At 38.0% G+C, this 72,089-nt stretch overlaps 1 protein-coding gene across 1 annotated transcript; it reads right to left on the reverse strand.

The window, feature by feature from the left end:
* Nucleotides 1-29,834: 29,834 nt before the first annotated feature.
* On the reverse strand, nucleotides 29,835-30,344 carry LOC149212972 (uncharacterized). Its single transcript, XM_089388881.1, has one exon. The coding sequence runs from the start codon at nucleotides 30,342-30,344 to the stop codon at nucleotides 29,835-29,837; it is 510 nt and encodes a 169-aa protein (XP_089245007.1).
* Between the last annotated feature and the right edge of the window lie 41,745 nt (nucleotides 30,345-72,089).

Genomic DNA, 72,089 nt, shown 5'->3' on the forward strand with positions numbered 1-72,089 from the left:
ATCTGCGCCTTCAGATCCTATGAAAAAGATAAAAGGGAAATCAAATTCCAAAGTAGGTCCATGGGGTTTTGGTTCAATGGTTAACTAGGGGTGGTGAAGGCAAATCAAATTTCGAAGCAGCTCCATGGGGTCTTGGTTCAATGGTTAACCAGGAGTGATGATAATTCCCCGCCAAGGCTCAAATCACATAAATAAATTGTTCAATGGGTTCTCAATGAAATGGATATTTCTAAAATAGTATAAGACAACTACACTTCATTGTAATGGAGATCTTACTTGAATGTTGTAAGAAGTCTACACTTCACTGTAATACTACCAGATTAAGAAAGGGCATGCTTGCCAATAAAGGTAAATTAAACAATGAACCACCCCAAAAAAAGAGACAGAAGCAACCTGATGAGGGAGCAGGGCAGGAAGAAGCTTACCAGCGAGGGAGTAGGGAAGGAAGAATCTTACCAGTTGCAGATGTAGATGCGGAGTGACGAAACCTACCTGCCAAAAAAACCAATGGCATGACCACAAAGATAACAAGGAAGCCCACCACAGCTATTCGATGATGAAAACCCTGACCTCCCCATCCTCCATTTCTACCACGCTGGTAGCCTTGCCACCCTCCATTCCACACACCTCCTCTTTTCATAGGCATCTTTAGCTCTCAACCCTATCACCACTTTTCTCCGTCTCCTCCTCCTAAATAGATATCGAGCAATGCAACCCTTACACAATCATAATCCTCTACATCAAACCCATATCATGGTTAGCAGAAATATATGAATTTAGAAACAACCAAAAAAACCCTTATATCTCATATATACTTTAGAGAATTTGATAGAAAATTTTACCAAAGGCATTGCGAAATGGATAGATCAACTGATTTCATGCAGTTTTGAGAAAGTAAGGGACACTGACATGGTAAAACCCTAGATGAAAATGGGCATAGGGTCCGGAAGTAGAAAAATTTGAGGGTCTCTATCTCTGTTAGCCTTTTTGGTTAAAAAACCAAAACATTCTATTAAGGGAAACACGTCATTATGATTCAGATGCCAACATAGATGTTATTATTAATGGGGATCCTCACCAGTCTGGCTAACTGTTCATACACTACGACATAGGAAGAGGAAGAACAGGTAGGAAGCGTTGGGTATATATGACGCCCCTCAACTTACTAATTTAATTGAGTAGGTACCGACTTCGCATGCCTTGCATTGAGGCATGTAAAGGTAAAGGGAATGTTACAGGGGTAATTTGATGCAAAGCAAGGGTGAATTATGCCTCCCTGAATGCACATCATGAGACTGTGTTTAAGATTCATGCTTCTGAAGCTACGAGAATGCTAGAGTGTAAGCACAAGAGAGAAGCTAAACATATTGTGATCTAACATTTGAAATGGTGACTTGTTGATTGATTTCTCACTCAGAATGAAAAGAAAAAATTTGATTATTAGGGGAGAGAAATGATGAGTGTTCTATTGAGTAAAGGAAATACATCATTTGAGTCCATGGATAGATCTTAATGGTCTAGGATTCCAGTGTTAGTAAAACCTTACCTAAATTCCTTATGACTACCACATGGATGAGTGTTACACTTACATTATTGATGCACTAACCATAGGGAGTTGGTATAATATTCATGGTTATGGGTGCTTACAAAACTGGGTTTTCATCTACCTATGAAGTGAAAGGGAAGCAAGTACCCTTTCTTCAAGATATGAGTAAGGCTATAAGCTTTAAACCAGGCGATAGAGAAATTTTTTGTTAAAGAATACGTTTTATACATCTTGCGTCCATTAGTATGAATCGGTTTATAAACATAGTGTTGGATTAACGTCATAACACTTCTAGAAGTTGTTTTGATTCTCAGAAAACATGTTATATGTTGTCTTCTGCTTCAAATTTTGCACAAGAAACAGTTGGTCCTTTAACAAGACTCGAGTGTGCCAACATGGACTTTAGAAGAGCTTATTAGCATTACAAATCCTCTTCTCAGATCAGTATGTCAATTTCAAATTTAACATAAATTGGCAATAAAACATATGATGTTCTAGAAGCTAAAAGACAGACAACACATGAATCTACAACTTCTTACCTCTATTGTTGTCATGTTTAGCTTACCCTGCGAGAATGGTATCAAAGTTAAGGTGAGGGCAAGGTATCAGAGCTAAGGTGAGGGAAATCCCAAGCAAGGAAGAAAGAAATCACAAGAAGTTTTCTGACAACACTGACTTCCTTCCTCTTCAAAGATCAGCCATCGTGAAGCACTGAAACTCCTACTGCAAAATTCTAGGTTGCAAATCCTAGAAAGGAAATGAGATCAAGGCCTCATCAATCAAGCATCTCTAGGATAGAGCTCTCTGTCAAATTGTTGGTCAAATGGTCTATATCTAAGGCCTTTTGTCATGACTACAGCCAAGAAGCTTTGGTTACTTTAGGGTCAAATCTTCTATTATGAAATCACCCTTCAATTGAATTTGGTTTGGAGATAGTGTCTCACTTGGAATTCCTTCTCTGTTGCAGGTTTATATAAAATCATATCTAAAGCTATAAAGTTCCTAGCATCTAAGCTCATATATATAATATTATTCTTGAGCTCATTGACATGCCTTTGGCTTTGTATTAGGGCTTTGTCTGTCTCACAGAGAAGTATAAAAGGCTACAAAAGGTGAAGTATCCTCGGCCCTTGGACATCAATCAAGAGGGTTTGAAAAATAGTGTTCATGGTTTTCCATTGGGTAGATGCTTATTGAAGGTAAAGGATCAACCTTTGTGCGTCTCTAAGATTCTAGTATCAAAGGAAAGGGGGTTCATGACAAATAAAGATCATTTCAAGGATCTTGAAATATGAAACAGAATGTTCTAAAATCTCATTTAAATAGGTATGACTTTTATTGGTGTCTAAGCTAAATGCATCTCAACATTTCTTCTCATATCAACTCATTGAGGCAATCAGGACACACACGTGGGTTTAGCCTAGAGCGATCACTTTTTATATGATTTTTACATCTTGGGTTTAAAAAACCTTTATATACTCTCATTAGTAATTTCTAGTACCCATGCTCGATGCATGCTGTAGATTATTTTTCATAGCTTCCAAATTTGCATTCCATCAGTTAAAGCTAGGATAGAATCAGTCTTAGTCAAAGAAGTCTATTTTATTTGATGGATTCAAACTGAATTTAATTTACTATGGTTTTTCCTTTCCTTTAATTTACTCTTGTTTCAATAACCATCAAACCTTCCAAAGATAGAAATTTGATAATAGAACTGGAGTCGGATAGAGACTTATCGCTACGAGAAATGGATACAGTCGAAAGTTCTTTCCCAAGGCTTGGCGGGTCGACGGGCTCCATTTATTTTTTTTCCCTCTTCCCCAGATTTATCAATGGCCTTTGCTGTAGCAACCTCAGAGGGGTTTTTGTTGCCTGTGCTAGGGCAAATGTATGATTCTGAAGGTTATGTCCAAAAACCGAAGCTTTTTCATCAGTTACTCAAGTCCTGAATTTCTTGAATAGGTCTATCAACCTCTTTCATTGCCTTGGAGGAGAAGCTGACAACCTATGGAGAGAGAGGGGATTTTTTGGGTGATGGTGGAAAGGAAAAGCCCTGTTTGAACCTTATGTGGGTCTGGGGTTCCATAGCAAAATCAAGGAGCCGAACAAGTTCCAGTTAGGTGTCGTGTTCCCTGCACAAAACCCCAACAATACCTTGCTTCTATCAAACTAGAAGGGAAAAATAGGATACTCGTAGCAAAACGTTGGTCTCCATTGCTGAAACCTCCTCCAAAATTCAAAAATTCATGGTTTGAACAAAATTGCTGAATTAAAATATCCAGGGTATGAACAAAATTGCATCGCCCATTGTTCTTCTTCCATTCTTGAAAGCTCCTCGAGGGTGCTCCTTGAGGGTTTGAACAAAAATGGCATTGCCCACCTTGAAATTTTATCTGTTGACTGGTACGCGGGAGACAAAATGTCTTAAATAAAGTTATTAAATTGCCATGATATGTTTTAACAAGCTCTTATGAAAAAAAAATATATATCTTCTAATGCCTCTCAATGTCTTCCATGGGGAATTTTGACTATGATAAATTTAATAAATAAAATGAAATTTTAAGATGAATTCATGTAGTAGTGATTCAATGGAATGGAATCATTTTTAAATGCTTTGGAAACTTTTTTTCACGATGTTTTCAGATATTTTTTTTCTAGACAGTTTCACCTTTTTCAAAGGGGGAAGAGGCGATAGTCTCTTGTAGTAGTGATTCAATAAAATGGAATCATTCTTAAATTTTTGGAAACCTTTTTCCATGATGTTTTTAGATATTTAACCTTTTTCTAAAAAGTTTCACCACTTTCAAAGGGGCAAGAGGCGACAGTCTCTTGTTGCTATTTCACAAAAGGTGTCATGTCACTCCTTGTCAAAGGGACTAGAGTGACATGCTTCAAAATGTCACATTCTAGCACGGTTTGAGTCCATATTTTAAGCAAGTGAGGTGGAAGGGTCTCTAAGCTTGTTTAGGTGTACAGTTAAAAATGAACATTTCACTCTCATTCTCATCTTCAGATAAAAGCTCATGGAAGAGCTTAGTCTTCTCTTTTTATCAATCTGATAAATAGTTTACATATGGAAGAGGGTATATCTTGGCTACAAACATGGGCTATAAAGTTTTGGGCGACATGGGACAACAATAAAAAGGTCTATTGACAAATGTAGATCCTCCCAATCTCCCCCCAAGAATAGGCCTCGGTGCAAAATGGCTACATGAATCTTCAAAGGAAATTTAGGACGAATATTGTGCTCGCAAGCTAAAGTTTCATGAACAGGAGATGGGCAGGATATTGTTGGGACGTTTAAGAAGAATTTAAAGCAAGATACATAAGCTTAGAAACCCCAAGGAGAAACCCAAGATAAACATATGAGCTCTAACCCTCGTCCTGAGTCATCCAATGCTACTTCTTCACCAAAAGTCTATTATTGGTGTTGGTGGATAAAGAAAAAAAGGAGAGGGATGCTAATTATAGGGAAGGGAGAGTGAAGATGAGATAGATGAGATCGACGTTTCCCCTAGACAATGTCCTTTCCCCTATCCCCCAAAGTCTGTTTCCTCTTCTTAATGAAAGGAATATTACATTAAATATATAAATAATTATAAGTCATGCATTTGACGCCCTTGTACATTCTTTTTTATTAATGAAAAATCTTCGACTTACAAAAAAAATAACACACTATACTCACACACAATGCAATAAGAAAGGCCCCATCGATGTTATGCACTACTTTAAATGGGTTTAATAGCCTTGGATGGCTCTAACAATCGTAGTTGAATGTATATGATGTTAACTCATTTAACCAACAAAACATGCCTTTGACAATGGTAATTAGACTCACACTCCATTTACTGCATTAAACAATCAAGTGAGGCTTTAATAATTGTAACCAAACATACAAGTCGTTGAACAAGCTAACCAACCTAACACAAATTTAATAGTGATAACCAAAATGTACATGTTACTAATCAATTTATCATTGTGTCATGCCTCTAACATGTGAAATTAAACATAAATGTTGTTGATGGGGTTGACCTATCTAACATATCTCCCACAATTGTAGTCAAACATGCATGTTGATTCAATTAACCTCCTAGATAATGTTAATAAAAAACACATATTAATATCCAACCTAACATGTCACTAATAGTGACAATGGAATGTGCATGTCAATGGCTAAGCTAATTGACATTATATGTTGTTCATTGAGATGATTAACACATAGCTCACTAAGCTGACCAAGTTGACAAACCATTGGTTTTGTCATTGAACTAACATGCCTTTAACAGACACAACTAAATGTACATGATGTTACACCAGTAAACCACCATGACATTCCTTTAACAGTAGTAACAAAGTGTGCAAGCTTTGGATTGGGAAAACCAAACTAATATACCTATGATAATCATAATTGACCATACATGTTTGTTGTGATCAACCCTTCAAGTTTTCCCTTGCTTCTATACAAAATTAAGCATTCCATGCAACTCTCAAAGTAACTTTGATACATATACAAATTAAGTTTGTATTTACATGTTCGATTTGTGTTAAAGTGTTTCCTCTTTAAAGGTCACAGGATTCGATCCAATGGAAATTAAGGTATGTACACATCCATAGATTAAATAGTTAAAGCATTGAATGGAGGGCATCCCTTGTCTCACAAACAAGGGGGTCTCATATGTCAACTTGGAAGCTACCTACATTATAACTTAATATTAAATAATACTCTTGTTTTTTCAATTAATATGAATGCTTCTAATATTTAATATATTGTTAAGGAAATTACCCCTTGACTAATTAGTGAAGTATTTGATATTGGATGAGAGAATTGTAAGGCTGAAATTTTGGCTACCATGGGTTAAGTTTGGTGTTTGTATTATGTTAATGCAAATTTAGATTTCACACCTCTCGAGGAATCAATCAAAATCATTTACACATACCAATCAAAGGCATTCAATAGATGGTTAAAGAAGTGGTTGGGAGGAGTTCACTGTCATATCCATCTAAGGGTTTCCAAAGTAGAGAAACAAGGGCATGTGTTTAATTTATGGGCTAACGTTTGAAAGATTTCTATGAGGAGAGGAGTTGTTGGGAGTCCTTATTATGAAAAGGCCCTGAACCTCTTCGTTTATTTCTTAAGGTAGGCTTGAAATAAGTGATTATAGATATATGATACATATAATATGAAAACCACTCACAACACAACAATATTGAACATTTGCATGAGACATAACTTAATTTATTTTCAATATCTTTTTTCTTTTAAAAAGGCAAGATATGCTACCATGATGTAATACAATGATTCACCAATATTGGGCACCAAACAAATGACTTTGACCACAGATGTTATGTACGATGACAATCATCCACTATAAGCTATGATTATTAGCCACACTGACACCCCTCATTTATGGTCACTCATTGAACATTCTCATGAAATTTGAGATCATTGGACATGGTTAACATGCTTTGGTTAACACAATCTAGTATCGTGTGAGGGCCTTGCCTACAATGCAAGCTTTCTAACAACCTTTACAACAACATTGCTTCACAAAAGGCATTTGACATTGATTCATAACTTTGCCTTTGTATATGAGAAAGAAACTAAATATTACTTCTCCCTTATCCAAGATAATGCTCTTGATTACAAATTGAACAATGTATCATGACATTGCCTTTCTCTCTTTGTGTGAACTTGCTCAATTACCATCTAGATACCTTGTGAGACAAAACTCAATGTTTGTATTGTATTTGGTATTGTGTTAATTATTCAATTTTTATGTCCTAATATTGTGTTAATGGCCTTCCAATGCATGGTCAGTCTTGAATTAAAATTTTTACATGGAAAACCCCAATTTAACAATTTTGGCAATCAGAGGCACAATGCTGGGACAATGTGTATCCATCTTTGTGGACAATGGGGCAAACATAATTTTTATTGATGCACAGTTGGTGGAGTGTAGAGGCATTCATAGATTGATATATATCCTGAACAACGTGGGCGAGAGAGGATTCCCTTGCTTCACCTCAGTTGTCTTCTTGATTGTTGGTTCGATATGTTGAGGATATGGTTGATGGTTTGATATTGAAGTCAAAATCCTTCCTTGACCCTTTATCCAAAGAGGTGTCTCCTAAAGTATCTCCAATAATATCCTATGAAGAGTCATAACATTTAACCTCAAATTATGGCCCACCATGATCATCTAATAATTAATTGAAATACCGCTAAACCCAAATTTAGGGATTGGGTGAATCATATGGTGGGACTATGCTAGTGGGAACCCTAAATAAATGACTTGAAAACCCCTTGATTTTCTACCTTGATGTCATTCATCTCCCAAATTTCTTGTTGGATACACAAGTCCTAGAAAACATGACAAGGAAGATGAGACGGAGTTGACAAGGACATTAGGTTGTCCTAGAACATCATAAAGTGCATCCACATGGATGAACATGGAATGGGAATTAAGGTTATAAAGTATACTAGAGTGTTAGACAAATAGGGTGCATCAAAATATTTTTGGAGTGTCCCAAAGGGCGATATACAATTCTTATCTCCTCTAAAATACAATATACATTTATTGTGGTGATAGTAACCACAAGATTCTTAGAAGTAGTGGTATAGTGTTTGGTCATCAATGAATATGTGGAAAAGAAATCTAAAGCTTTCGACTCACTGCCATAAAATAGTTCATGGGGCCAAATCAAAATTTCAAGGGACATGTCAAGGATCTCTGGTAAAATGGGGTTAGTATCCAAAGGATACCTTTCAAATAATTTAAGAAGAGTAGGGAATATTTAGAGGAGGCCAACTCAAGAAACCATAAGCAAGAAAAGGGGGGAAGTATCTAACAAATTTGGTTAGAGTAGGCATCAAAATCCCCATCCTTGAATGAAATGGTTGTTTACACAGGGCTCATGAGAGAATATGTGATGGACGGTAGATTGGCATGGTCAGAAAATGAGAGAAGGGTTTTATCTACTAAAGGAATATGGGATGGAGGTTATGTCTAAGTTTAGGGAGGCCTTTAGCTTTTTTGACAAGGACGGAGATGGATGTATCACAACATAGGAGCTTGGGACAATAATGCATCCTTTGTTTCGAACCCCAAATGTATATTGGAAGTGGTCCAAATGTTTTATATTCAATAATCTAGTGCCAAATACAATAAACCACAAGAGAGTAGTTCTAATCTTCCTATAAATGGAACATATTAAATACACCATTCCAAATTGATTTTACTTTGGAGAATCAAAGAAATAGATGATTCTGGTCATCCATTGCCTCCATACAGAGTAAACAACAACCAGGCCCACTCTATCCTTTACGACACAAATTGTCCAATGCCAAGATTAAGCTGGAAAGATACATTTACTGATATTCTTAGGCAGAGCGAAAATATGAAGTCAATATACAGAGATGCTCTGAAGGATTGCTCGAACTAGAGTCAACTTGCCTCCTAGGGAGAGCCTCTTGTGTGCCCATGATAAAAGTATACAGTGGATTTTCTCTATAATTCAGCTCCAATCCTAAATTCCATAACAATTAGGTTGGATCATAAATCTAAGATATTTAAAATCTGCATCCAATGAAGTGGAGATAACACCAAAAATATGATAAATCTCCAGTACCAATGTATCATCTGGGTAAGAATAAATCATAAGAAATTTAATATTATTCATAAGGAGTCCAAATACCGATCAAAAGAGGTCAATCTACCAAATAGTAACACATCATCAAAAATCAAAGGAGTAACTGTAACTTGTCTACCTACACATATGCAGCCAAAATTACATTTAATCCATCTACCTCCACACCTGCAACCAAAATTACCACCCTTATGAATTTTGTGACTAATTCTTCGAAAATCCAATCTTTTATCCTCAACATCTTCTTCTTGCAAAAATTGTCATATATATTTTGAAGTAGGCATATTGTCTACTAAGGAATATTCTGTAATTTTCCTCCACCATCCTTGTAGAAATTATGGTGTAGAGTTGCAACTACTCATGAAGTTTTAATCAAAATCATAAGACACAAGCCTACTCTACTGCTCTCCAGAAGTTAATTCACAATTCAGAACCAAAATTTCATACATGCAATAAGAAATAACACACATGCACACAAAATGTTTCCTAAGGAAAACAATATGCTAAAAACCCCAATGTATGTTTGCACTAATATGATCAATAGAAATGTATTGCAATTTATTTTCTCAATTGAGCACAACCTACAAGTGAATAACCTATCTCTCTGCTCACTTAGAAGCTCTAAGCCAGACTTAGTGAATTTATACCTCCGCTTGAGCCCATATTTCCTTGTGCAATTCCTTGAGAAATTAGGTCTCTATTATTTAGGAATTTTTACAAAATGGATTGCAAAACTCCCAAGGTTGATCATTTGACTGTATGCAACACCTATACACTCAAGGCTAGTCTATAGTTGATGTTAGACTACCTTGGAATCTCCACCACAGTTGGGGAATGCGAATTCTCCATGCATTAGATTGATTAGTTAACTGGATGATCACTGAGTTTGACTGAAGTCCCACTGCACAATTGGCCTTCCACTAGTTCCTTAAGCAGTTGGAACTAGTTTAACTGAAAATAACTTGAGATAACCGACTTTAATTGCTACAAATTAACAATCATACATGCTTAACTGAACTATAACTCCTCCAACTTGAATTTACTGTGTAAACCAGGTGACATAAGCCATGTCACACAAGTTAACTGCATCCAAGCTGTCTGTTGATGTGGAAATTCATTTTTTCTCGATTTAATAAAGGAAAAATCAATTTGAGAATTTCTTGCTACATTTTTTAAGACTTCCTTGCAAGAAAGGGATTATCAACCACCCCTATCCTGCACCTAAGGAATTCGAACTTCCCTCTTGACAAAGATTTTGTCAAAATGTCAACATCTTACTCCTCTATCAGAATGGAGTGTAGCAACATCATATGCCTCTAGACATAGTCTTGTAAATGTTGGTATTGGATATCTATATGCTTGGATTGATCATGAAATATAAGATTCTCAGAGAGATTGATGCAACTTTGATTATCACAATTGGATCCATCATCTGACCAAATAGTCCAACAAGTATCTTTCTCATCCATATCGCCTCACATGTTCCTTGACTTGCAGCCATGTATTATTCTTTTGTCTAGCTGAACACCACACATCTTTGCTTCCTGTCATACCAAGAAACAACTACAAAACCAACACTAAAAATTACACTTGATGTACTCTTTCGTTCTAATGGACTTCGTGCCCAACTTTCATCTTTGAAGCCGCACAACTTCACTCCCTCTGCTCGTCTATACCATAGCCCAAACTGGGTAGTGCTTGTGAGGTACTGTAAAACATGCTTAGCTGCCTTCCAAAATAGTTTGGTTGACCTAACCATAGCATGTCTTAGCTCATTGACTGCACATCTCATATCTGGTGATGTGTTCACAAGATACATGAGTGGACCCACTAGCTGTCAATAAATGGTGGCATCCACTTCACCTGAAGTGGCATCCTCTATCTTCTAGTTGTTCGTTAGAGGTGTTTCCATGGGTTTTGTTATCACCAAAATAGGACCCTGATAGGCTTCTGATTAGACTATCTCAGTGTAACTATTTCAAACCAATATTTTAGGTAAGACTTAACCTCCTCAGCCTGAGAAGGCTCTCTCAAAGTGTTAATGATATTGATTAAAGATATAGATAGATGGCTAACTCTATGGTTTTTGATTTTATATTTTTATAGGTTGAAAGATGGAGAATTGTCACCATTGGGCTGTGGAGTTAGTGATAGAGATAAAGATAACAAATAGCTCTTCTTATAAAACTGAGGCTTGTATATACTTCAATGAAAGAGTAACACATTCAGGAAAGTTTCAATAGCTTGAAGTTCATAGGAGTCAAAGCATGTGGGCATGAATTCTGAGTAATGACACATCAAGGTATTCAAAAGGAAAGTATTTAAAGTGATTCATCAAAGTTTAATACTCAAAGGAAGTCAAAGCATGAGTAACCATGAATTCTGAGTGATAAGTATTAAAACATTGAAGAAAAACATCCAAAGATAGGACCCAAGAACTCAATTCACCATAGTTTAACACTTAAAGGAATCCAGAGCATGTTCCTCCATGCATTCTGAGTAATAAGCATTAAGACTATGGAAGTAAAACATATCAAAGATAAAATATAAAGCTCACTAAAGTACACTAAGAATCTCAGCTTCAAAAAAGTCAAACTTCTTCTGTATATATCAGTCCCTGCACAGCATTTACAAAAGTAGTCTTTTTCTATCTCATTTTCCAACCCTTTCTCATTTCCTCTCTTGCTTCATATATAGCTTTTACAATAAGGATTCCATCATCCCTAATCAAGAGAATTCTAATTTGCTATGAGTGACACCTATTCTAACCATAAAACAAACCTTTAAATGCATTTAACAGCTAACTAATAGTCCTAGAGTCCTAATACAATTAGGAGTACAACTCCTTGTTGTGACTAAACCACCTTAACTAAACATTGAATGCATTATTTGATAGCTACAACCTCATGAGGTCGAATTTGATGAAGCCTCCCACGTTGTCACCTTACTGCTGATGATAAACCCTAGAAATTAGGGAACATGTTTCCCTGTTTTTAGGTTTAGGATCTTTGAACATTATCACTTGGGACAAGGCCCTTATCTTCTAATCCATGACATATTTTATGAAATTGAAGGAGGTTTTTGTAGTCCATGTTGTTTAGAACAAAAACCTCTCTTGGTTTTTAAAATACTTCTACAGAATTTCTCCTAGATCATAATTAATTTGAAGAAACTGAAATAAGTTTTTGTAGTTCAGTATGTTAGGAATAAAAACCTCTTTCAGTTTTCTAAAATATGCTTTAAGCTGCTCAAACAACCTCCTGGAAGTTGACTACCTAAAACAGTTTTTTTCTGTTGAAAAAAGACTGCTTCAGTGATTTCGTAGCACAAAACTGGTTTTTTACACTGTCTGCACTATGAAAACGTGGATTCGTAGCTAGTTTCAATTATTTTTTTTAAATGGCTAAACATATGACTTTCAAAACATGATATGGGACCCATAAAGTCTAAAACAAGGTTGTTGAAATTTATTTGATGATGGAAATGAGACTCTAACCCTATGACTTAGACTCTAAAAACCACAAAAGTGACTTAACCACCATCTAACATTATGACATAGGAACAAATGTAAACTGTCCAAGTTTTAGAAAATTTTAGGGTGATAACAGTGACTCCACTAGGGATAGTGTGCCCTTGTGGTACACTAAGGACCTGTAGCTCCAGTGCCGCTATCCATCCTCTAGAATAAAACTATGAACTTCTGCCCAATCTGCTCCTCAAGCCTTTAATTATTTCTATAAGAGGAATTCAAATTGCACCTGCTGAAACAGATACTCAGTCAACCTACCCTGAGCTTATTTGCACATTCCTACCTACCCTATCAACTGAAATCTCCACTTGTAGCTCAAGGAACATGAAACTTCCAATGAAGCCAGTCATCGATCTGATCTGACACTTGAATCTCTTGATTGTGCTTGAAGAAAAAATAAACCAGATACTGAAATAACCAAGGCAACATGAGGTGTAACTGTTCTTCAAGATGAAAATATAATTGGAAGCCTGAACAGTAAATCTTTTCCATGTAGTCAGGTATAGGGTCAAAAAACACATGGTGAGTTTGATGTTTCTTGTGATATTCTGCAGCTTTGGACAACTCACCAATACTTTGATCATCTGCATAAGGCCTTAGCTGTGTCCTCTCAAATTGCTCCTCAAATTGATTTTCAAAAATAATGTATTCTTCCTCAATCTTAAAAGAGAAACGAAGTAACACCCTCTCTTTGTATTCTGCCATAGAAAGCTTTTGAAAAGTATGATCATGATCATGAAGACTATATGATTGAATTTGACCTTGTAAACCCTCAATGTATTTCTCAATGTTCCTAGCAACTTCATCCAAAAATTTCATCTTATCTTCTGTCTTGCACTCAAATGATTTTAGATAAGAAGACAAGGACAAATAAAAATTTTCATCTATTTCTTCATTAAAATGATCATCATTCCATTGTTTGAAACCTTTAATTGAAGGAGAGTTTGCCACCAACTTTGTTCTATCTATCCATTCCTCCAAAAACATAAGCCAAAAGTCTGCAAATGACTTAATAGATTTGGCAGGAAAGCTTTCAATCCATTTTTTACATTTCCCTTGAAATGAATCATAGAACAACATAATGCAAACATCCTCATGTTTGACTCTAAGAAGCTGGGTAAAATCAAACAAATCTGATATATGCTTCAAAGTTAAACTCAAATCTTCTCCATTGAATTTGGACCATTCCTTAGAAAATATGTATCCTTGGGAAAATTATTTGGGAAAACATGAATTCCTGAAAAATTTATGCATGCATACCTTGAAATAAGAATGGTAGCATCTGAGTTCTTCATAACTCCAGTGGAATCACCATGAATCTATGAATTTCGAATTCTTCAACAATGGAGTCGCCAAGGTAGTTTTGCAGCCTCGAAAAGATTCCTGAGCTCCTGCTACCTTCAAAAGTTCAGCTTCTTGATTTCAGGAATGAGTAATCTTTGGACTCCTAGCAGATGCACCAAAATGTTATCACCAAAATAGGACCCTGATAGGCTGCTGATCAGAATATCTCAGTGTAACTATTTCAAACCAATATTTTAGCTAAGGCTTAGCCTCCTCAGCTTGAGAGGGCTCTCTCAAAGGGTTAATGATATTGATTAAAGATATAGATAGATGGCTAACTCTATGGTTTGTGATTTTATATGTTTATCAGTTGAAATATGGAGGCTTGATACCATTGGGCTATGGAGTCAGTGATAGAGATAAACATAACAAATAACTCTTCTTATAAAACTGAGGTTTGTATATACTTCAATGAAAGAGTAACACATTCTGGAAAGTTTCAATAACTTGAAGTTCATAGGAGTCAAAGCATGTGGGCATGAATTATGAGTAATGACACATCAAGGTGTTCAAAATGAAAGTATTTAAAGTGATTCATCAAAGTTTTAATACTCAAATGAAGTCAGAGCATGAGTAACCATGAATTCTGAGTGATAAGTATTAAAACATTGAAGAAAAACATCCAAAGATAGGACCCAAGAACTCAATTCACCATAGTTTAACACTTAAAGGAAGTCAGAGCATGTTCCTCCATGAATTCTAAGTAATAAGAATTAATACTATGGAAGTAAAACATATCAAAGATAAAATATAAAGCTCACTAAAGTACACTAAGAATCTCAGCTTCAGAAAAGTCAAACTGCTTCTGTATATATCAGTCCCTCCACATCATTTACAAAAGTAGTCTTTTTCTATCTCATTTTCCAACCCTTTCTCATTTCCTCTCTTGCTTCATATATATCTTTTACAATAAGTATTCCATCATCCCTCATCAAGAGAATTCGAATTTTCTATGAGTGACATCTATTCTAACCATAAAACAAACCTTTAAATGCATTTGGCAGCTAACTAACAGTCCTAAAGTCCTAATACAATTAGGAGTACAACTCCTTGTTATGACTAAACCACCTTAACTAAACATTGAATGCATTCTTTGACAGTTGCAACCTCATGAGGTCAAATTTGATGAAGCCTGCCACGTTGTCACCTTACTGCTGATGATAAACCCTAGAAATTAGGGAACATGTTTCCCTGTTTTTAGGTTTAGGATCTTTGAACATTAGCACGTGGGAAAAATCATTTATCTTCTCATCCATGACATATTTTATGAAACTGAAGGAGGTTTTTGTATTCCATGCCGTCTAAAACAAAAACCTCTCTTGGTTTTTTAAAATACTTGTACAGCTATCCAGAATCCGTCCTTGAAAAACACGTGTAAAATAGGAAAAATATATTCTCTAAAATTAGGGTTTCAAAGAAATCTTAGTATCTCCCAACTAATAACACTTATGAATAATGTTAGATAGGTTATTGTAGCTGGAGAGTTTATGAAGACAAACCTCCTTTAGAATTCCAAAATACCTTTTCCTGTGACCAGAAACTATCTTTGAATATCAGGTGTAAACTGGAAATTCTGATTTGTGAAAAACTGCACCTACAACAGTTTCATAGCGTAAGTTGGGTCATCCATTTCTCCCATATCATAAGGAATTTGAAGAAACGGAAATATTTTTTAGTAGTTCATTATGTTAGGAATAAAAACTTCTTTCAGTTTTCCAAAATATGCTTTCAGCTGCTCAAACAACCTCTTGGAAGTTGACTACCTAAAACAGTTTTTTTCTGCTGAAAAAAAGGCTGCCTCAGTGATTTCATAGCGCAACACTTGTTTTTTACATTGTCTGCATTACGAAAACGTGGATTCGTAGCTAGTTTCATTTTTTTTTTTAAATGGCTAAACATATGACTTTCAAAACATGATATGGGACCCATAAAGTGTAAAACAAGGTTGTTGAAGTTTATTTGATGATGGAAATGAGACTCTAACCCTATGACTTGGACTCTAAAAACCATAAAAGTGACTTAACCACCATTTAACATTATGACTTAGGATCAAATGTAAACTGTCCAAGTTTTAGAAAATTTTAGGGTGATAATAGGTTTACAACTCTCAATGCAGAATCTCTGCAGTATCTCATTTTCATACTTGCCTTGAGAGACCCATGTCCTTCATTTAAAATTCCCTTGCAAGGTCCTCCTTGCAATATATGATCAACATCTCATCACTAGTTAAAATAAAATTATCAACATGTAAGACAATAACGAGAAATTTACCTTCTATCCATACGTGATGAGGTTTACATGTGGTTCACTTATGGTGAAGCCCAAACTGGTGAGATAACTATTGATCTTGGTGTACCAAGAACGAGGTGCCTGCTTGAGATCATACAGTGCTCACTTGAGTTTGCACACATGAGACTCTTGATCAAATGTCTCTTTTTGTTACTCTATGTACACCTCCTCCTTAATAACCCCATTCAGAAATGTTGTTTTTACACCCATCTATTGGATATTTCACCACATTTGTGTAGAGAGATGAATAATTTATCTAATGGATGAGTACCTTACTACAAGAGAAAATGTCTCCTCATAGTCATTTCCCTCAACTTGAGAGTACCCCTTGGCCTCAAATCTGGCCTTATACTTCCCTATTCTTCTGTTTGTTGCCTGCTTCACCTTGAAGATCCATCTCAAACCCACTATTGATTTATATGTTGTTTTTGGAATATTTTCCCAAACACGGTTCTTTGCAATGGATTCATATGCCTCCACCATTGCATCAACCCATACAGGTTTCTCTATTTCTTCCTCAAAATAGGATGGCTCAATCTCTATAATCTCAGTCATAAGATCCATGTCACCAGTGTACCTTTCAGGTGACCTCCTTTGCTTACACAAATTTGAAGGATATCCCACATTCTCTCTCACATCCTGCACAAGTCTATCAACTTCCTTAGTTCTTTTTCTGCCTTCTCTAGAGGTTTTGCTTTAGTGTATGTCTCCACTCTTTGCTCCACAATTTGTGGTTGCTCTACAACTTCTTGAGGTTCCTCTTTTTGAGCTAAAATCTCATCTTTTGGTGGCATCTAAAGCTCCCTCTCAAGAGAGCACCACATAGATTTATCCTCATCAAAATTTACATCCCTTCACATAACTATCATTATGAGTGATGGCAAGTACACATGTTAGTTGTGGGGAATTTTTGTGCAACCCACAAATACCCCTAATTTTTTTGTTGACTAAAGCTTCTATCTTGATTATTTAGAGACATGGCAGTAAAAAAACACTCCAAAAATCTTGAAGTGAGACACATCCGGCTTTCTTCCCAAGAAAGCCTCCTCTAGTGTAATATCATGCCAAGAATCCGATGAGAACTTCAATTCTGCAAACAAATTGTTGTATTGCATGCCTCAACCCACAAATGCAGAGGTAGGCCTTGGTCATGCAACATCACCCTTGTTGCTCCCAAAATGCTATGGATATTTCTGTCAACCACCCCAGTCTGATGTGGGTTGTGCGGTATTGTCAACTCTCGTCGAATGCCTTCTTTCACACATAAATTTTTTAATTCATTCAACACACACTCACCTCCATTATTGCTCCAGAGAGCCTTCAACTTCTTGTTGGATTCTTTCTCAAACAGTGCCTTGAATTCTATGAACTTGGAGAATGTCCCATCTTTCTTCTGCATGAAGAGATCCAACACTTATGTGAGAATTCATCAATAAAAGGACGAAATATTTGTGTCGGGCAGTGGAGGCTATAAAGAAAGGTCCACAGACATCAAAGTCGATCCTTTCTTGGACTGCATGCGCTTTGTTGTCCCGATCATGAATTCGGATTTTATGTACTTCCCCAAGGTACATCCTTTGCATACATCCTGCTGCTCAAGTGCTCCTTTAGGGAGGCTAGTGGATATTTGTTGTATACTATTCAAGGTGCCATGATGCAAATGGCCAAGGCTTATGTGCTAAAGTTCACCTACATCATGCCCCTGCACTTTCTCTTCCTTAGTTTTTAATGCAACACAATATTCCACATCTAACTTATATAGATTCTTCACACAAACCTCGATCTTCTTCACATGTCTCATGGCTATGTGTCTCAAGAATGTTTCTCCTTTGTTGAAGATCACGTCATAACCACGGTCTTCCAAAGCTGCAACAGAGATGAGATTTTTCTTTATGCATACAAAAAACATGACATCCTTGAGCCTGAGAGGGGAGCCTCACTCCCCCTAAAAGTTGACTGTACCAATACTGGTCATGTTATACCTTCCATCGTCTCCTTGCTTGATATACATAATGAGATATTTCTCCTCCAAGTCACTGAAAGGTCTCTACACCCTGTCATGTGGAACAATGCACCTGAGTCCTAGTACCACACGCTCCCCATCACTATGTTGGGCATGCATGCAATAAGGGTAACGTCAAGGTCGAACTATGAATCCAAGGCTTCACCTACTCCTCCTCCTAAGGTCTTCTCACTTGCCTCTTTCTGTGGGCACTTCGTGGCATAGTGCTCGTATTCGTGATAATGGAAGGATTTAATTTTTGACAAATCTTTCTTCTTTCTCCCTTGGTTGGATTCTGGTTTGGTTTGAGATTTCTTCCCCTTTTCCCTTCTTTCCCTTTCCAACCAATGCAAATTTTTCTTCATCCTTGCCCTTGGATGAGGTCCCATCTCTAGTATTCTACCTTATTTCCTCTTGTACCAAATCGTACCATAAGTGTTCCCAATTTGGTAGTTTCTCCCTCCTGTTCACTTAATCTTGATAGGTATGCCAACTCTTGGGAAGGTCCAGAAGGGATATTCGTACCAAGTCATCCTTTGAAAGAGTAACACCAACTCTTGCAAGCTCATCATGAACTTGTGTGAACCTCCTCAGATATTGCAGGGTAAAGTCATTCTTCTACATCTTGATATTTCAAATTTTATCCTTGAGCACCAAATTTTTGTGGTCACTACTATTCTAGAACAGATTTTTGAGTGCCTACCACATTCCATAAGGATTTTCTTTCCCATGGAGATTGCTGATAATGTGGTCTCGTACTCCCTCCAATATTATTATCCACACCTTGGCTACAACTTTCTTCGACTGAGCAAGGTTTTGGGCATTAGATTCTGCTGGTTTTGTAACATCTCTCTTCATTTATTCTAGAAATCCATTGTCATCGAATACCTCTTCCATGCGATCCTTGCAGTCAATGAAATTAGAGTTTCCTTCCAAGGAAAACTCTAGCCTCAGCCTTTTGAAGGTCATATTTTAAGTTCCTAAGAGCTCTTGCTACACTGAACTGCAAATTCGCTCCTGAGAAACAAATTCAAAATTCATGCTCTAATGTGAATCCTGCTATGATACGATGTAGAAATTATGGTGTAGATTTGCAACTCATCATGAACTTTTTTCAAAATCATAAGACACATACCTACTCTACTACTCTATGAAAGTTAATTCATAATTTAGAACAAAAATTTCAGACATGCAATAAGAAATAAAATACATGCACACAATATTTTTCTTGGGGAAAGCAATCTTCTAATAACTCCAATGCCTTCTTGCATCAATCTTATGAATATAGATGTATTACAATTGATTTACTCAATTGTGCACAACCCGTAAGTGAATAACCTATTCCTCTGCTCACTAAAAAGCTCAAACCCAAACTTTGTCAATTTCTACCTCTGCTTGAGCCCCTATTTCCTTGTGAAATTCCTTGAGAAATTAGGCCCCTATTATTTAGGTTTTTTCCAAAATGGATTGCACAATTCCTAAGGTTGATCATGTGACTGCATGCAACACCTGTACGCTCAAGACTAGTCTACAACTAATATTAAACTGCCTTGGAATCTCCACCATAGTTGGGGAACTCGAATTGTTTACATGCACTAGCAATTTTGGGATGATTGATCACTTAACTAGATGATCATTGCATTTGACTGAAGTCTCACTGCACAACTAGCCTTCCACTAGTTCCTCCAACAGTTAGACCTAGTTTAACTGAAAACAACTTGAGATAACTGACTTTGACTGCTACAAATTAGAAATCACACATGCTTAATTGAACTCTAACTCCTCCAACTCGAATTGATTGAGTAAAATGGGTGACACAAACCATGTCGTACAAGCTAATTGCATCCAAGTTGTTTGTTGATGTGGAAATTCAAATTTTCTCAATTTAATCAAGGCAAAATCAAATTGAGAATTTCTTGCCACATTTTTCAACAATCCTTCAAGTGAATCTAATCCATGTTGCCAATCTAGCACAACAATTTTCTAATAACAACAACCAATGTATATAAGTTGTGTTCAAAATAAATAAAACAATAAAAAAACACATATTAAAACACAATCGATGGAGACCCTAAAAAGTACTCCAACTATGTTACCCCCATTAACGTTCTTCGAAAGTGCCTCCATCGCTCCTCTCACGACGCACATCTCTGTTTTCAGCCTCGATGGCCCTAAATCGCATTAGTTGTTGTCAACCTCCATCACTCTACTTCCCGAATAAACCATCAATAGTGTAAAGACGAACCCCTAATCCTTTACCTTTTTTACTAGCACATCATATTGAGAATTTTAAGACAAAAGATTTATTTTGTCTTAAAATTCCCCTCCATGTAGTAGTCTAGAATGCAATGACATACTTTAGGAAATTGGTTCACTAAATTATTGCCTAAGCTAAAAGAAGGTTTTAATATGTAAAAACTTATCCTACATGGTGCATTTTGATCAACCTAGTAATACATGACTAGGTGATGATTTTTTGGGTGATAACAGATTGTTGCCCAACATAAGAGTTTGAGGAGCACATTGTATGATGGAAATATGTTGTAGCTTCACTTTCGCAAAACACCGAAGGGAAGTCATAGGGAGAGACAGAGATCACTCAAGTAATAGGAAGGAGTGAAGTTGGACGGGGTGAAACCTACCTGTGAGATAAAATTTTCCTTTATTGATGAGTACAAGATCTCAATAAGGCAGGGGAGATATACCCATACCTACGAGATAACCAAGTACAAATGATAATGGTGTGCCTAACAATCTAGGTATGAGGTACATAGTACATGATACATGATATGTTGGCATCAATGGGGCAAAAAATGATACAATGAGATAATGATCCCCATATACATAATTTCCTCGAGTACAGTGGCCAGGATTGATACAATTAAGTATGTCAATTTGAGGACATGAGACATAATTTCCCCACATTGGTGTGGTGAAGGGTGTAGGGGGGAGATCACAACCAAAGAAGCCCTGATGAATAGGAGAGGTATTTAAATATCTCAATGGACCATTTTAAATAGAGGTTCATGTTGTGAGTTATGCAATTGGAAAAAATAAAGCCATTCAAATAAAAATAACTTCTTCTGAGGCTAGATCATAATTTTCTGACATCTAGGTATGTGATGGGCTACCTGAAGGGACATCTCCTAATGAGGTCTAGAACATCTCACACACACCTCAGAAAATCTAGGAAAATCTACTAGATCACTATACCACCAAGTGTATGTTTCTTGATCGTGTGATAATGAGTTGAATTTGAGCATGTGAGAAAAAACCAAGTAAAAGGGAAATAATGATTCACTTTGCTTGATTAGAGGCACCAAGAAAGGATGAAAGATGAAACCAAGGTACACCATCCTCTAGATTACTCTCCTGGAATAAATGTGTTGATGTTAACAAAAGCAGGCCCACCAGATTTTAGGTAATTATGAATCCTCAACAAAGGCACAAGGATCATAGTATTATGGCTAATAACAACTAACACTAGGGATGATAATTGGAAGATATGGGGACTCATGGAGTTATGATTTACCTTGTAAGAGCATAACATGCAAGGTTGACCTCGTAGTGACTGACACAATTCCATAAGGGATGGTCAATTACTCAGATGGAGGATTTTCAAAGGCACATGAGGATAGATGGAGGTCAAATATAAGAAAAATGGGATGAATGTGACACATACATGGATAATATATTGTAACATGACTCAATGGGACTTTGAACAGACTCCGTAGATGTAGGGGTGACTCATCTTTAATGCTTTGAAGAAAGGTGACTATATGATGCTTCCACATGGGAAAGGCCCACAACGTGCCATAATAGAAAGATTAAATAGTGATTACTCATGCCACAACTTGACTCATAATTCTAAAAGTTCAAAGGACAAGTGGTATGAAAGTACATGTCACTCATATTAAGAGAATTGATTTAATGCGCCAAAGTGAGACCTCATGGGAAAAATGGCTTTGTGGCGAAGTTTCAAATTACGAGAAACATCGAGACCCATTGTAGAGATCGGTGAGAGAATTCCAATAGTGCTAACGGTTTGTCAAACCTAGCTACCATTTACTCCTAATGGCCAAAAAAAACTAGAGTTTTTCCTATAAATGGGCTTCTTGCCACCAATTCCAATTCATTTATACATTGATTTGTTGGAGAACTTAGAGAAGAGTAAGAGGTACTAAATCTTGGTGAGCTCATAGCAGAGTCATTGGATTTCGAATCTATGACTTAGTGGGTGGCCTTAACTGTCTAGAAATGGCCTTAATGCCTTTTGGAAGGATGGTTTGTCATGAAGAATTATGGAAATAAGGTTGTCCATTTAATTTATGAAAAAGAGACATTATGTATGGAAAAGATACAAGTGAAAAAATGTTTATTTTTAGAATAGACAATATCTCCTATCTCTCTCTCATCCCAATCCCAAAATCAATAAGGAATGTCGATTAAATTTAATGCCCCGAGCTACATTTTTAAGACATAGTTAGGATTCTTAAGAAAATTACCCAAAAGGTAACACAATTCTTGTGATTGCTAGACCTATGCATTAGGGATTTCTCTAACATCCACTTTAACAAGCATCTTTCCATGTGCTCAATATTCTCAAAAAAAATAACATACTTTGTGGTGTTGATGAGTAATTTCTATTAAGTTTCTTATTTAATGGATCTTGGGGAATTCCTAAACATAAACTTCTTAGACTAAATAAGAAGCGATCGATTTGTAATATTCTTTTTTTTGTGGATATGGTTAAAGTGGACAGAATCTACCCATGGTATTTACCGTGGTAGTTACTCATGGCATTTACCCATGGAATTTGCCTTCGTTTTTCGAGTGAAAACAATAAAATAAAGTCTCTAGAGATTCAATGAAGCATATAAAAGGGGATAGGAGCCTAACAATGTAATCATCGAGAGTTATTTATCTATTTTTCTTTTGTTGAGAGCTTGTCAATGCAAGTTCTAGTTGATCCCAAGGATGAAAATCCCATGGGAATAATTTCTCTGGTAGATCCATCGAGGATCTAAGATTGTGCTTCAGCATCTTTAATTTCTCTGTTGATGGGAAGCCATACATGCCAAGGCATGAGCTTTAGTAGTGCTTCTATGGGCATGTAATTTTGTTTATATTTATTTACATAAATAATATGCTACATTCTCAGATCTTTATTTTGTTCGGTGTTTTTATTGCAAAAATTTTATTAGAACACCTACAATGTACCATAACTGATTAAAATTTTGATGATTGGGAAATTATAGTGGTATCAGAGCTGTGCATCCCGCCAGTCTGAGGGTTTTATTGGAAAATTCTAAATTATTTGCAGGGTTATTTGGAGGTTTCATGTAGGGAACTTCGGTGGAATTTATGCTCACCCTAGCCAACATTTCCATCTTCGATGGTATTTCGTATCATCCTAGTTGGCTCTATTTTTCAGTTGATTGGAAGGAGAATTTTCTGCATTATTTTGAGAGTTATTATTTTATTGCAAACAAAAGAGAAAACATTACTTTGCCAAATTTTTAGATTGGACCTGGGTCTGCTTTACCATATTTAATCATTCAAGTTTACGGGGTCGAGATTGAACCCCTATCAGATTTGAGGGTCTCTTTTCAATTGTATTGCAGGGCTGTGAGATTTGTTGTAGGAAGTACTACCATCTTGACTATAATTTGATTACAGGTCTATATATATCCAACGGAAGAGTTCATCTCCTTCTAGTGGGTCAAACACCAAGGGTTCAAAGGCTAAATTCTGAGCACAAGTATCATATCATATTATATCCATTTCATTTCAAGATCAATGGTATGAATATATTTTTGTAATCTATATTGGAAAGAGGCTGGATCATTTAAATCTAAGGAGGAGACCCTACCTTTCGATGCCATTTTTAACTTGCTCATAGATCTAAAGTGTCTCCTTGAAATAATTGTGGATTGATTTCATTGAAGGTAAAAGAGGTCAAATTGGAAAGGTTGGAAGGTCGAGTTTCTAAACTTGATCCCAAGGAAGAATATAAATTGTTTAATCAAGCTCATCCTAGGATTCAGGTTGAACCCATAGCCAAACTTGGAGATTGATCACTTGGAGGCCACATTTCTCTTCTAAAGATTGAGGGTTTCAAGGGTCCTTGCTCCACGCATTTTCCAGAATTCTTTCTCTTGTAGTGTTTTCTTCTCAAAGATGTATGAAAAGAACCCACTTAAGAATGTGGATGATAAACAATATTAATAATATAAATGGCTGCTAAAAATTGTAGATCTGCAACAAATGATAGAAACAAAACCTGCGAAAGTCCTAATCTATGCCACAATCATAGTTAAACAACAAAAAGAAACAGTAATAACTCAAATAATCGAATGGAAACTTTTTTTTTCCCACCGGAAAATTTGTAATCTTTCATTATATGGTGAAAAATTACATGTAGTATATGATGTTCTGCATATGCGATTTGAGCCCATATATCTATAATATCTACAAACCATTCCTATAAATGGCTATGTCAAAATCAAAAAATCATCACACAGGATGATGCTATATCAAATTCAAAAAATCATCACGTAGAATGATGCTGTAATAGTGTTTTATATAAACATATTTACACCTCACAGGGTGTTGATCATAAATAAAACTAAATTATCTACATCATCATATATGTTCGATAGTTCTTCAAAAATTTAGTGGCCATGCACCTGATGATAGATTTGATCTATATAAGGCCTGTGGTAGTACTGGGACTGTGAGGTACCCCTCTGTTCTTGGATTATCCACTGTCCTCTTGGCAAGTTCGTGGCTTCTTTGGATAATTCGTTGGCACTTTGGTTATGCTCCCTGTAGATATGACGAACAAGCAAGGAATTATATTGAGATTTGAGATGAATTACTTCGTCCAGAACATTTAAGAGTGTGTGAGCGTGACATCTAGTATTCTGATTGATCCAATTTATGATAATATTTGAGTCACCATATATCTGTAAGTCTCTACATTCATGATTTAAAGCAAAATGCATAAGATGGGCCCATCTTGACTTTGTAATAATGTTGATCTGATAGATATAGAATGAAACCCCCCCCCACATTCGTGTTGTTGATAAGCTGCATCGAAAAATGCCCATGGTGAGGAGTGGTCTATGGGATCGGGGGTAGCTGGTTTGCAAGAACGAGGAGGAGTATGTTCATGCAATTTGTGATATGATGCTATGATTTTGGCAATAATGGATTGCCAACAGATCGGGCCATTTTCAAAGGTCATTTTGTTCCTTTCCAGCCAAATTTCCCAGCAAATGATGAGAGGAAGACATGGGAGGTTAGTTCTTGCATGTGCTTGGTTCCAGGCATCCCATGCTACTGTGATGTTGTCACCTTCCCATGTTCCCGTGAACCTAATTTCATCAGCCACGTCATTCCATATTTTTTTTGTGGTATTGCAGGAAAGGAAAAGATGTTCTATCGATTCAGAGTGCTGTTTGCAGAGTATGCACCAGGTGGGACCATACACGGATCTGTGCATAAGAAAGTCCCCTGTAGGAACCTTATTTCGGAGAATGCACCAGAAAAAGAGTCTGGTCCGGGGTGGAGTCCTTAATTGCCAAATGAGCTTCCACCATCTCTGAGTGATTTCTGGTTGTTTGTTTATAATCAGACACAGGTAACCTTCCTTGGGGGAGTAGTAACTAGATTCGGCCTTTCTCCACATGAGCTCATCTGGGCCTTCCTTGATGCGGATGTGGGATTCACTCAGTGCGCTTGTGTAATCCTCCTAGTTGTGGTGCCAGATTAGAGGCAAATTTAGCTGCGCTGCCGATTTCCATGCTTGTGTGAAAATGGATGAATTCTCATGGTCTATAATATGGGTGATTACTTTTATGTTATGTTGATCCAGTAATCAAATAAGCTCACGAGGGAGGTAACATCTCCCCCCTCCACCGGTCCATGGGTCCATTCTAATGCAAGCCCTGGATCCATCATTAATTCTCCAAGTAATATGGCTATGAATGAGGGGGAGTGAGCACAATAGAGCTTTCCAAACAGATGAGATGCTTGTTCTGTTCCAACCAGGCAGTTGGATCCAATCCATGACTTGTAGGGAACAGATGTATTTGTGGTATGAGATAGATGTCCAGAGATTTTGCTTGGTGAGCAATGTCCATTCCATTTTCACAGCCAGAGCATGTGCATAGATCTTTAAGACCCCATCCTTCCCACTTTTTAGGCATGGAAATATTATCCCATCAAATCCATGCAAAAACTCATTTAGCTTGTCCTCCATTCCAAAGGTATCTGCAACAAATTTTTTTGAGACGAGCTAGAATACCTTTAGGTATCTAGGCTAAAGCCATCTAGAATACAGGTGTAGCCTCCAGGATAGATTTAATAAGCACCAGGCTTCCTGCTCTGGATAGAAAGTGATGGCTCCAATGAGAAGTCCTCTTCTCAAATTTGGAGATCAACCAAGTCCAATCCGCTATCTTGTGTCCCAAAGGCTTGATCCAGTAACCCAAATATTTGAAGGCCTACTCCAGAGGTCGAGGGTTATATGGGATTCGATGCAAGGCAAGATTGGACCCTTGTGCAAAAGTATATGCCTTGGAAATAGTAGATTTTGAGTGGTTTCCCATCATATCAGTAGTTCTGTAAAAAGTAGCAAGGATATTTTCGAGAGGGATCAAATCTTGAATACTTCCATCCAAGAAGATGAGGACACCATCCACAAATAGGAGATGAATCAGGTAACACTGCCATTCTGCTTTCCATGATAAATGCGTCTACTCATGCATTCTATAACAAGCAGAAAGAGGAGAGGTGAGAGTAGGCAACCTTGCCTGAGTCCCCTTTCAGCATGGAAAAAAGGAGACGCAGAGCCATTAATGAGCAGACTATAGGTGGGGGTTGTTATGCAAGCCATTATCCAGTTGGTAAATGAGAGGGGGATGCCTAGGTGGATAAGAAGCATTTTGATATAAAGCTAGTTCACTCGATCAAAAGCCTTGGCCAGGTCAATTTTGAGGATGATACCTTTTAGTCTGTGTGCACGCATGGAAAGAATGGCTTCTTGAGCAGTACCAATAGCTTCATGAATCTAGCAGTATTCAAGGAAAGCAAATTGTTTAGGGAGGATATGTCGAGAAAGGATAGGCCTGATACGATTCACAATGATTTTGGAGATGATCTTGTAAAGGAAATTGCAGAGGGAGATGGGCCGGAAATCATCAAAAGAGGTAGGGGAGTCATATTTTGGGATGAGGGTGATGAAGGTAGAGTTGATAGCATTATACAATCTACCTGATGATCGGCATTCCTCCACAACCTGTAGAAGATCCAAGGCCAATAGATCATAAAATGCCAAATAGAATTCGATTGTCCACCCATCAGGTCCCGGGCTTTTATCCTTTTTGAACCACTTTAATACCCCCTCAAGTTCTTCCAGAGTGATAGGTGAAATCAATTCATTTGCTTCTTCTCCCCTACAAAATGAGGGAAGAGTCCGGCCACTTGTATGATATTTGCTAGATTGGCCTCATGGGGAGATCTAAACAGAGTCTGAAAGTGGGAGGTGCCCAGTCTGGAGAGCTTTCAGAACTTCTCAGCTTGCTCTCCATCAGGAAGGGGCATTTTCCAAATCGTGTTTGTAGTCTTCCTTCCCTTCGCAAAATTTTGGTAAAATTTGGTGTTTTTGTCTCCTGCCTTTAACCAAATGGTCCTGCTCTTCAGTATCCATGATTCTTCTCTCTCCTAGAGTATCTTATCTTTCTGCTTCTCAAGCTCAATCAACTTGGTCTTCTCTGCTGCTGAGGTAAAACCAAGATTCTTGTCATCCAACAATAATTCCAACTCAGCTTCAATGGCTGAAATCTTCTGATCATCCTTAGCCTTCTTCTCCTTAGCCCAGGCCATAATAAGTTGTTTTAGCTGAGAAAGGTTGTGGCAGAAACCTTCCATCGTTGTTCTGTGATTTGTTATAGGGTGGGTGACCCAAAAGTCCTTGACTAAACTTGTATATCCCTCATCTTGGAGCCAGACATGATTGAATTTGAAGGGTGCCTTTGGCTTGGCATCAGGTCGAAGAATCTCTAGGTAAATAAGAGAATGATCTGATATTCCCCCTGACCACACCCATTGTCTGTATTTGGTCAATCTTTCAAGCAAGAGGATTTTGATCATTAATCTATTGAGTCTTCTATCCAGGGCTGCATCCCCTACTCTCTGGTTCCTCCACGTAGGCATAGGCTTGTTCATGGGGATGTCAGCAAGATGGCACTAGTCCAAAATGTCCTTAAAGAAATCAGACAAGGGGTCAACTTGGATACGTGATCCCCAAGATTCCCCATATCCCATGGAGAAATTAAGATCACCCCCTATGATAACCTGATCCATAGATGTTGAGTTTAATCCAAGAAAATACCGCGAGAATTCCTCTCTCTACTAGCATGGGCCATATACATTGATGATCCTCAAGGACTCCCCTAGCTTATCTGAGAAAAGATCCATACCTATAAAGCCCACTCCTCCCCAGGTGGCAAATACGTTGATGGTCCTGGGATTGTATCCGATGGTTAAGCCCCCAGCTCTACCTATGGCATCTAGTGCATGGAAGTGCCATCCGAGTCTAATGGTAAATAGGGTTTGCTCAATAGAATCAACATTGCCCAAAGTCTCTTGCAGCATAATGATATCAGTCGGTTCATTCTCAGTCAACCTCTGCATGGCTAGTTTTTTGGAGGTACTAGCCAGACCTCTGCAATTAAAGGAGAGGCATTTCATGGTGGAACCCCATCTGGGGTTTGCAATGCTCTAAGAACCCCTTCCATGGTAGATTGCTTGCCAGATGCAACCTCGGCGCCGCCTTTCTGAATGGCCTTTGTCAGGAAAGATTTTCTTCCTTGGGAATATTGTGTAGGGGATCCAGGGTAGGTTAGCCCCAGCCCAATATGCGAGTCAAGACCCGGTATTTTCCTAGAGTGAAGGTTGTAGGAGTGAGGCAATACCAGGTGGGAAGAGGCTGAAACCATAGATGAGGATGGGATCGGTTGGACAGTAAGGGAAGAGGGGGCTATGATGGACGGAGGGATGGAAATCGTGCAAGTAATGGCAGGAGCAAGAGGTGCAATAAAATCCAATGATTAACCAACGAAAAGTGATAATGGAGATGAGTGAGAGGATAGGGGAGAGAAAGCAGTAGTACCCGTTTTTCGCGCCATCTCCGCAGTAGCAGCAACTCTTGCCCAAGTCAAAGGGGGCGAGGGTGGCTTGTAGGTTTCTTCCACATCCTTTTAGGATTCACCCAAGTTATATAGATTTGGGACCGAGATGTTGATTCGCGATGTTGACACAGGAGCTTGAGTTGCCAACACAGGTGCTTTTCCTTTTTGTGGCAGTGGAGAGCCGAGGGGATCAACTGGTTTCGCAAGAAGAGGACATTCCTTGAATACGTATCCTACCTTATGACACCTTCTATAGCAGAATGGAACACCCTCGTAATCCTAGGTCTGTATTCTGGTGTAATGCCTCCATTTGAAGCTGATCTTCTCTTCCAGACCCTCCCTCATGTCCAAGTGAACCAGGATTCTTGCCAGCACATGGTTTTTTGTCTGAACATAGGTTTTATCATATTCTAGATACGTCCCAAGGGCATTTCCAATCCTAATAAACACTGCTTCAGACCAGAATTGTAGAGGAAGACCTGGTAATCGCACCCAGATAGGTCCTGCTCCAATTTGCTCCCATTCCGGATCAAATAGTGGTGACCAGTGCTTGAGGAGGACCGGTGCCATCTCTATGTGCCAGTATTTTGCAAGAATCAGATCAGTATAGTCTGCCTTTGAAAAATGTAGGGCAAACCAACCCTGAGCCAGGCTCTGAACCTCTGGGAGTTCCTGAAGAATGCCACCCCAGATCTCTTTTACCCAATTTGTGAGCTTGGTTGCTGAGTAAGCCCTTCCTCTCACATGCCCAACAAGTACTCTGTTGGCCTTGTCCACCACCTTGCCCATTGGTATGTCTTCACCAAATGTGATGGTAAGGTCCTTTGCTGAGGTCTTCACGCACTTGAACTTTCTCTTCCCTGTTCTTGGAACCGATGGGTGTTTTGTCAATGGATCTAAGCCCACATCCTTCAGGGGAATCACCACTTTTTATTTTATGACCGGAGAGTCGAAACAACCCGAAGGGAGGGTACTAGGGTTTGTAGTAACCGGAGGAGGCAAGCTTAGGGGGGGCGTCAGATTATGGAGAGGGAGCAGATCGAATGCAGGTGAGGGAGGCGATATGGCGGTGAGAAGATCAAGAGTGTCAGGGGAGAGCGGGGGGCAATCGAGTCCCGAGATTTCCACAGAGAGAGATCCAAAGCGCAGCGGCAAGGCTGAGGTTCCCAGAAGAGTGATAATCGACGATGAACCTGGGTAAGGAGAAGCAAAACTGTCAATGTTAGGGTTAGGGCTACGACTGCCAAATATGGTTTGTCGCTCAAAAAAATCCTGGGAATAATTAATGGCCTCCTCTTCGATATCCATCTCTTCCATTAACGGAAAACGCCACCAAAACCACCAGGAAGATAGTTGACCGTGCGCACAGTAAACGGATGTTGACAGGTCGAAATGGTAGGGTAACAACGATCGCGGGTGCCCGATTTACTGAGTTTTATATTTTTTCTGTCTCTGTGCAGGTGCAGGGATGCGCACGCGCCACCTGCCTGCCTGCGGCCACGTAAGAGCCCAGAACATTCATATCAATTATCGGTCATGAAAAGGAGAATGAAAAGAAGAAAGATTGACACACAGACTGCAACTTTAAAAGAAACAAAGGATATGAACACCAAATGAAAATGGAAGCACTTACTACTCTTGATTTAGAAGCAGAGAATGTGAAAATCCACGGGGTAGTGTTCCAAGCTTCCACAACACTCTATCCTCACTCTGAAATACAATAAAATAAAAACTTAGAAATCGAACAAAGAAAAACCCATTAAGTTTTCTAGCTAATTACTTCAGATTTACTTCAAATACTTTAAAGTAAGCATCATGAGAATTAACATAAATAAACCACACTACACACTTACCATGTTCTACCACTTGTGATATATTCCAGTTATATTTTTTTCTCCCATTCTTTGAGATCAAATACATTCATCCCATATGCTCAACCACAAGCATTAGGATCAAAGTGCCTAGCTATGTGCGGATTGGAAAAATTAAGGTATTTGTCAAACCAGCAAAAGATTTCTCCACAAGTTTCCACTGAACTATTAACCTTTCCATGAAGATCTACTGACCACAAGGGCGTCAAATCTTTCTGAACCACAATATCATCATCCCAGAAAAGGATCTTGTCCAGTTTTGGATAAACTTGTGGAAGATAGAAACAAAGATGATTTAGCATGGATAAATATTTTGGATTTATATATTTCAAATTGGAGGAACATGTTGAGAGTTTAGTCGAGTGATCTGCCTTGAAATAATACTCTTTCATAGCTGCGGATTCAAGTTGGCAAAGCACAGGAAAATAGGAGGAATTGAGCCATCTAAAATCATCAACATTTTCTACATGTATCACAACTTTCCTTGGGGGATTAAATAAAAACCACCTTTTCGTGGCCCCAAAATTTAACTTGTCTGTGACGAGATCAAATACATGTTTATGAGATTCCTGCAAACACAAGTAAATCACCTACAATGAGATCCAAATATTAAATGTAAAATGCAGCAAAACTGTTGGACTTCCAAACTTTAGAGTATTTTAAATTAATAACACTTCACCCTAGCATTCATGACAGTTGAATTCACAACCACAGATGCAGCCAATACATTGTCAAAAAATAATGCATAGTGATAAAGAGTTGGATCCTCCAACTTGTCCTTTTTAGGAAATTTCACTTTTCAAAGGCAAGCAAGTAATAATCCATGGTCAATCGCATGGATAGACAGTGCAAGCCCTTGGGAACAGTCCTTGCTGCGAGCTGACTTAAAAATGTACTTTTCTTTTTCAAGGTCCTTACTTGCTCGTCTGCAGACTGAAGCATGGCTCACAACTTATTTGTTACTATCCCAGAGTCATAAATTGTTCTCTAGCCTTGTATAGGACATGACCCATAGCCTTGATCTTCTCAGGTGCACTGAAACATTCATATCAATTATTGGCCATGAAAAAGAGAATGAAAAGTAGAAATATTGACACACAGACTGTAATTTTAAAAGAAACAAAGGATATGAACACCAAATGAAAATGGAAGCACTTACTACTCTTGATTTAGAAGTAGCCGATGAGAAAACTATTACCTTTGAGGTAGATCAAAATCTACGTTAGCCTCACCCAATGTACGCTGACATTCTTTAATACGAAGCATCAATTCATGGTATAAATCAAGATTATTCCTAGCCTGGGAAATGCTTGAATACACCCTAGCCATGATCAGTTGGTCTCACATCAATCTAACAGTGGAGTCATAATTCTCGTTCTCCTTCTCTTGCCTCTAAATGTTGTATTTTCCCAAGACAGCAGAATCTACCTCCTTGGAACGTTTAATTGTTGTATTTTCAAGCTCAACTCGTTTTTCTTCATCCTGTTGAATCAGCTCTGTTGACCTTTTCTCCCTCCTCTTTTGTCTCAATTGCTGTAAGCATTAAACTACTATAAATTAAAGCATACTATGCTAAAATCTAAGAAATATAAAATTTTTCTATTGGAGAAGTAACATTCAAAAAGGATTTTGGAAAATAATATAACAATTCCCTTTTCCATGAGAACAAAAAGTAGCGATCTAGTGTAGCAAAGAATTTTACCCTTTGCAAAACTTTTGTTGGACTTTCTTCAAGCTACAAATGGTCTACATTACAACAACCATTGTCCTGGGAGATTGACTAGACATTACCTTATAGTAGGCTACCAACATCATAGATCAGTTAACCAGGGAAAATCAAAACATACCATCAAGAGCATTCTCTTTGACGTCTCGATGTTCACTTCCTGTGTCATCCTCTTGAAACCTCGTAAGAAGTCCTTCATCATTGCAAGTTTTTTTCTGCACCTCGTCGTTCATTTTACCCCCCTTAGGATTTTCCTTGCCTTCTTCATTGAAGATCACAACATCTTGTTGCGAATGTAACTTTTCTGAGCTGTCTCCAGAAGTCATTTGCCTCTGCTTGATGTACACCATTAGAAATAGAGAAGCACCCCTGCTAATGTCAGTTTTCACTTCCTGCTTAATACAACCCTACTCAATTACATAGATCATCATCACATAGCTTTCCTTACATGTTCAATAGAGAAAATAACCAAAATATTCACCAATCGTACCTCAGAGTTAGTAATAACCCTTTCGTTTATTTCAAAGGGATTTTATAATACCCATGAGGAAGATAAATCATTTCGTCCAACAATATTTAAGTTTAGAGTTCTCGAGTCCTCTGTGTTAGCTGTCATGACATTAATCACCTGCCCAGTAAATAAAATTTATTTTCAATTCTCTGTTCAGTAGGGGAGAAATCAAATTTAAGATATCCAAATGCAGCAGGTTTCTTATACTTGCCTCCTTTGGGAAGAGAGAGTCAATGCTCTCTGTTAAACTTTGTTTTGTCCAGTCATCTGCCTGTTCCTGTGAACCCCACAGATAAATAGATAAGAGTGATTTTAAACATATGATAAAGCTCCAGTATCCTCAATAATTCCTCTCTATTTCAATCCACTCAAGTCGATTAAATTGAATTTGGTTTGGAGATAGTGTCTCACTCGGAATTCCTTCTCTATTGCAGGTTTATATAAAATCATATCTGAAGCTATAAAGTTCTTAGCATCTAAGCTCATATATATAATATTATTCTTGAGCTCATTGACATGCCTTCGGCCTTGTATTAGGGCTTTGTCTATCTCACAGAGAAGTATAAAAGGCTACAAAAGGTGAAGTATCCTCGGCCCTTGGACATCAATCAAGAGGTTTTGAAAAATAGTGTTCGTGGTTTTCGATTGGGTAGATGCTTATTGAAGGTAAAGGATCAACCTTTGTGCGTCTCTGAGATTCTAGTATCAAAGGAAAGGGAGTTCATGACAAATAAAGATCATTTCAAGGATCTTGAAATCTGAAACACAATGTTCTAAAATATCATCTAAATAGGTATGATTGTTATTGGTGTCTAAGCCAAATGCATCTCAACATTTCTTCTCATATCAACTCATTGAGGCAATCAAGACACACACATGGGTTTAGCCTAGAGCCATCACTTTTTATATGATTTTTACATCTTGGGTTTAAAAAACCTTTATATACTCTAATTAGTAATTTCTAGTACCCATGCTCGGTGCATGCTGTACATTTTTTTCATAGCTGCAAAATTTGCATTCCATCAGTTAAAGCTAGCACAGAATTAGTCTTAGTCAAATAAGTCTATTTTATTTGATGGATTCAAAATGAATTTAATTTACTATGGTTTTTCCTTTCCTTTAATTAACTATGGTTTCAATAACCATCAAATCTTCCAAATATAGAAATTCGATAATAGAACTGGAGTCAAATAGAGACTTACCGTTACAAGAAATGGATACAATCGAAAGTTCTTTCCCAAGGCTTGGTGGGTCGACGGGCTCCATGAATTTTTTCTCCCTCTTCCCCAGATTTATCAACAGCCTTTGCTGCAGTAGCCTCAGAGGGGTTTTTGTTGCCTGTGCTAGGGAAAATGTATGATTCTGAAGGGTATGTCCAACAACTGAAGCTTTTTCATCAGTTACTCGAGTCTAGAATTTCTGGAATAGGTCTATCAACCTCTTTCGCTGCCTTGGAGGAGAAGGCGACAACCTATAGAGAGGGGCATTTTTTGGGTGACGGTAGAAAGGAAAAGCCCTGTTTGAACCTTATGTGGGTCTGGGGTTCCATAGCGAAATCAAGGCGCTGCAAAAGTTCCAGTTAGGTGTCCCGTTCCCTACACAAAACCACAACAATCCCCTACCTCTATCAAACTGGAAGGGAAAAATAGGATAATCGTAGCAAAACGTTGGTCTCCACTGCTGAAACCTCCTCCAAAATTCAAAAATTCATGGTTTGAACAAAATTGCTGAAACCTTCTACAGATTTCAAAAATCCAGGGTATGAAAGCTCCTCGAGGGTGCTCCTTAGAGGGTTTGAACAAAAATGGCATCGCCCACCTTGAAATTTTATTTGGTGACTAGTACGTGGGAGACAAAATGTCTTAAATAAAGTTATTAAATTGCCATGGTATGTTTTAACAAGCTCTTATGAGAATATATATATATAGATATATATATATATATATATATATATATATATATATATATATATATATATATATATATATATATATATATATATATATATATATATATATATATATATATATATATATATATATATATATATATATATATATATATATATATATATATATCTTCTAATGGCTCTCAATGTCTTCCATGGGGAATTTTGATTATGATAAATTTAATAAATAAAATGAAATCTTAAGATGAATTCATGTAGTAGTGATTCAATGGAATGGAATCATTTTTAAATGCTTTGGAAACTTTTTTCACAATGTTTTTAGAAATATTTTTTTTCCTAGACAGTTTCACCTTTTTCAAAGGGGGAAGAGGTGATAGTCTATTATAGTAGTTATTCAATAAACTGGAATCATTCTTAAATTTTTGGAAACCTTTTTCCCTGATGTTTTTAGACATTTAGCCTTTTTCTAAAAAGTTTCACCACTTTCAAAAGGGCAAGAGGCGACAGTCTCTTGTTGCTCTTTCACAAAAGGTGTCATGTCACTCCTTGTCAAAGGGACTAGAGTGACATGCTTCAAAATGTCACATTCTACCATGGTTTGACTCCAAATTTTAAGCCAGTGAGATGGAAGGGTCTCTAAGCTTGTTTAGGTGTACAGTTAAAAATGAACATTTCACTTTCATTCTCATCTTCAAATAAAAGCTCATGGAAGAGCTCAGTCTTCTCTTTTTATCAATCTGATAAATAGTTTACATATGGAAGAGGGTATATCTTGGCTACAAACATGGGCTATAAAGTTTGGGGCGGCATGGGACAACAATAAAAAGGTCTGTTGACAAATGTAGATCCTCCCAATCTCCCCCCAAGAATAGGCCTCGGTGCAAAATGGCTACATGAATCTTCAAAGGAAATTTAGGATGAATATTGTGCTCGCAAGCTGAAGTTTCATGAACAAGAGATGGGAAAGGATATTGTTGGGACGTTTAAGAAGAATTTAAAGCAAGATATGTAAGCTCAGAAACCCCAAGGAGAAACCAAAGATAAACATATGAGCTCTAACCCTCGTCTTGAGTCATCCAATGCTACTACATAACAAAATGTCTATTATTGGTGTTGGTGGATAAAGAAAAAAAGGAGAGGGATACTAATGATAGGGAAAGGAGAGTGAAGATGAGATAGATGAGATCGACGTTTCCCCTAGACAACGCCATTTCCCCTATCCCCCAAAGTCTGTTTCCTCTTCTTAATGAAAGGCATATTACATTAAATATATAAATAATTATAAGCCATGCATTTTGACGCCCTTGTACATTCTTTTTTATTAATGAAAAATCTTCAACTTACAGAAAAAATAACACAGTATACTCACACACAATGCAATAAGCAAGCCCCCATCGATGTTATGCACTACTTTAAATGGGTTTAATAGCCTTGGATGGCTCTAACAATCATAGTTGAATGTATATGATGTTAACTAATTTAACCAAAAAAACATGCCTTCGAAAATGGTAACTAGACTTACACTCCATTTACTGCATTAAACAATCAAGTGAGGCTTTAATAATTGTAACCAAACATACAAGTCGTTGAACAAGTTAACCAACCTAACACAAATTTAATAGTGATAACAAAAATGTACATGTTACTAATCAATTGACCATTCTGTCATGCCTCTAACATGTGAAATTGAACATAAATGTTGTTGATGGGGTTGACCTATCTAACATATCTCCCACAATTGTAGTCAAACATTCATGTTGATTTGGTTAATCTCCTAGATAATGTTAATCAAAAATACATATTAATATCCAACCTAACATGTCACTAATAGTGACAATGGAATGTGCATGTCAATGGCTAAGCTAATTGACCTTATATGTTGTTCATTGAGATTATTAACACATAGCTCACTAAGCTGACCAAGTTGAAAAACCATTGCTTTTGTCATTGAACTAACATGCTTTTAATAAACACAACCAAATGTACATGATGTTACACCAGTAAACTGTCATGACATGCCTTTAACAATAGTAACAAAGTGTGCAAGTTCCGGATTGGGAAAACCAAACTAATATACCTATGATAATCATAATTTACTATACATGTTTGTTGTGATCAACCCTTCAATTTTTCCCTTGCTTCTATACAAAATTAAGCATTCCATGCAACTCTCAAAGTAGCTTTTATACATATACAAATTAGGTTTGTATTTACATGTTTGATTTATGTTAAAGTGTTTCCTCTTTAAAGTTCATAGGATTCGATCCAATTGAAATTAACGTATGTACACATCAATAGATTAAATAGTTAAAGAATTGAATGGAGGGCATCCCTTGTCTCACAAACAAGGGGATCCCATATGTCAACATGGCAACTACCTGGATTATAACTTAATATTAAATAATATTCTTATTTTTTCTATTAATATGAATGCTTCTAATATTTAATATATTGTTAAGGAGATTACCCCTTGACTAATTAATGAAGTATGTAATATTGGATGAGAGAGTTGTAAGGCTGAAATTTTGGGTACCACGAGTTAATTTTGGTGTTTGTATTATGTCAATGCAAAATTAGATTTCACACCTCTCCAGGAATCAATCAAAATCATTTACACATTCAAATCAAAGGCATTCAATAGATGGTTAAAGAAGTGGTTGGGAGGAGTTCACTGTCATATCCATCCAAGGGTTTCCAAACTAGAGAAACAAGGGCATGTGTTTGATTTATGGGCTAACGTTTGAAAGATTGCTACAAGGAGAGGAGTTGGTGGGAGTCCTTATTATGAAAAGGCCCTGCACCTCTTCGTTTATTTCTTAAGGTAGGTTTGAAATAAGTGATTATTGATATATGATACATATAATATGCAAAGCACTCACAACATAACAACATTGAACATTTGCATGAGACATAACTTAATTTATTTTCAATATATTTTTGCTTTAAAAAAGGCAAGATATTCTACCATGATGTAATACAATGATTCACCAATATTGGGCACCAAAAAAATGACTTGGACCACAGATGTTATGTACAATGACAATCATCCACTATAAGCTATTATTATTAGCCACTCCGACACCCCTCATTTATGGTCACTCATTGAACATGCTTAAGAAATTTGAGATCATTGGACATGGTTAACATGCTTTGGTTAACACAATCTAGTATGGTGTGAGGGCCTTGCCTACAATGCAAGCTTTCTAACACCCTTTACAACAACATTGCTTCACAAAAGGCATTTGAAATTGACTCATAATTTTGCCTTTGTATATGAGAAAGAAACTAAATGTTACTTATCCCTTATCCAAGATAATGCTCTTGATTACAAATTGAACAATGTATCATGACATTGCCTTTCTCTCTTTGTGTGAACTTGCTCAATTAACATCTAGATACCTTGTGAGACAAAATTCAATGTATGTATTGTATTTGTTATTGTGTCAATTATTCAATTTTTATGTCCTAATATTGTGTTAATGGCCTTCCAATGCATGGTTAGTCTTGAATTAAAATTTTGACATGGAAAATCCCAATTTTACAATTTTGGCAATCGGAGGCACAATGTTGGGACAATATCTATCCATCTTGGTGGACAATGGGGCAAACAAAATTTTTATTGATGCACAGTCGGTGGAGTGTAGAGGCATTTATAGATTGATATATATCCTGAACAACATGGGCGAGAGAGGATTCCCATGCTTCACCTCAGTGGTCTTCATGATTGTTAGTTTTATATGTTGAAGATATGGTTGATGGGACAAATGTTGAGGATATGGTTGATGGTTTGATATTGAAGTCAAAATCCTTCCTTGACCCTTTATCCAAAGAGGTGTCTCCTAAAGTATCTCCAATAATATCCTATGAAGATTCATAACATTTAACCTGGAATTATGGCCCACCATGGTAATCTAATAATTAATTGAAATAGCACTAAACCCCAATTTACGGATTGGGTGAATCATATGGTGGGACTATGCTAGTGGGAACCCTAAATAAATGACTTGAAAACCCCTTGATTTTCTACCTTGATGTCATTCATCTCCCAAATTTCTTGTTGGATACACAAGTCCTAGAAAACATGGCAAGGAAGATGCGAGGGAGTTCACAAGGACATTAGGTTGTCCTAGAACATCATAAAGTGCATCCACATGGATGAACATGGAATGGTAATTAAGGTCATAAAGTATACTAGAGTGTTAGACAAATAGGGTGCATCAAAATATTTTTGGAGTGTCCCAAAGGGCAATATACAATTCTTATCTCCTCTAAAATACAATATACATTTATTGTGGTGATAGTAACCACAAGATTCTTAGAAGTAGTGGTATAGTGTTTGGTCATGAATGAATATGTGGAAAATAAATCTAAAGCTTTCGATTCACTGGCATAAAATATTTCATGGGGCTGAATCAAAATTTCAAGGGACATGTCAAGGATCTCTGGTAAAATGGGATTAGTAGCCAAAGGATACCTTTCAAATAATTTAAGGAGAGTAGGGAATATTTAGAGGATGCCAACTCAAGAAACCATAAGCAAGAAAAGGGGGAAAGTATCTAACAAATATGGTTAGAGTAGGCATCAAAATCCCCATCCTTGAATGAAATTGTGGTTTACACAGGGCTCATGAGAGAATATGGGATGGAGTGTAGATTGGCATGGTCAGAAAATGAGAGAAGGGTTTTATCTACTAAAGGAATATGGGATGGAGGTTATGTCTAAGTTCAGGGAGGCCTTTAGCTTTTTTGACAAGGAAAGAGGTGGATGTATCACAACAAAGGAGCTTGGGATAGTAATGCATTCTTTGGGTCGATCCCCTAATGTATATTGGAATTGGTGCAAATGTTTTATATTCAATGATCTAGTGCCAAATACAATAAACCACAAAAGAGTAGTTCTAATCTGCCTGTAAATGGAACATATTAAATACACCATTCCAAATTGATTTTACTAAGGAGAATCAAAGAAATAGACGATTCTGGTCATCCATCACCTCCATACAGAGTAAACAATAACTAGGCCCACTCTATCCTTTACGAAAAAAATTGTCCCATGCCAAGATGAAGAGGGAAAGATACATTTACTCATATTCTTAGGCAGATCGAAAATATGAAGCCAATATACAAAGATGCTCTAAAGGATTGCTCAAACTAGAGTCACTTTGCCTCCTAGGGAGAGCCTCTTGTGTGCCCATGATAAAAGTATACAACGAATTTTCTCTATAATTAAGCTCCAATCCTTAATTCCATAACAACTAGGTTGGAGCATAAATCTAAGATATTTAAAATCTACATCCTATGCAGTGGAGATAACACCAAAAATATGATAAATCTCCAATACCAATGCATCATCTGGGTAAGAATAAATCATATGAGATTTAATATTATTCATAAGGAGTCCAAAGACCGATCAAAAGAGTTCAATCTACCAAATAGTAACGCATCATCGAAAAAAATCAAAGGAGTAACTGTGACCTGTCTACCTACACACATGCAACCAAAATTACATTTAATCCATCTACCTCCACACCTACAACCAAAATTACCACCCTTGTGAATTTTGTGACTAATTCTTGGAAAATCCAATCTTTGATCCTCAACGTCTTCTTCTCGCAAAAGTTGTCATAGATATTTTGAAGTAGGCATATTGTCCACTAACGAATATTCTGCAATTTTCCTCCACCATCCTTGTAGAAATTATGGTGTAGATTTGCAACTACTCATGAATTTTTAATCAAAATCATAAGACACAAGCCTACTATACTGCTCTCTGGAAGTTAATTCACAATTTAGAACCAAAATTTCATACATGCAATAAGAAATAACACACATGCACACAAAATGTTTCCTAAGGAAAACAATATGCTAAAAACCGCAATGTTTGTTTGCACTAATATGATCAATAGAAATGTAATGTAATTTATTTTCTCAACTGAGTGCAACCTACAAGTGAATAACCTGTCTCTCTGCTCACTAAGAAGCTCCAAGCTATAATTAGTAAATTTCTACCTCTTCTTGAGCACATATTTCCTTGCGTAATTCCTTGAGAAATTAGGCCCCTATTATTTAGGAATTTTTACAAATTGGATTGTGAAATTCCCAAGGTTGATCATCTGACTATATGTAACACCTGTACACTCAAGGCTAGTCTACAGTTGATGTTACACTGCCTTGGAATCTCCACCACAGCTGGGGAACACGAATTCTCCATGCATTAGCTATTTTGGGTTGATTGATTAGTTAACTGGATGATCACTGAGTTTGACTGAAGTCCCACTGAACAATTGGCCTTCCACTAGTTCCTCAAGCAGTTGGAACTAGTTTAACTGAAAATAACTTGAGATAACTAACTTTGATTGCTACAAATTAACAATTATACATGCTTAACTAAACTATAACTCCTCCAACTTGAATTTACTGTCTAAACCAGGTGACACAAGCCATGTCTCACAAGTTAACTGCATCCCAGCTATCTGTTGGTGTGGAAATTCAATTTTTCTCAATTTAATCAAGGAAAAATCAAATTGAGAATTTCTTACTACATTTTTTTAGACTTCCTCTTTGCAAGAAAGGGATTATCAACCACCCCTATCCTACACCTAAGGAATTTGAACTTCCCTCTTGACAAAGATTTTGTCAAAATGTTAACATCTTACTCCTCTAGTCTCGTAAATGGTGATATTGGATATCTATATGCTTGGATTGATCATGAAATATAAGATTCTCAAAGAGATTGATGCAACTCTTATTATCACAATTGGATCCATCATCTGACCAAATAGTCCAACAAGTATTTTTCTCATCCATATCGCTTCACATGTTTCTTGACTTGCAGCCATGTATTATGCTTCTTTCTAGCTGAGCACCACACATCTTTTCTTCCAGTCGTGCCAAGAAACAACTACAAACCCAACATTAAAAATTACACTTGATGTACTCTTTCTTTCTAATGGACTTCTTGCCCAACCTGCATCTGTGAAGCCGCACAACTTCACTCCCTCTGCTCGTCTATACCATAGCCCAAACTGGGTAGTGCTTGTGAGGTACTGTAAAACATGCTTAGTTTCCTTCCAAAATAGTTTGGTTGACCTAACCATAGCGTGTCTTAGCTTGTTTACTGCACATTACATGTCTGGTCATGTGTTCACAAGATACATGAGTGGACCCACTAGTTATCGATAAATGGTAGCATCCACTTCACCTGAAGTGGCATCCTCCTTCCTCTAGTTGTTTACTAGAGGTGTTTCCATGGGTTTACAACTCTCCATGCAGAATCTATGCAGTATCTCATTTTCATACTTGCCTTGAGAGACAAATAATTACCCATCACCTTGTCATACTTCCAACTCGAGAAAGTAGTGCAAGAGACCCATGTCCTTCATTTAAAATTCCCTTGCAAGGTCCTTCTTGCAAGATATGATCAACGTCTCATCACTAGTTAAAATAAAATTATCAACATGTAAGACAATAATAAGAAATTTACCTTCTATCCATACGTGATGAGGTTTACATCTAGTTCACTTATGGTGAAGCCCAAACCAATGAGATAACTATTGATCTTGTTGTACCAAGCACGAGGTCCTTGCTTGAGATCATATAGTGCTCACTTGAGTTTGCACACATGAGACTCTTGATAAAATGTCTCAAAACCTTTTTGTTACTCTATGTACACCTCCTCTTTAATAACCCCATTCAAAAATGTTGTTTTTACACTCATCTGGTGGATATTCCACCCCATTTGTGCAATGAGGCGAAGAATTGATCTAATGGATGAGTACCTTACTACAAGAGAAAATGTCTCCTCATAGTTAATTCCCTCAACTTGAGAGTACCCCTTGGCCACAAATTTGGCCTTACACTTCCATATTCTTCCGTTTTTTGCCTACTTCACCTTGAAGGTCCATCTCAAACCCACTATTGATTTATATGTTGTTCTTGGGAGCTTTTCCCAAACATGGTTCTTTGCAATGGATTCATATTCCTCCACCATTACATCAACCCATACATGTTTCTTTATTTCTTCGTCAAAATAGGATGGCTCAATCTCTATAATCTCAGTCATAAGATCCATGTCGCCAGTGTACCTCTCGAGTGACCTCCTTTGCTTACGCAAATTTGAAGGATATCCCACATTCTCCCTTGCATCCTGCAGAAGTCTAACAACTTCCTTAGTTCTTTTTCTGCCTTCTCTGGAGGTTTTGCTTTAGTGAATGTCTCCACTCTCTACTCCATAATTTTTGGTTGCTCTACAACTTCTTGAGGTTCCTCTTTTTGAGCTAAAATCTCATCTTTTGGTGGCATCTAAAGCTCCCTCTTAAGAGAGAACCACGTAGATTTCTCCTCATCAAAATTTACATCCCTTCACATAACTATCATTATGAGTGATGGCAAGTACACATGGTAGTTGTGGGGAGTTTTTGTGTAACCCAAAAATACCCTAAATTTTGCTGTCGACTAAAGCTTCTTCCTGGATTCTTTGGAGACATCGTAATAAACAGAGGCTCCAAAAATATTGAAATGTGACACATCCAGCTTTCTTCCTGAGAAAGCCTCCTTCGGTGTAATATCATGCCAAGAATCCGATGAGAACTTTAGTTCTACAAACAAACTGTTGTATTGCATGCCTTAACCCACAAATGTAGTGGTAGGCCTTGGTCATGCAACATCACCCTTGTTGCTCCCAAAATGCTATGGATATTTCTCCCAACCACCCTAGTCTGATGAAGATTGTGGGTTGTTGTCAACTCTCATTGAATGCCTTCTTTCGCACATAAATTTTTAAATTCATTCAACACATACTCACCTCCATTATTGCTCCAAAGAGCCTTCACCTTTTTGTTGGTTTCTTTCTCAAACAGTGCCTTGAATTCTATGAACTTGGAGAATGTCCCATCTTTCTTCCGCATGGAGAGATCCAACACTTATGTGAGAAGTCATCAATAAAAAAGACAAAATATTTTTGTCGGGCAGTGGAGGCTATAAAGAAAGGTCCATAGAAATCAAAGTGGATCCTTTCTTGGATTGCATGCGCTTTGTTGTCCTGATCATGAAATTCGGATTTTATGTACTTCCCCAAGGTACATCCTTTGCATACATCCTACTGCTCAAGTGCTCCTTTAGGGAGGCTAGTGGATATTTGTTGTATACTATTCGTGGTGCCATGATGCAAATGGCCAAGGCTTATGTGCTAAATTTCACCTACATCATGGCCCTGCACTTTCTCTTCCTTATTTTTTAATGCAACACAATCTTCCACATCTAACTTATATAGATTCTTCACACAAACCTCGACCTTCTTCACCTGTCTTGTGTATATGTGCCTTAGGAATGTTTTTCCTTTGTTGAAGATCACATCATAACCACGGTCTTCTAAAGCTGCAATAGAGGTGAGATTTTAGAAGAGAACCTACAAAGGATCCAAGCAGTCAAGTACAAATGGTGAGCAACAACACCATGTTTTTCAGAGAAACTTACAAGACAGGTCGATGATAATCAATCAACTTGACAAAGTAAATCAGGAAAGGAAGGAGGGAATTCCTCTTAATGATGAGGTAGTTGAGTCTATAGATATCCAGGAGAACATCCATAAAGAGTATGGGCAATCAGGTATGGATAACAGTCCACCAATACATCAATGTTTGACAATCAAAGAGGGTGGACAACTTATCCCCACATGTGAAAAAGGCTAGGAAGAAGACATTCTAGGAGAACCAAATGAGGAACCAATAATAATAAACTTTCATGATGAGCATGATCATGCAGGGTGTCATGACAAATTTAGTATGCAGGATAAGCCATTTCTAGAGGGTCAAACAAAGGTTCAATTTAAAGTTGTGGTCATGGGGCATCTTGTGCAGTCAAATATAGAGACATTCTACAGGGCACAAGAATTTCTAGTAGATGACTTTTGGGAAAGGATCATGCATTTCAAGACAGATCTTACGAAGTTGAAGTAGAGAGTCAGGGCAGCCTGAGACACTGTCTTACAGGAGAATAGAAAATTTGAGAACCTCATAGGGGTATGTGTTGAATCAATGACCCAGTTGCCTAATGTTGAGGAACGACTCAAGTCCCTCACAAGGCAGGAAGAGGAGTGCATTTGGGAGTTGTAGAGTAGCCCTCTACAAGAGTACATAGATAAGGCTTGCAACTCTACCAACTTGCCATTATACATTGGGGATAGCAAGGAAGAGTTATACAAATGGATCATGATGGGTGATCAGGTGGAGCAACATGAGTTGAGCATTAGGCAACATCAGCATGGTAGATTTATTCCATGTGTAGGGATTCATGCATTATATACTTCCCATGAGATGGATTTACAAGAGATTATGAGTTGGAACTCTATTGACGGGATACTCTTAGCCAAGGGCATATTGGAACTTGGGCCCTCAAGCACAAGCAATTATGGAGGGCTGAGGTGGTGTCATAACCAAGGACTTAGGTGGCATTGGGATCTAGGAGAATCCATTGGGGGTAGGATTGACCAAGGGACTGTTTTGGATTCAGGTATCGAAGGATCCATTTATGATCATTTAGAATGGAGGCATGTAATAACACATTGGGTTGTATGGGATCTTGGTATCAATATACAAATGCTTCTTTTGTGGATAGAAGTGGATTACCTGAGGGAAAACAATCTTTGGGTGAGAGGATTTGTAATATATATATATATATATATATATTTGGATATGGTTAAAGTGGATCGAATATTCCCATGGTATTTAATGTGGCAGTTTCCCATGGCATTGGCCCATTGTATTTGCCTTTGTTTTTTGAGGGAAAACAATAAAATAAAGTGTCTAAAGAGTCAATAAAGCCTATAAAAGGGGATAGGAGAGTTATTTATCTATTTGGCTTTTGTTGTGAACTTGGAAAGGCTAGTTCTAGTTGATCCTAGGTATGAAAATCCATGGGAGTAATTTGTGTAGTGGATCCATCTAAGATCTACGATTGTGCTTCAATATATTTAATTTCTTTGTTGATGGGTAGCCATACATGCCAAGGCATGGGCTTTAATAGGTCTTGTGTGGGCATGTAGTTTTGTTTCTATTTATTTACATAAATAAGAGGCTGCATTCTTAGATCTTTATTGTGTTAGATGTTTTTAGTGCAACAATTTCATTAGAACACCTAGAGTGTACCATATCTCATTAAAATTTTGATGTTGGGATATTACAGGATTCAATCATGCAATATTTGCATGTTAGTGGAGCCCTATAAGCCAAGTAGACTTTCTTCATGGTTTTTCTAATATTTTGAAAAAATTATCACCATTCAACAATGGGGTTAAGGTCCATTGCAATTTATTCTTTTTAAATGAAATAGTCAATGAACACTATGTTGAGCCCTGAAACTGCATCTCTTCCACACACTTTCCTACACCTTTTTCCCCTCATCAGTGCCTCAAGCTATCAAAGATCATTACATATTGATTCTAAAAGAGCATTTAAGTGGTTTTCTAACTATGTTTTTGTGTTTTCTATTTGACTTAGATTTTTCTCATCAGCTGCGGAATGCAGCCACTTTTCGCAGCTAATTCAACTTTCCGCAGCTGTTTTTGTTGATCTCTAGCTTACAGGTGTCATGAAGCAAAACGAGGCACGTGGGAAGTTTAGGAATGATCTAGACATGGATCAGGTCCTATTGGTTCAGCCAAATTCGTAGGGGAAGGCCTTGGTCAAATGATGCTCAAACGAAGATTTCTACATCAAACAAGTCTCTGTTTTCAAACACGTGAAGGGTCCGAGACCGTTCCAAGATCCATGGGCTCATTTTGACAGCTATAGACTGCCTCCATGAAGAAAATACAACATCTACCTTTTGATAGATTGAATGATCTTGGCAACCATCACGCTAAGCTCACGGATGCTGTCTTTTTACGTGTCCTTTGTTGGAAGTGTTTCATAAGAAAACGGTTATGTAATTTCCCTTATAAATAAAGTGTTTGCAAACGCATAGAGTTAGTTAGTTTTTGATGTTGTTTTGCTGTTAGTCCTTGTACTGTGCTGTGAACTGGTCCTGCTATTGTAACGAGAGGATTCTTCCTCTATTTTTCAATATAACAAGACTCTGTTTTATATGACTGTGTGAGCGTAATTCTAGATTGATAGCGTGTTGACCAAGGCCGTGCAAAGGGCACCTGCTAGCTGAGGTTTTGTTTCCTTATTTCTGTAAAGTTTTTATGCGTTTTTCCCTTATTTCCATTGCACATATTTCATAATTTGTTCACCTGTGTATATTTTGTCAGTTAGTTATGATGTTAACATTTCATTCCTGTACATGATTTTTCAAGCATTGTATATTTTTGCTAACACTTATTAGTGTGTGTTTCAGGATAGGCTAGGCCCGGGCATTTTCATACAATTTTTACAATAACTCGTGACATGAGATTAACCTCTCTACTAACTTTGCTTTTCTTAGCTTTTCAATTTCAGTTATGCTTTGAATTCAGTCTTATTTACTTGCTTTGTTAGTTAGTTTAGATATCAAATTCTTCATGTCATTGACGTTATCTCCAGAGCCATAGCTTAACCTCGAAAAGACTACTTGGCGAGCTATCGGACTATGAGTGATGTGATTTGATTTTAGTTTTATTTTTCTGCAATTAGATATCAGGTTCTTCATGTTATTGACGTTATCTCCAGAGCGATAGCTTAACCCCAAAAAGACTACTTGGCAAGCTATCGGACTATAAGTGAAGTGACTTGATTTTATTTTCATTTGCAAATAGGTAATCTAGATATCAATTCCTCATGTTATTGACGTTATCTCCAGAGCCATAGCTTAACCCCGAAAAGACTACTTGGCGAGCTATCGGACTATAAATGAAGTGAATTGATTTTACTTTTATTAGTTTGCAGTTTTTGATTTGTTTGAGTGCAGTAGCTTAACTTATTTTTCTGTATTTAAATGAGCAACAGAGATAGTGATTTCATGATCAGTAGTTCATCATTTGTTTGATTTGAATAGCAGCACATTTCCATTCTTGTTCAAGTACTAATTTCATTACTAGTATGTTTTGAGATCCTCTGAAGTGTTAAGCTCTAGAAATCATCATAAAGGACATAATTGCCTTAAAATCTATATCCATACTTTCCTTCTAAATTATTCTTAAAACTCAGGAATAGGATTTCCATTCACATTAGGAGATAAATGAATATAAAACCCCCAAAACAAAATAAAAATTGAAAACAATAAAAAGTAAGAAAGAGGTTGTCTTGCACCTATAGTGCACCACACTTCATCAGTTTACACCTCCTGGATTGATAATTTATGTAGCAATTTAGGACATACTAAATTGACTAAACATTTTGGCGTTGTTGCTGGGGAAGTGTAACTAGGTAGCTGATCTCTTACATAAAAAAAGAAGGAAGGGAAAAATTAATAACTTCTTGAGGTATGCTCTCCTCTTGCACCTAGTGTGATCTAGAGGATCAGAAAAGAGAGTTATTAGTTCAATAATTTCTTGATTATGCTCTCTTCTTGAACCTAGAGTGATCTGGAAGATCAGAAAGAGAATTATTAGCCCGACTTGGAAGAGACATTTAAAAAAAAAAAGGGCATGCATAGAGCAAGAGATTCTAGGGGAAGGTTTATAGCTATGGCCAAAAGTTCGATTTTCACAACTCCAGATACTTCAAGGCATAGACAAGATACACCTCCATCTACTCCTAGCCTTAGGATTCCTAGAATTCAAGGAGCAGTAGCTGAATTAGAAGATTCTCCCACACTATCCACTAAATCTGATCTAGGAGAAGAACCTTTCTTCACTTCTACAGGGGAACATATTGTAATCAAAGAAGTAGAATCACCTGAAGAAGAGGGAAAGGGAGAAACTCTCTCTCATCCGCCATTATTAGAAGAACCAGAAGACTCTAAGGAAACTATCATGACGGAGGAGGTAGTAGATGGATTTGGAAGAGGGGGTAGAGGTAGAGGAAGAGGAAATAAGGATGGAGATAACTCATTTGGATTCCCTATAGCTGATGAGGAAACTCATACAACAATGAAAAACATTTCACCATCTGTCCTCCCAAACTTTTATGGGTTGCGAAGTGAGCATCTTGAAACATTTCTATTTGAGTTTGAAGTCTTGTGCCGAACCTATGACTATATGGAAGACTCTCAAAAACTCAAACTGTTTCCTTCAACATTGAAAGGAGATGCTTTGAAATGGTTCATGGGATTAGTCACTCAATCTACTAGGAATTGGAATGATATGAAACAAACATTTTTGGATAGGTACCTGGACTATTGTATGCCCACCAATTATAAGGATGAGGTATTCAAAATGATGTAAAAAGAAGATGAAAATTTGGAGGATTTACTTGAAAGATTTCAATACAACTTAAAGAGAGAAAAAATGAGTAATTTAGAGGAGGAAACCTTCAAAGCCCTTCTATTAAAATCCATTAGAGATGAATGGATAGATATTTTAAACATGATGGGGGAGGGAGACATTTCTCAACTTCCACTTCATGACAGCGGAACTATGTGTCCATATCTCAAGGGGAAAATCTAAAACGGGAAAAGGGCCTAGAGATCCTTCTCTTATTAGAGCAAACAAATCTGCAGCTGGATCAGTAAGTAGGGCAGAGATTGGCAATATGCTTGATGAGTTCAAAACTGATATTTTAGGGAGCCTTAGTGAACAACTAGACACCCTTAAAATACAAAACAAGCAGAAAAAAGAAGCTGATGCCTTGGCCATCTTTTGTCCAAAATGTAGGAAGAAACATGCTCTAAGGGAATGTCCCTTGGATGAAAAAGTTGTAGAAACCTGTATGATTTGCTTAGAAAGTCATGAGACAAAGGATTGTCCTTCAATTCCTAGGCTCAAAGCTGTCTTTCAGGAAGATCCAAATTCAGTAGAATCCCTCTGTTTTGTTTCAAGAAGACTTTGGCAGGGGCAACAAAATGAAGGATTTAACAATCCTATGAACTTTCAGCTCCTGCCAAATTGGAATTCTTGGCAAAAAACTTGGCCCCAACCTCAAAATTCATATCAATCATGGGCACAGGGGATGCAAAATCCTTATGGGAGATTTTCTCAATTTTATCAATATCCTCCATCTTTTCAAAATAAACAAAATCCACAACTTCCAAATCAAAACCCACAACTTTCATTGCCATTTCCACAACAATAACCTTCTCAACAAAATCCAAATTCTCAACTCTTGTTTCCATTTCAACAAAAGACAAATCAACTACCAGCTCAGCCATTGCCAAATCCCAACAATAAAAATCCTCAGAATGCTTACATGGTATAAGGAAAAAAATTTCCTACCTATATGATTGTTCCTCTTAATGATGTTCAACTCAGATCTACTAGAGTTTTAGAAAAACCTTCTATACATGTTCAAGAGAAAGATCCCTTTGAGGAGGATTCTCTCAAAGTCAATAAAGGTTCTGAAGAAGAATCTCTTCAAAACCTAATCATTCAAAAAGAAAAAGAAAAAGAGTCAACCCCCACAACTCTTATAGTTGAGCAACCTGTGTCTTCATCTGCACCTCCTTTCCCTTAAAGATTACAAATTGACAAAGGGGTGGAAAAAAAAATATTGTTGCCTGACTATGATTTTCTAGATGAATTAAAGAATGTCTGTATCAAGATTCCCTTGCTACAAGCCATTAGAGAGATTCCTATTCTAGCAAAAACAATAAAGGAGTTGAGTCTCAAAAGACCAGGAAGGAAACCGGGAGATACAAGAAGAATCCACCTGGTAGGAAAAATTGCAGATATCATGATGGGAAAAATTACCATGTAGAAATATGTGGATCCAGGTAGTCCAATTGTCAAGACACGTATAAATGGGATAGAATTTCCAAATACTTTGATTGACTTAGGGGCTGCTATAAACATTATGAGTAGACAGACTATGGAATAGCTTAAACTTCCTAATCTTCTTTTTACACCCACCTTACTGCAACTTGCAGATAGATCAATAATCAAACCAGATGGTGTACTAGAAGATATTTTAGTCTCCTTAGATTCTTGGGAATATCCAGTAGATTTCATGATTTTGACTCCCAAGAGTAATTTAGGAGGGCACCCACTCATCTTAGGAAGACCTTGGCTAGCCACAGCTGATGCTTTCGTTAGTTGTAGATCTGGGGATATGTACATTTCTAATGGTAGTTCAACAAAGAAATTCAATTTCTATCCTCCAGCAAAATCAATTATAGAAGTAGGAGACAATGAATGGGTCAATGATGAAGACATTATACAACCTATCTTTACTATTTCTGAAATTAGTGGAGATAGTCAAATTCTGAACACATTAGAAAATTTTGAAACATCTTCAGAATATGACCACACACAATTTCAGTTAGATTCTGATATTGAATATTTATCGTCAAGACAAATGTCTCTTTACTCTATGGAAGAGTTTGGTAGTTCTACCATTGATATTTTTCCAGGTAAAACATTGAATATCAACAAAAATTTGGAAAAGTCACAACAGGAAGAACTAACCAAAATCTTGCAAAAACATTCTACTGCATTTGCATGGGAGTATACTGATATGAAAGGTATTTATCCTAAGACTTGCATCCATCATATCTATATTGAGGAAAACAGTAGACCAATGAGACAACCTCAAAGAAGGATGAATCCAAATCTTAGGGAGATAGTGAAAGAAGAGCTCCAGAAACTACTCAATGTAAACTTCATTTACTCAATTTCAGATAGCCGATGGGTTTCTCCTTTGGTTATAGTACCCAAAAAGAATGGTAAATGGAGGGTATGCATTGATTACAGGGAATTGAATAAAGCAACTTTGAAGGATCACTTTCCTTTGCCCTTCATCAATCAAGTATTAGATACATTAGTAGGCAAAAAGTACTTTTCATTTCTGGATGGTTTTAGTGGGTATAATCAAATTCAGGTAGCACCTGAAGATCAGGATAAGACCACATTTACCTGTCCATGGGGAAATTTTTCTTATCGAGTGATTCCTTTTGGATTATGTAATGCACCCACAACATTCCAAAGAGCAGTACTATGAATTTTTTCTGATCTAATCGATGATTGTGTAGAGGTATATATGGATGATTTTGCAGTTTATGGTGATTCGTTTGAAGAGGCATTAGAAAATTTGGAAAAAGTCCTTATAAGATGTAAAGAAAAAAACCTTTCATTAAGCCATGAAAAATTCTTTATGACGTTTACTGAAGGTATTGTTTTAGGACATCATATTTCAAGGGATGGGATTAAAGTTGTTAGATCAAAAGTTGAAGTCATCTCCAAGTTACCTATTCCAAATTGTCAAAAAGATGTTAGAAGTTTTCTAGGATTTACTGGATATTACAGAAGATTTATAGAAACCTTCACCAAAATAGCATCTCCACTCTTCAAACTGCTTACAAAAGACTGTGAATTCAAATGGGATCCTGATTTCCAATCCGCATTTGAACTTTGAAAACAAAAATATCTGAAGCGCCTATCTTGAGAGGACCAAATTGGAAACTCCCTTTCCATATTTCTACAGATGCTTCAGACACAGCTCTAGGGGTTGTGTTGGGACAAAAAGATTTAGTTCCTTATGCCATTTACTATACCAGTAAAAATTTAACTCCCACTGAGTTGAACTATACTGTGACTGAAAAAGAATTCTTAGTTGTTGTTCATGCAATCAATAAGTTCAGACATTATATAACAGGCTATGAAACTTGTATTCATACTGATCATTCTGCAATTAGATATCTAATGAAAAAACCCGTTACTAATGGAAAAATTACAAGATGGATACTACTTTTACAAGAATTCAATATTACTGTGTTAGATAGACTAGGGAAACAGAATACAGTAGCTGATTTCTTGTTTAGGATTCAGACTACTAAAGAAGATTCTCCTATAGAGGACAAGTTTCCTGATGAATATTTATTTGTAGTAACTACTAAGACCCCTTGTTATGCAGATATAGCTAACTATTTGGTTACAAGGAAACTACCTCCACATTTATTTCCTGGTGAAAGAAGAAAGATTATTCAGGAGAGTTCAAAATATTCATGGATTTCTAACGAATTGTTTAAAACAGGGCTAGATTTTGTGATCAGAAGATGTGTTAGGGAAGATGAAATACCTGATATTCTCAAAGCATGTCATGATGAGCCATGTGGCAGACACTTTTCCGACAGAAGGACAGCCTATAAAATCCTTTCTTTAGGGTATTATTGGCCATCCCTCTTCAAATATGCAAAACAATATGTCAAAAGGTGTGACAGTTGCCAAAGAGTAGGGAAACCTACCCTCTCAAGTGAAATGCCATTACAACCACAGGTACTCATCGAACCCTTTGAAAAATGGGCTTTAGACTTCATTGGACCTATTAATCCACCATCTAAACAGAGAAAGTATATATTGGTATGTACTGATTATGTCACTAAATGGGTAGAAGCCAAAGCATTATTTTCTGCTACTGAGCATTCAGTTGTTAGTTTTCTTTATGAGGATATTTTTACTCGCTTTGGTGTTCCAAGAGAAATTGTGACAGATCAGGGAGGTCAATTCACATCCAAATTGGTGGAGAAGCTGATGGAAGAATACAAGGTCAAGCATAGAAAATCTACTCCTTACCATCCGCAAGAAAATGGTCAAGTGGAGTCTACAAACAAAGTTATTGAAGGCATCATTACCAAGACTGTTCATCTACACAGAAGAGATTGGGCAGAAAGGCTTCCTGAAGCCTTATGGGCCTACAGAACTACATGGAGGAATACAACATGACATTCTCCCTATGAACTTGTTTATGGGAAAGAAGTTTTGCTCGCCATTGAGTTCCAAGTTAAAACTTTTAAGATGGCAGTTCAGTTGGGAATGGATCTATCAGAAGCCCGGAAGCATAGAATGGAGCAGTTGAATGCACTAGATGAGATCAGACAAGAAGCAATCCTAAGAACTAATCTAGTTCAATATCAAAGAGCTAAGTGGCATGACAAATACATCAAGGAGAAAAAGTTTCAAGAAGGAGATTGGGCATTGTTATTTGATTCCAAGTTCAAAGATTTCAAAGGTAAATTTCAAACTCATTGGCTTGGGCCATATGAGATTGACAAAGTCTTTAGCAATGGAGTGGTAAGGATCAAAACCATTGATGAATATCAAACTCCTCTTATTGTGAATGGTCACAGATTAAAGATCTATCATAAGCCACTCTTAAAGGAGGAATTTGTCAAAATCTTTCAGGATAATTCTGCAATAAGGCTGGTGAAGAAGAATCCTTCTTCTCCACCAACCTAGTCCTTGTTCTTTTCTAATTATTTAAATAATAATAATAATAATAATTGTATAAGCCTGAAAACCAATCACTGATTGGCAGTCTTATACATAAAATATAGGGTGAAAATCAGAAACTTCTGATGCCCTATATTTTCCAAAAAAATCCCTCTCATTTCATTCATAGTTTCATTTCACTCCACTTCACTTCATTTCACTCCACTTCACTTCATTTCATTCCATTTTATCATTATATTCTACCAATAAAATTCCTTTCATGACCAGTTTTCATTCACTCAGTCATCATTCATCCATCTCCATTCAGGCATATGTTCATTGTATCAATTTTTGCATCTGAATCCAGTTTCTGCAGCTGAATCCTATTTCCGCAGCTAAAAAATGATTCCGCAGCCAACACTCTATTATTCAGCACTGACAGACAGATGTTAGCTAATAAGAATGAAAACCAAATGCAGGTATGAGAAAGGAAAATATCTTGAATATATAAAGCACCTAAAGCACCAACATGAAGCAGCCAATCGAAGTCCTTCTCCATCTCCCGCTAACACAACCGTTTCACCTCTGTCAGTCCATTACTCATAGTCCATCACTCACAGACGTATTTTTAAGGGAGAGGAAGGAATGGGCCTAACTTCATGGAGGGTTATCCACAATTGAACAGTGTATTAAGGAAGGCACGGTGGATGCAGTTCATCCGGAAATTGAGAGGTCACGATAAAGAAGTTACAAAGACATTTGCAAGGTCTTTTAATGGCGTGGAAGTTGAGGTTGGAGATCTTAAATTCTCAGTCACAGAAGCATCTATCACGGTAGCAACTGAACTCCCACAGGAAGGGGAACGATGGTTCAAAAACAAAAAATTTGATGAGAAGGCCTAGAGGATTATGTTGAATAACCCAGGTATGGATATAACTATCTTCAAACGTGGAATCCTTGTTTCTTCTCTAGAGGAAAAGTGGACTAGTTTATTATTGGTAATCCAGAAGTTTATTACATGTGAAGGACGGTTTGGGTCGATGTATATGTACCACACCCGACTGCTAATGAATTTTCTAGAAAATAAAACTCTCAATTTGCCTTATTTTTTGTTGCATAGCCTGAAAAAGATGTCCACAACTGTACAAAAGAACTTGGATGACATAGAGTCCCACCTTTACCATCACGACCTTGTCAAAATTTTGATTGAAAAACAGTTGAAGGAAAGAAAAGATACTTGCCCAGTTTTTGATTCGAAACTTCTTTCAGGACCCACCTGAATACCTGAAAGTAGCTTAGCAAAGAAAAGTAGGAGAAAGAAAACAATTATGAACATTTAGGACACTCCTACTAACATAGCCAAAGACACTAGTAAGGAAGAGAAGCTGTTTGAAAGTAGGAAAGAAAGAGCTAGGGTTAGGAAACAAGGGAGACTAAAGGGGAAAATAAATATTGAAGACATCTATCAAACCCAACCTTTCTCGGGAGAAGATCAAATACTCTCTGAAAGACTAATCTACCTTAGGGAACAATCAGTGGCAGCAAAGGGAAAAGGGAAAGAAAAACACAGTGTGGAGAAAGGAGACCCCAACTCATAGAATCTAAGGAGGAGCTCCAGAATTAAAGGAAAACTGAAGAAAGTAAAAACTAAAGGGGGCCACTTCATTGACTTAAGAGAGGAAACAATAGAACAGACTCCAGCAATATCTCCTGGCCATAGCCCACAACATTCTCAACCAAATATTGAGACCAGTCCTCTAGATATTGAGATCAGTCCTCCAGATATTGAGATCAGTCCTTTTCAACCGGATTTTTGGGTCAGTCCAAGAAAGACTACACTTGAGATAGATCCAAACCAGCAAGAAATGTATGATTTTATTGAGTTGTTGGAGAAGACTGCCACAGATCCAGGCACTTCATCTACCCAGCCCAATACAACACAGGAAGCTCTAATCCAATCACTAAAACAGGAAGTTTTTGAACTGGAAGTCCTGAATAGACACATCAAAAGAGAAAATGAAACATTAAAAGAATAGAGTAGGTTGGATAAAATTATCCACGACAAAAACATGTTGCATCTTGGGCTGTGGCAGAGGAAGAACATGAAATTGAATAAAAAGAGCAGGAGGTTGAGCAGAGCTCTTATCAACCTCAAATTCAGGTGCCTAATGAGAAAGCCTAGGATGACAGTGGTACCAAGAAAGAAGAAAAGAAGGCTGGATGTGTTAGCAGAGGTCTCAGAACACATGAACTAAAGAGAGGATGATCACAGTTTTGGTTGCATGAGGACATGCAACACCTTCACAGTCAGGGTATGTTGAGCCCTGAAACTGCATCTCTTCCACGCACTTTCCTACACCTTTGTCCCCTCATCAGTGCCTCAAGCTATCAAAGATCATTACATATTGATTCTAAAAGATCATTTAAGTGGTTTTCTAACTATGTTTTTGTGTTTGCTATTTGACTTAGATTTTTCTCTTCAGCTGCGGAATGCAGCCACTTTCCGCAGCTGATTTGACTTTCCACAATTGTTTTTGTTGATCTCTAGGTTACAGGTGTCATCAAGCGAAACGAGGCACGTGGACAGTTTAGGAATGATCTGGACATGGATCAGGTCCTATTGGTTCAGCCAAATTCGTAGAGGAAGGCCTTGGTCAAACGATGGTCAAACGAAGAGTTCTACAGCAAACAGGTCTCTATTTTCAAACACATGAAGGGTTGGAGACCGTTCCTAGATCGATGGGCTCATTTTGACAGCTGTAGACTACCTCCACGATGCAAATACAACAACCACCTTTTGATAGATTGAATGATCTTGGCAACCATCACGCTAAGCTCACGGATGCTGTCTTTTTACGTGTCCTCTCTTGGAAGTGTTTCATAAGAAAAAAGTTATGTAATTTCCCTTATAAATAACGTGTTTGCAAACGCATAGAGTTAGTTAGTTTTTGATGTCTTTTTATTGTTAGTCCTTGTACTGTGCTGTGAACTGGTCTTACTGTTGGAACGACAGGATTCTTCCTATGTTTTTCAATATAACAAGACTCTGTTTTATATGATTGTGTGAGCGTAATTCTAGACTGATAGCGTGTTGACCAAGGCCGTGCAGAGGGCCCCTGCTGGCTGAGGTTTTGTTTCCTTATTTCTATAAAGTTTTATGCGTTGTTCCCTTATTTCCATTGCACATATTTCATAATTTGTTCACCTGTGTATATTTATTCAGTTAGTTATGATGTTAACATTTCATTCTTGTACATGATTTTTCAAGGATTGCATATTTTTCCTAACACTAATCAGTGTGTGTTTCAGGATAGGCTAGGCCCGGGCATTTTCATACAGTTTTTACAATAACTAGTGACATGAGATTAGCCTCTCTGTTGACTTTGCTTTTCTTAGCTTTTCAATTTCAGTCTTATTTACTTGCTTTGTTAGTTAGTTTAGATATCAAATTCTTCATGTCATTGATGTTATCTCCAGAGCCATAGCTTAACCCCGAAAAGACTACTTGGTGAGCTATTGGACTATGAGTGATGTGATTTGATTTTAGTTTTATTTTTCTGCAATTAGATATCAGGTTCTTCATGTTATTGACGTTATCTCCAGAGCCATAGCTTAACCCCGAAAAGACTACTTGGCGAGCTATTGGACTATAAATGAAGTGACTTGATTTTATTTTCATTTGCAAATAGGTAATCTAGATATCAATTCCTCATGTTATTGACATTATCTCCAGAGCCATAGCTTAACCCCAAAAAGACTACTTGGCGAGCTATCGGACTATAAATGAAGTGAATTGATTTTACTTTTATTAGTTTGCAGTTTTTGATTTGTTTGAGTGCAGTAGCTTAACTTATTTTTCTGTATTTAAATGAGCAGCAAAGATAGTGATTTCATGATTAGTAGTTCATCATTTGTTTGATTTGAATAGCAGCACATTTTCATTCTTGTTCAAGTACTAATTTCATTACTAGTATGTTTTGAGATCCTCTGAAGTGTTAAGATCTAGAAATCATCATAAAGGACATAATTGCCTTAAAATATATATCCATACTTGCCTTCTAAAGTATTCTTAAAACTTAGGAATAGGATTTCCATTCACATTAGGAGATAAACGAAGATAAAACCCCCAAAACAAAATAAAAATTGAAAACAATAAAAGGTAAGAAAGAGGTTGTCTTGCACATATAGTGCACCACACTTCATCAGTTTACTACTCCCGGATTGATAATTAATGTAGCAATTTAGGACATACTAAATTGACTAAACACACTACTTCCATAGTTAAGGATAATTTGTATAAGTTCAAAATATAGATCCAAATATGCATATACCAAATAAATGGCTAACATGCATGCATATAAGCGTAGTAGTTATATTTCTCATAATGCATTTTTAATGGGGGATTAGCCAAAAAATATATTGCATCATTCCCAACATAGCTTCATCTACAATATCCTAGTACGAAAGAAATAACCAAAATTGCTTCTCTAGAAGGCTTTGAGAAGACGGAAACTTTGAAAGGAAAGACAATTTCAAGAGGAGTGACTGCTTTTAGGAGGTAATGAGACAATAGGTGTTTTACTTGAATTGTTATTAAAGTTTTAAATATTGTGACGAGGGATTTTCATTGTTTTTAAGTATTTTTAGAAAGTATTGACATCTTGAAAATAAAAATAGAGATGTAGTTAGAGTAAAAATAATTGGGAAACAATCATGAGACGTCATGGCTTATTGAGAAGGACATCATAACTTGCTTAGAAAGATTTTTGAGTTTAGCACACTGATAATTAAATTCTAAAAAATGGTATTTTGGACAATAGATTGGCAAGGCCACAATAAGTGGTGTCTAAGAGGAGTTACGGCCACAATGCGTGGGTGTCTGAGAAGAATAACTCCTCTGAAATAGTACAGTGAGTAGTTGTCTCTTTAAAAGTCTATGTACATTATTTTTAATGCGAGGACAATAGATTGGCAAGGCCACAATAAGTGGGTGTCTAAGAGGAGTTATGGACACAATGCATGGGTGTCTAAGAAGAATAACTCCTCTGAAATAGTACAGTGACTAGTTGTCTCTTTAAAAGTCTATGTAAATTATTTTTAATGTGAGGACAATAGCTTGGGAAGCTCACAATAAGTATGAATCCTATATAAAGGATAAAGACTCCCCATTGAGATATATTGAGTCTTATTTTGTAATCGAGCTCTGCTCTGTTGGAGGTTGCCCACTCAAAGAGGCAAGTGAACACTGCTTTCATCTCTTAATAATAAAATACTTGTTGTTTTTCTCATTTTGTTCTATGTTATGGGTTGTATTTCTTTGCATAACAATTTATGAGTGGTACATGGGGGCTTTTCCAATGGTTTTTAAAACTACCGTTTGTTGGGGGGAAAAGTATCTAATGCAGAATGCCTCTATCCCTACTTTGAAGGTGATAGTACTCCAGCAACAACAGAATGCAAATCTATTCAAAGTTTCTTCTTTATGAGATGAGAGAGGGAAGAAAAGGATGATCTACTAACCGTTATCTTGCGCTAATAGTCGATCCAGTCTTCACTCCTTGCCGCTTGCTCCTAGCTCCTTGTCCTTTTGCTGGCCCAGCTACACACAGATCCTGTAAAAGCACAAGGAAAGGAAACTACAAGAAGCATACATCTATAATCGATTATAGGATTAGCATAAATCAAATATACAAGCATCTATTCATCACAAAGACACATGCATATAGAAGAACCTCAAATACTTTATTGATAATAGAAGTAAAGTTCTGAGAGAGTTACAACCACAATGGGCCCAATCCAGCAACACCTCCCAGCTGAAAGAAATCTCCTCTTCACCTCCTTCAAGCAAACACCCAATAGCTCTAATCACAAACCAACAGCACTTCCTTACTTGCACAAAATTCCAGCCTCCTTAGACCTCATGAGAGAGCTCTATATATAGGTTTTTGGAGAAAGGATGAGTCATCTTGAGACTGGCCTGAAGCTGACTTGTGTCCTCTCCCACTTTAGTTAATCTTCAGTTCTTGAGTCCACTTGGAGAATCTTGCTTCCACTTGGAGATCAAGACCCTCTTACTCATCACTAGGCGAATTCCTTGACCCAAGTGTCAGTTTGGAAGCTTCCTGGGCAGTTGACACCTTGCAGAATGACTGTGCCACTTGGCCAATCTCGCCCAGCGCAGGTAGCCTTCATTGGTTTTGACCTTCAGTGCAGGTACAAGGAGGAGCAGTTGACATTCAGCGCAGATGCTCAGTGGAGCAGCTGACATGATCCAGAAATAGCCTGTTTTTGAGTGTTTTTGGGTGGAGAACTGATTCTCAGTGCTGTGGTTTGCAGACCTTGTTCCTCTAAGGGTAAGAACAACATGTTTAGGGACTTTGGATCCCTCAGATTATTGACATTTCATGCTCCATGCTGTTAGGCACAAAAATGTCTATAACAGTTGCCCCCTAAAGTATGAGGTCGTTTATCGAGTGAAATGCTTTATTAGGAGGATCCGAAGTTCATTCAATCGGCTGAGAGGTGCCCTGCAATAAAATACAATACAATACATTATTTTTCATTCTGCTTTCATGATCTAGCTGAGGTGGGCATTCCCATGCTCAGCTTTATAAATTCATTTTGGTACACATAACAGACGACCGTCTGATGATAGACTGATAATTCTCTGCTGAAATTATCATCCTTTGAGTAGGATGATCATCTGCTGCAATGATGTACATATCAAATGTCTTTATATCCTGAATATATATCGCAGCCCGGATGGATGAAACTAGATCCGGGGTCTTCAATCTCGTTCGATCTTCACTCTAAGTACAAGTCGATCCATGTGAGAATTGCGTTGAAGTCGAACATGGAAAGACATCGCTTGGTTACTGGTCAATAATGTAAACCGTTAACAAGCGCGAGAGGAATCACCAATAATGACAATGACCCTCAAGGTACTGCAGTACAATTCACGTGGTGTGAATAAAGGACTTGGCGTCGAACACCATGCAAAATCTTCTGGTCGAAGGTCATTGATGTATACCTGTTGCCAGAAGTGAGAAACTTGCCATTGAGGCATGCAAGCTTCAAAGTACTGGGGGGGGTGTTCCTAGATCAACTTCTTGTATAATGACCTGAAGTCGACAAGAAGAGATCCGTCAAAGGAGGGCCTTAATGAATCCCACATCAGTGACACGGAACGGAGCTAATGACTTTAGTGGAGGTGAAAACAAACTGTGAGATATGATTCAGGGTGGCGATCATGGGTGGATGAGGGATAATGTATGGCAGTGGATGGGACACGGTTGACTCTTTCTGAACACATCTCTTGAACATATAACGACACTAATGTGATGGATCAGTATCATTACCCCAGATACGGATGGTTTGGCGAGGACCATGGTGATGAGACCGGTGAATGAAACAACCCAACCCGATGTGGTACAGAGGACAAAGTGTCATGTTCAAGAGTGACTTGCTACCATCAAAGCTTCGAGGTTCTCCCAATTTTTCCCCAGTCATTTCTGACCAGTACCTCTTTATTTTTGTCAAGCTTGAGGAGGATAACATATGCTTGTTCTATAACCTGCCCTTCGGGCAAGCCCATTGCTATGTTTTAACGAGGCTAGCGATAGGGAAACTCGTTCTCGTCTAAAGACAAGTTTGTCGCTAATTAATCATTTTAACGAGTCTAGCGACAAAGACAACTCGGTCCTTTTCATTTTTAGAGAGTCTGAAAAGGTACAGAAAGTTAACTCCAAAATTCCTTTTTCGTCATCTAATCCCTTAAGTCCGAAAAAGTATAAAACAATACAAAAGGGATGAATTTTCGATAACTTTAACGAGCCGAATAAAACAAGCGCTCAACCTTTTTGTGCAATAATCCCTCAGGTCCAAAAAGATCAAAATCTAGAGGAGGGATAGCTCTTTCGGTCCTTTTAACGAGCTGGAAGGCCAAAACTCGACAATCTTTTCATATTTTACGAGTCAGTTGAAAAGAGCTTAAAGAAGACTCGTCTTTTGAGGAACGAGTGATAAACAGGGATAGCGGCAGATTCCAGGTACAAGTTGGAATTTTCCAATCACGGCAGTGTCACAAGGATGGCTAAGTGAAATCACTCTTTGCAGTTGTTCCTCAAAATGGGTAAACAATCATATGGGGGTGAATGATCGGCCAAATGGAATGGAGGTGGCAGGTGTAAACACGACCAAGGCTTTTATGGCTAATAAATTTACGATCACAATGGTTATTTACCGGGATAGGTTCATTTTTTAATGAGCTTGAACTCTGGTGGAACCCTTGCTCACGCTTTTCTATTTTTTAACGAGCATAAATTCCGCGGTAAAATTGCTCGAATTGTGGTCAAATTTTTTTATTTTTTACCATTACTAGCTTTTCTCTTTTCAAATATAGTACTGTATTTTCAATTGCTGCAACAAACTATGTTAGAAATGGATAATATTTGCATGAAAATGAGAATATAACCCTAATATTTCACTTTGTACTATGTAAAAAGCCATAAAAAGGTGTTTTTACCTCTCATTTACCATTTCATTTGCATTTGGTTTGTTGGAGCTCTGGAGGTGCCTCTTCCCCCTTGATTTTCACCAGCTGATTCCGGGAGATTCTGCGGACGATTTTCGGCGCCGTCTGGACCAGGTAGGAGCTAAACCCTAGCTCTTTCTTTTCATGGTTTCCTTTTCCTGTTTTTTTCCCTTTTTCCGGTCTTTCTGAGCCCCTGGGGTTTTGCCAGGGCGCCCTAGGATCAGCGCAGGTTTCCCTTTCGAAACCTGTGCTGAAGGTAAAGCTGCCTTAAGGCAGTCTGACCCTCAGCGCAAGTGGGAGACTTCCTGCCTGCGCTGGGCTCAAAAGGACTGAGTTTTAAGGGTATTTTTTGATGATTTTTCGCCAGTTTTTCATCAAAAACAGGAACTCATTCTCTCTCATGTTTGTTTTGCAGGGTGACTTGAGCAAAATGTCCCTTACATGGCGAGAACGAGAACATGAAGAGGAGGACATGATTGCCCTCCATGACCCGGTCACAGTGAACGCGCTATGGAACTGTGGCTTGCTAAAGTTTTTCCGGATCTCTAGTATGAGAGCACAGATTTCTTTACTGCAGTATATGCTTGATGCTTGGGATCCTGTTAACCAAGTATTCCAGATTAGGGGGAAGACCATCCCCTTGACCATAGAGGACATGTACTTTTTGACTGGGTTGTCAAGACGTGGTGCCTTCGTTTCCTTATCAGGTACGGCCCGAGGGACTGATTCCACCAGAGATTATGTCCGCCAGTATTGCAGGGAAGGTTCTCAGCCGAGCAGAGACGACAAGATTGTTATCCGTGAGGTTACTGATCGGGCTCTCAGGTCCATTCTGTTCACTATTGGTAGGATGGCCGGTAGCGCAGCTTTACATGTTGCCAACAGGTCCTATATGCAGCACGCCTTGGAGTGTCTCCAACCGAAAGTATTCAACTGGTGTGACGCAATACTTGTTCAGATGAAAAGTCAATTGACCAAGATAAAGGACGGGAAGCTGAAGAACTTTGGATTTGGTTCTACTCTGACTGCCTTTTCCTTGGAGAAAATCCCACTGATGCAGCCTTAGTACATCAACCTCAGATCACTTTCACTGAGGCCTTCTTTAGGTGGTTCGAGCGTCAGGAGATGGCGTTTTCTGAGTATCCATATGTGGGTATGGATTTCCGAGGTGATCTGGATTTGGCTCTACCGGATGGCGAGCAATGGGGTGCTATTGGTAAACCCTTTGACCACATTACTGTTTATTGTTCTTGTTCATAACGTTGTTGTGCTTTATTCTATCAAGACTTTTAATTGTACTCTTGGGTGCATGCAGATATTGGTCCTGTTCGTCCAGCAGTTCGTCCGAGATCGCCAGCTGCTGCCCCAGCAGGGGAGCCTGCTAGGAGAGTTGTTATCCGCGAACTTGACGACACTGAGACCCTTACAGCTGTGCAGGAGCAGGTTGAGAGCCTTACTCGTGGCCTTCCGGATGTACAGATTGACAAGTTACCTTTACAGATGCAGCGTCACACCATTGGTGTACCTAGATGATGGACTCGTCTCTTGCGCATGATTGCACAGGCCGTGACGTACTATCATGAGCACCACTAGGCTAGGGTGCCCCCTAGCATCTTTTGAGTTTTTAGGTCACATGACCCATTTTGTCTTGGTTACAAAACATTATGTACGAACTTATATAAACATCTTATATATTTTGATTTTCGGATTTTATTCTGGTTGATTTACGTGATCCATATATACAATCTTTGATGATGTGTCCTTTTTTTTTTTTATAAATGTTGCAAATGTCTATCTAACACATAGTTTGCTAATGAGTCGGTTAATGTGTTTAAATTTCTTGAAATATGTTGATATTGAATTGAATCAAATCACCTTTCCAAGATCTTAACCCTTAGGAACATGCGATAAATAGCTGGATTGCGAACAGAATATATACCATTGAGTTGTAGTATGACGAGCTGTGAGTCTAGCCTGACAATTAGTCGGCGTATGCCATGTGTGATGGCATCAGAGAGTAGTTCTATCAACGCGCTATACTCAGCGATGTTATTCGTTGATTGCCCAATACATACACCTCTGAAACTCACTAGCTCGCCGCTTGGATCAAAAATGGCCCAGGCTGCAAAGGACAGGTTCCGTGAACTACGACTCGCTCCGTTGGCATATCCAACACATGTCTCCATAAGGTTCGACATCTGACATCAATGAAAAAGGTGGATCGCTCGACCAGAACAAATACTTTAGCGAAAACAAAATACAACAAAAGCATACAGGTTACTATTTAAGCATAGTAACGCTTGAGATACAACCCGTTGCGGGGCTGCGCCAGTGGAATTCCATCGTAATCCATTAACTCGTAGGCTCCTTTTGCTAACACCCTTTTAACAACATAGGGGCCCATCCATAAGGACTTGAATTTACCTGCTCCCAATTTATCGGATTCTTGATCATAGAGCAAGACCAAATCACCTTCTGAGAAGACACGGGGTTTGACATTTTTGTCGAACTGAGCCTTGACTCGTTTCTTATGGGCCTCGTTAGCCAAACCAGCATCGCGACATCTTATGGATCGACAGTATATAAGGCAGCGGCGACAGTATATAAGGCGACTCCACTGGGGACCGTATCTTGTTAGTTTGTTGTGTTTCTTGCTATTCATTGCATAAACAAGGAGAGTACCGAATCGAACTGTGTTTGAATCTATCAGGGGTGACAGTATATAAGGTGACTCCACTGGGGACCGTATCTTGTTATTTTTTTTTGTTTCTTGCTATTCATTGCATAAACAAGGAGAGTACCGAATCGAACTGTGTTTGAATCTATCAAACACAAAGTAGAGGGCAGCTACTCTGGCTCAGTTTCTGAGCAAGTTTATGATTTGAAGAGATGATCCACAAGGACTCTAATAAGCTCTTAGTGATAGCTTTTCATCCTCCTTTGCATCCCTTAGTGTGTCCTTGACTGATAGCTTCTGATTTGAGCAAAAACTGTGAATGTTTTAGCAATCTGTGACCTGGAAACCAAGATGGACGAAAGTCTCGTTCTTCATTGCAGGCTGTACACTAGCAGTCTGCATTTCAGCGTAGTTCCCGAAGGGGCTACCTACGATGAAGGTCAAACAGGCAGTGTTACACCTGCGCTGGGCCAGTCTTGGCTTGAGTTCCTGGGGTTTCCTGCTATGTCTTGATTTGTTTTCACTGTTGTTTTTGTTGTTTGCTGCCAGTTAGTAGGCCTATCTGAAACCATCTTCCTTTGTCATTATTCCGCCTCAGTTGTATAAAGAAACTGTATTTGCTCTTTTGTATTTCTTATGTCATTTACAGTTTCCCATAACAAAAGTGAACCAGTCTTGCATTGACCTCTTAGATCTAGACCTGTGATTAAGTGTCGTTTCTGATCTTAAGAGTTAGCTTATTTGTTGTTCATAGCTGATTGAGTTTGTCGCTTTCGTTATATGGTTTGAATTTACATATTTCTAAGTGTCGAAACAAGTAAATCTTAAGGTGTCTTTTGATTTTGGACAAGCTTGTTTGCTTTCACTTGAAATTGAATTCAACGTTATACAACAGCTTTCTTTTTGTATTACATCAACATTAAGAAAGAGAAAAGAAATACCTGCATTGTGCATGTGCATTTTGACAGCTTGCATGTTGATTTAGGAAAAAGTGCATTAGTGAGTGCTCTTTGATCTGTGTGAAAAGATTTTGTCTCTCTTTTCCCTCAGTAGTTAAGATTTTCATAAGTCGAAAAGATTGGAAAAGCTTGCTTCTCATCTTAGAATGCATTTAGGAATTTGTATCAAAACATATCGTGGTGAACCTTGAAAGGAAAACTTTAAAAAGATCAACTTAAAATATATTGAATGAACCTAACAATGATTTGAAACATAACACAAACACATAGAGGTCTAAGCTAGAGACGTGTTCTGGCGTCGTTAAACGTAGTGACTGTCGATCTCGACGAAGGTGGGTGATTCCTCCTGAGAGTCAGTGGCACTAATACGGACTTGTGCTCCCACGTACCGTCGCGTATATATTAGGAGACCCCTATAGGAACAAAGATTTTATCCATAGGAAGTCGTGTCGGCCGCCCTACTGATCGCAATGCAGTGAACACAGCATTCACGAAGATCGACCACTCGTACCGTAAAACGTATTTTGTGGTTTTGCGAAAGGTTTGGCACACCCTCTGCCTAGATCTCCAGAGCAGTTTCTTTTGGCCTTTTTCAAACTCTATAACTGAAAAATTCCATCCAAGCATTTGTCACTTCGGGCTCGTTAAAACATCGAAGGAGACTAGAGTCATCTTTAGCTTTTTCTCGACTCTTTAAAACTGAAAAAGCAAGTTGTGTCTAAAGCATCGTTATAAAATTTATTTTAAGCGGAATAATCATCACCTTTCCCTCGTTGATTTTCGAAGTTAGTCCACCACAAGTGGAAGTTCCTGTAGAATCGCTAAGAAATCTTTTGGATAGACTAGATATGTCTGAACAACCGTCGACATCTAGGACTGTCTCGTCCAACACAGCAGCAGCAGAGCCTCCTGCTGCTACTCCAACGATGTTCGCTGGTATACCATCTGTCCCGGCAAATTGTCAACAACAAGCCGGAGTCCAATCAGGGACAACGACATGGTTAGTTCCTATTTCTTCATCTGGATTATAATTTGGTATTTCTTATGTTGAAACTCAACAAATTGATCCAATGTGTCTTCAAAGGCCAATTTACCCTTTAAGTACTGGATTTCCACCATATGGAGGGCAGTATGCTCTTTCATTGTTCCCTCCCAGAGAACAACCATATGGGAGTTTACAACAAAGTTCAGGTCAAACTGGAATTACATCCAGCGGTTGGGTACCAATACTGCCTCAACAACCGGGGGTTGTATATTCAATGCAACCAGTACACCCTATGTCGAATATTCCCACCATACCTGCTATAGTTAATGTGTCGCAAGTACAAGCTCCACCTGTTGTATGTCAACCCCAAGTTTCTCAGGCTGCAATACAACAACCTCTTGTCTCAATGACTCAATCACAATCTCAGGGTAGTGCCTCCTTATCTAGAACGACTTAGGCTCAAACAAGTACTGTGACTCCTCATCCCGATCAATCATCCAGTATTGGTCAACAACAAATGGTCCAACAACCGGAGCTGGTTCAATCTCAACAACCGCCATTCCAGCAATCATATCAAGGACCTGAGCAATAAGTTTTTGTAAGTAACGGGAAACCATGCTATAATGGTTATGCCCATCAACCTTGTCAAAGTTGCCAGCATTATGCTGGTCTACAAAGACCCATTGCTCAGGTGATACCATCTTATCCTAGATATGCTTCACCTAACCTAAACCAACAGTTGCCCTTTGTAGCAACTCTAGAATTACCAGATCTAAACCGGCTGACGAATGATCCAATTGCTTATGCCCCTTGGTGGCCAGCGATTCCGCATAAAATTCCGTCAGATATTCCTAAATTTAATGGAAATCCGGGTGAAGATCCATCGAATCATGTGGTGACATTCCATCTATGGTGTTCATCGAACACCCTGAATGATGATTCGATAAGACTTCGCCTCTTTTAGAGGACGTTAACGGGTCCAGCGGCAAAATGGTACATTGAATTGCCTAGAGCTTCGTTCGACAACTTCAGTACCTTAGCCACAACCTTTTTAACCCATTTTCAATTGCCGATAAGGTATGAAACGGGAACAAAACTCCTTACCAACTTCAAACAGACGACTGCCACCCACATATCTGATCATATACATGAGTGGCGTCGTCGTCGTAGGATGGTGAAAACGTACGTTCCTGATCAGCTATTAGCTGAATGGTTTATCAAGTCATTACTTCCTGCCATCACGGAAGATGTGGCAAAGGGGGGGGTCGTAACGGAAGAGCAGGTTATCGCTCGTGCGCAATATCTGGACTTGGTCTATACTCAGTCCGGCACGCTCTACGACAAAATACCTGACGCCCCTAGACCGTAATTCTCAATTCCTCCTCCTCCTAAATCAAACAATGACTCTCACTCCGGCGATGGCGTGATTGGCAAGCACAAAATTTACAGTCAAAATTCAAATGAAGAACTTCTTGCCTCAGAAGTAAATGCCATGTCGACCGACAAGGGCAAACAACTGAAGCAACCAGGGGGCAAGAAGAAAAAGAAAGGGAGAAAAAGGAAACCCCCAACAGGGTGTCATATATGCGATGAGGATCATTGGACGAAAGATTGTCCACATATAGCTGAAGTTAAGAAACTCTTTAAGAGTTCAAAAACCCCAGCAGTATTGACTGATCCGTTTCCTAATCCAGGTCAAAATCTGGTTGCTAATCAAAATGATTCCCGATCCCAAGTGCTTATGTTGTCTACCTCAAAGCAGAAAAATAATTCTTTGACGAGGAATAAGGATTACAGGAATCCAAAGCTGTCGAACAACAAGGCTAATGATAAACCTAGTAGTTCGACAACAACTTTGACCGAAGTTGTGCCACCCATCGTCCCTGAGCCAATAATAAAGTCGCAAAAGGGAGCAATACACAAATCGACATTTAATCCTTGTGTGAGAATAGCACAGATAGAGGACCTGGCCCAATCGCCGTCCGTTATGTCGACACTTGAGGTACCACAAAATTGCCCCTCCCAAGAGCAAGCTTTATTATCAGCAATAGGTGGGATTGGCCCAATGGATTCCAATATTGTGGCCTTTGATCATAAAGGATATGACCCTCAGTTACCAGCTCAACTAGCTTTCCTTATTCAAGTGAAAGCCCTCAACAAAACTGTTCATCGAACAATTATTGATGAGGGGGCATCTACATGTCTTATGTCGATGAGTTGCTGGAAAGATTTAGGCTCACCACCCTTGTCGAAATCATCAACGACGTTAAAAGCATTTGATGGACGATCATACACTCCATACAGGATTTTAAGTAACTTGCAAGTTGAACTGGGGGGCAAAACAGTAGGAATTGATGTTGAAGTAATTGATGGAAACCTCGATTACAACATCCTACTGGGAAGGCCCTGGATCTATGCCATGGCCGCGGTTGTGTCAACCTACTTCAGGAAGATTTCATTTCCCTTCCAAGGAGGAATTACAATCGTCGACCAACAAACTTTTCTCCCCAACAGTTCACAAGTTACAGGAAGCATTCCAAAGATCCATGGAAGCAATTATTCGCTCCAAAATATCGGAGTAGGTCTCCTAAAAGACCCTGCCTTAATGGGTATTTTTGCCCTACCGCCTCCGAGTAATCTGGCGGAAATGGCCACAGTGGAATACGAAAACTTCTATATCTAATGGATTTGGACTCCGAGGACGGTTCTTATCTCGTGTCAACCTCGTTAAAAAATGAAACAAGGAGTCATGAGGATAGTTCTTATCTCGTGTCAACCTCATTAAAAAATGAAACAAATCCCCTTTCTCAAAGGTAAACCTTCATTCCAACCACCGAGTTGAATGCAATGAAGCTTGGGGGGCATGCACCTCGATTTGCGTTATTATGCTAGGGGCATGCGAACTTATCATCGAGCAGTTTTAGCATAAAGTTCATGCTCGTTACAAAATAAACGCAAGATCCGAGCAGTTTTAACGCGGTCTTCATGCTCGTTAAAAAATAAATATAAGCAGTGAGCAATGTTTCCTCCAGAGTTTAAGCTCATTTTTAAATAAAAAATGAACCTATTCCGGTAAATAACCATTGTGATCGTAAATTTAATTAGCCATAAAAGCCTTGGTCGTGTTTGCACCTGCCACCTCCATTCCATTTGGCTGATCGTTCACCTCCATATGATTGTTTACCCATTTTGAGGAACAGCTGCGAAGAGTGATTTCACTTAGCCATCCTTGTGACATTGCCGTGATTGGAAAATTCCAACCTGTACCTGGAATCTGCTGCTATCCCTATTTATCACTCATTCCTCAAAAGACGAGTCTTCTTTGAGCTCTTTTCATCTGACTCGTAAAATATGAAAAGTTTGCCGAGTTTTGGCCTTCCAGCTCGTTAAAAGGACCGGAAGAACTATCCCTCCTCTAGATTTTAATCTTTTTGGACCTGAGGGATTATTGCACAAAAAGGTCGAGCGCTTGTTTTATTCGGCTCGTTAAAGTTATCAAAAATTCATCCCTTTTGTATTGTTTTATACTTCTTCGGATTTAAGGGATTAGATGACGAAAAAGGAATTTTGGAGTTAACTTTCTGTACCTTTTCAGACTCTCTAAAAATGAAAAGGGCTGAGTTGTCTTTGTCGCTAGACTCGTTAAAATGATTAAATAGCGACAAACTTGTCTTTATACGAGAACGAGTCTCCCTATCGCTAGGCTTGTTAAAACATAGCGATGGGCTTGCCCGAAGGGCAGGTTATAGAACAAGCATATGTTATCCTCCTCAAGCTTGACAAAAATAAAGAGGTACTGGTCAGAAATGACTGGGGAAAAATTGGGAGAACCTCGAAGCCTTGATGGTAGCAAGTTGCTCTTGAACATGACACTTTGTCCTCCGTACCACATCGGGTTGGGTTGTTTAATTCACCGGTCTCATCACCATGGTCCTCGCCAAACCATCCGTATTTGGGGTAATGCTACCAATCCATCACATCAGTGTCGTTATATGTTCAAGAGATGCGTTCAGAAAGAGTCAACCGTGTCCCATCCACTACCATACATTATCCTTCATCCACCCATGATCGCCACCCTAAATCATATCTCACAGTTTGTTTTCACCTCCACTAAAGTCATTAGCTCTGTTACGTGTCACTGATGTGGG

The sequence above is a fragment of the Pinus tabuliformis genome, chromosome 1_1 (assembly GCF_031772625.1).
Source record: "Pinus tabuliformis cultivar Carrire ecotype Pingquan chromosome 1_1, CPIR1, whole genome shotgun sequence".
Taxonomy (NCBI): domain Eukaryota; kingdom Viridiplantae; phylum Streptophyta; class Pinopsida; order Pinales; family Pinaceae; genus Pinus; species Pinus tabuliformis.

Excerpts from the sequence above, each read along its gene's own strand:
- LOC149212972 (XM_089388881.1), bottom strand. The coding sequence starts at position 30,344 with ATGGGCAAGGTGGTGGACAAGGCCAACAGAGTACTTGTTGGGCATGTG.